Source organism: Vombatus ursinus, unplaced genomic scaffold (genome assembly GCF_900497805.2).
Source record: "Vombatus ursinus unplaced genomic scaffold, bare-nosed wombat genome assembly UNPS02014811.1, whole genome shotgun sequence".
Taxonomy (NCBI): Eukaryota; Metazoa; Chordata; class Mammalia; order Diprotodontia; family Vombatidae; genus Vombatus; species Vombatus ursinus.
In genome coordinates, this window is record NW_020954589.1 from 5,478,566 (window position 1) to 5,550,654 (window position 72,089).

A 72,089-nucleotide genomic window follows, 5' to 3' on the forward strand; every position below is an offset into this window, starting at 1 on the left:
CTTCTTAAAATTAATTGGGATATAGTTTTATATTTATGTGTTATTTCCCAAAATAGAATACAAGCTCCTTGAGGACAGGGATTATTTCTTCTTTTTTTTTCTTTATATGCCTAGTACAGTGCCTGGTCCACAGTAACATGTGCTCAACAAATCTTACTGAATCATTGGATGACAGAGGATCTAAAAAGATCTAGAAATACTTGGATCTTGTAAGAGGAAATTTAATAAATAATGTAACATCTTGCACTTAATTTCAAAAAATCAACTTCACAAGCACCAGATGAGGGAGACATGTTTAGACAGTAGCTTGTCCAGAAAAAAAAATTCTTGGGGTTTTGGTACACTGAAAGCTCAATATGAGTCAACAATGTGATATGCCATCTTGGGGTACATTAAGAAAAATATAGCTTTCTGCAATAAGTGATAGTCCCATGGTACTTTGCCATAGTCAGATTATATCTGTAGTATTGTTCTGTATCATTTTAGGAAGGACATTGGTAATTATGCCCACGAGAATCCATATGAGGGAGATCAGGGTAGTGAAGGACCTTGATTCTATCATGTGAGGTTTGGTTGAAGAAACTAGGAATATTTAGCCTAGAGAAGATTTCAGGGGGCAGGGAAGAAGGAGCAGGGACATGACAACTGTGTTCAGTGACACATCAGAAAGTGGTACATCTGTAATGAGAGCACCTATGTTCAAATCCCACCTCTGATATTTATTACTTGTGTGACCTTGGGCAATTAATCTCACCTGGCCTCAGTTACCTCCTCTTTAAAATGAGGTTGGACTAGATGGCTCCCTTCTAGCCCTACATCAATGATCCTAAGTATCTGAAGTTGTTTGTCCTTCATTCTTGAAGAGGACCATGACATCAGGAAGGAGACGCCATAACTTACAAATGGATTGAATTTAAGTGAGGAGCTATGCAAAGTCACCAGTCTCACTTTCTCCTCCAGAGCCATCTGGGCTCAGTGGTAAGATATAGATCAGGATGACTGGAGATGGCCCAGGATGAAGTATCTGAAAAGCTGTCGTGTGGAGGAGGGATTTGACCTCAGAAAGCAGAATGAGGAGAACTAGGTAGAAGTTGCAAAGAGGTCCATATGTACTTGATGTCAGGAAAAATTTCCTAATAATTAGAACTGTACATAAGTAGAGTGGGCTCTCCCAGAAGGGAACGGGATTCCCTCCATTAGAGGTCTTCAGGAAGTGCATGGATGTAGAGAGGATTCCCTTTGGGGGAAAGGGTTGCAATAGAGTTGCTAAGGTCTTTTCCAACTTAAGGGTTCCATGATTCTGTAACTCCTTCCCAGAGTGAAGGGGGGGGCAGAGAGAGAGGAGAGAAAAGTCTTCCTAACTACTATTCTGTAGCCAGTGTATTCTCATTCCACCAGATCGTGTTCTTCCATCGCCATCACTCATGCTAAGGGAGACTCTGATTTCCCCTTTGTGAGCTCAGCCACTGAAACAACTCCACCCTCAAACTTTTAATTTTTGCATGAGAATGGTGGTAGACCACTTCTCTTTCTGTATGCTGCCTAACAGGGATTATCCAGACAATAGTTCTTTTCTTTCTCTTCCTTTCTCCCTTGAAGTTATATCAGAAGAAGATGGGATTTGGTAGATATCAACTATGTTCCTTCTGTCTTTATAATAATACAATATAATATAATAATTTAGTGAATTGGAAATGATTAATTCTCTTTAGCTTTAAATAGGATGTCTGGGGCCAAGCACCTCTCTGCCATGTGGTCAGGGAGAGGCATAAATCTTAAGTTCTGAAATAAAAAAAGTAAGGGCCAAGAGATACCTCCCTACAAAGAAAGAGTGCCTGGGAGCTCACAGGATACAAAAATCTAAGCAGCAAAGTCTTATCTTTTGGTCATTAAATAATAAAGATTTTATTTCACTGCCCTCAAACTTTTTTTTTTCTCTAGGAAGCAGTGTTCAAAGAAACTTACTGCTGAAGGATTCCTTATAATGCCATTTCATTCATCTCCTACAGATGTTCTCATTGTATTTTAAGTGCAGAGGAGACTTCTCAAACTCTGATGGAAACATGCTTCAGGATGTGGAGACTCTTCCTATTAAGGAGTTGTTTCTCCCCTCAATGATTCTAAACAGCAGCTGACTACCACCCTCTCCCAAAAAAAAAATTTCTCCTTAATGTCTCCTCATTGACTTAAAATTTAAGTAATTCCTTCTGTCCGCTCCAAGATAAAGAGGTGTTTGTTCCTTTCTCAACAATAGAGGAAGGAAGAGATGCCATGTGTCACATTGATCTCTGGTTTATTGAAGGCCTAGGAGAATTTTCCCCAAAAGACACCACAATATGAGGAAATATCCATGCCCAATGTGTTCGTCTGTTTATCCTAGTTGTTGAAGGCACCCCTCCTTCAGGTCAAGATTGCTTGCCAGCTAGCCATTAGAAGTAGCTCCATTGTGCCCCCTATGCCTTCTCCATCAATTCTCCCCAAAACCTAAGCCCAAAGGAGTTGTGTCAGAAGGGAAGGATCACAGGGAGGACAGATATGAATATGGATAGAGTGCTAAGCAGTTGTGACTAAAGGAAGGTGAGTATCATGTGAGGGGAGAAAAATTGTGGTTATAGCATGGGTATGGGTGAGCAAGAGAAAGCAAATAAGCATAGAAGGAGAGAAAATCCATCAACATGAACAAAGAATGTATAGGAGGGGCACAGGGTTTATGAATGAGAATATACAGGAAAAGTGAATGTGTGGTTGTGAAAGTACAGTGGTGACTGAGCATGTATAGAGAAAGCATTAGTTATAGCACTTGCAGATAGGGGCATATGTAAAAGTACACATGACCATGAGCACAATGACAATGACAAGAGCACATATGTAATGTTGAACATAGGGATAAGGATCAAACCTGTGATTTTATTGGTATAGGGGATTCTTAAGTGAGAAAGCTATCAGTGCAGGTTGGCACCTTCTCTGCAACTTATGGTCTTAGAGGGTTGGCAAGAGCACTGAGAGCTTAAGTTACTCACCCAATGTCACACAGCTAGTACATGTCAGAGTCAGGACTTGAACCCAGGTCTTCCTGGTTTCAAGGTCAGTTCCCTATGCACCATATCACACTGCTTCTCTGATTTGCTGGACATCTCTAGCCACAAATGATCCTTCAATTGCTCATGTCACCCTGACCTTTCCTATGTGTTTATAATACTCTAACTTGTATTAAAACTGATTATTAACATATCTAATCTCTACCACACTGTAAGTTCCACAAGGACAGGGACTAGGTGGTTTTTTCATCTTTCTCTGTGCCTAGAACATATTAAATCCTTAAAATACACTTGTTGAATTGAATGCAAACCAAGTATGTTTGTGAGCAAAGATGTGTGGGAAGAATCTAGATGCAATGGTGAGCAAGGGCAAGAACAAGCCAGAGGCAAAAGTGCAAATAAGCCTGGGCAAGGAAAAGGAGAATGTGGGCAAAGTAAGAAGGGCAAATGGAAGAGCCTGAACATGTGTGGAGGGAGCAGGGAGAAGAGTGAAAAAACACAAAGATGCTAAGTTTAGCAGAGATGGCCCAATACTGGAGAAAACAATGGTGAGACAGAAGGAAAAAACACATTTATAAAGTAGGGAGAACTATGGGTGTATGAAAGTACAAAAAGGTACATAGCACATGGGATGAGGGGTCCAGAAGACACAATAAGTATGAATTAGATGAGTTAAGTGGATAGGAGATGGAATTAGATGTGAGTCACAAGAAGACAGGAGATGGCAGCGATGAATATGTATGTGTCAAGAGATAACCAAGAGCAATTAGAGCTGAGGTAATAAAGCAAGACATGAAGATGTGTGGGTGTGAGGAAAGAGGCTTGTTTCCCAGAGTACTGGAAACCCAAGCTACGATAGGAGAGACAGACAGACAGCAGTGGGATTAGAAAGCCCATTCCTGTCCCCTGGGGATGAGGGCTTTTCCCTATTTCTCCCCAAAGTTCTCCAAATCTTTCCCCACTTCCCCCCATCCCACCTGCTTCCCTCTCCCCACTCCCCCCCCCCAAAAAATCCCTTATCTACTTTCCTTCCCCTCATTCCCATTCCCTCACTTATAGAGCAAATGGACCCGGCTTCCATCACAGCTGAGCCGGTCAGGAGGCTCAGAGGTACCACAAGGAAGGCCCCCTGAAGGGTCTGGGGGAGTTGGGGGATGACGCCGTGAACGGAGCTGTTGCCGAGACTGGAGTTGATGGCGAAGTTCAGAGACACGTTCCTCTTTCTAGTGACAGAAAAACAAGAGCAGAAGGGAAAGAGATGACAGTGAGTAGGGAGGGAATGTTGAAGGAGAGGCAAAGATGTAGGAAAAAAGGAAGAGGGAATTGAAGAAGAGGGAAGGAAGAGGATACCAGGAGAATGGCAAGAGATAAAAGGAGTCAGAAGGAAATGAACTGAAGGGGGAAAATAAGAACTGAAAGCTTTCAACATATATAAATACAATATAATAAAATATAAACCCCACAAACACTTCTTCCCAAAACTACCTGTCCTTCAGAATCACAAGCTGACCTTCCTTTAGACTCCAGCACCCACCTCAGCAATGATCTTCTCTAGCTCCTGATTCTCTTTCTCTAGGAGCCGTGATTTCTCTTCCTCATTGTTATTAGTAGATGAACCTGTCTTCATGGTGTCTTGGGCTTCAGACTGCCACTCTCCTCTGGTGATCAGCCTCCGCATCTGAAGGGAATTGGTACAGAAAGGAACAACAAAACACTCAGCTGAGTCTAATGGCAAAGGTGGGGAAAGAAAAGCAAGGAATGAAGTTAAGTGGACAGCAGCAGCACAGAGACAAGAATGGGAAAGGAGAAGGGTAGAATCATAGAATCTAGAAAGTATGTGGAGGGAGAGGGAGATCTCCTGGGTTATGGGAAGGGATAGAATACAAGATAGAACAAGAAAGAGGGTTAAGGAAAAGGGAAACAAAAAATAAAAGGACAGAAATAGAGTCAAGAAGGAGTTAGAAAACACGGATAAATCCAGATTAAGAAAGAGGAATTCATTAAGAAAAACACCTTCCTCTTATTCCAAAGCCTCACCTTGGGCACAAAAAGCACAACCAGGGTAATGTAGGAGGAAAATACAATGGCAAGAGAAGCAAAGGCAAAAGCGGCATCCTGTTGACTGGACAGGATCATAGTGACTGGGGCAGTGATGAGACACAGGACCTGAAAAAGACAATAAGAGATTAAAGACACTAGGAATTTTAGAGTCCAATAAGATGTGGGACAAGTTTTCTGCCTCCCTAATTCTTACCACAATGCCAGTTTGGGGAGCTACTGAGGAAAGCATGTTGGGTATTGGCTATCTCATTAGAGATAACCTCTGTCAGGGATCATGGTAACCACTGATTTGGAGATGAATTTCAAAGAAACTTTTCCCACCAATCATTTTCTCCAGATCTGACCAATCCCCTTCTCCCTTCTGCTTCCTTGGAGATATGAGTATAGCCAATAGGTAGGCATAGAATCAGCCTACACACACATGTGGTATTCCCCATCTGCCTCAGAAATGGAAAGACATTTAATTTCATTCAATAACCACTTATTAAATGACTACTGTGAACAAAGCACTGTGAAGAGGCAGAGTAGAATCCATTTCTTTTAGACTTACTATGAATCTTAGGCAGAGCCATAGTAAGGGTGCCTCTACCCAGGGTGCTAACAATGGGAGGTATGTTTCCAGCCTATGTGTCCCAGTTCAATGCATCTCCCAGTCCAAGGCCACCCATCCCAATCTCCTAGAGGTGGTATCACTCTACTATCATCTCTCCTCTGTAACTCTTCCTATGGAAAGGTCAGGGACTGTTTTCTATGCCACAGAGGCATGAGCCAGGCTCCCTGGGGGATGAGTCAACTCCTTTTTCTGTATGACTGTACCTAGGGAAGACTATGCCACCTCCCCCAATTTCCATTCTCCCCCTCTTTCCCCACCACCCTACCCACTCCAAGTGAATTTGCTCTAGTATCACAAATTCTTGGTTAAGGCTCTGATCTTAGGCTCCACAGCCTTCATGTTATCAGAACTCCATTTCTGAGTCCTGGAATGATATACCCATATGTAGTCATAGGCCACTAATTCAGAGATCACATCAAAGTGGCTCACCGCCACATTGTAGATTGCCATGCCAACGGCACGGTGGTCATTGATTTTCTCAGTGGAGACACTCTTGGTCTCATAGGCAAGGAAAATCCCAAGCAGCAGCAACAGTCCCTTATACCCATAGAAGATACCTAGGGATTAAAAAGGTCACATGGAAAACATTGATCTTCACTCCCTCCCAACATCTATTTCTTCCCCAATCCCCCTGACTTCCCTAATCCTTCACCAGCTGCCATCTTTTATAATAGTTCCATAATTTATCATTAAAGCAAAGAGAAGGGTGACCTTTCTAGCCTCTCTAATCCAGTAGCACCACCAATCCTTTCTTCCCTCCCTCCCACATTGACCCCACCTCCCACTCATCTTCCCTAAACCTTATTCCCTTTTCCCTATAAAGTGCTATCCTTTGAACATAAGGTGACACTGCTGGTCTCTTTTCAGCAGGACATATGCTCCAAGTTGTTGGGTTTTTTTTTCTCAGTAATGGTGATGGACTATACTAAACTGTACATACTGGCTTTCCAGATCACCTATTCTGGTAGCCAACAACAAACAAGGTGTATGGGTAACAGGACTTTCCAGGGTTAGGGATATAGTCTGTAGCTATAGAACACAGCAACACCAACTAAACCAAAGGAAAATGAAGCCTATGACTTGCCAGTCACAGATGGTATATACTTGTCGATAAGGTAGTCCCAGCTTATTCCTCTGCCACTACAGAAGTGTGACTCATATCTCTATCTTAGAGTTTCAGTTCCTTGCAGACAGAGACAAATTTTCTTCCATTCTTGGAAAGGTCTTTATTATATGAAATACTTTTGCTTGGGAGATATGCAATCCAAGTTGTTTAAAATGTTAAAACTTTGTGCATCTTGCCCCAGGTGATTCCTACCCATTCCCCCCAACCCCCTTTACTGTTCCTGTCCTCCTCCCTTCTGTTTTCATGACCACTTTCACCTCCAGGTTCCCCCATGCCCCACCCACCGAGCCAAGTATTCATCTTCTTGGAGCTGCAGTGCTCCAGCTGGGGTAGAATGGAGATATCAATATCTTGCTTTGGCTCCTCCTTGGTGAAAGACTATAGGGAAAAATGGGACCATAGGTACAAAGGCTACCACTTCTCACATTCTACTTCCTGTCTAGGATATGGTCTCTAACTTTTCCCCTTTCTCTGAATAAGTTATCCTCAATACCAGTACCTCCCACTCAATAACATTCCCAGTTTCTGTTCTGTCTGTGAGTGTTCCTTCCCCATCCCCACCCCCAAATCCCAGCTCCCCATTTTTGAGAGTACTAGTTCCTTAAATGCACCCTACTTGATTACTATCTACATAATACCTTAGGTCTTCTGCTTCCTTCGCCCCTCCAAAACTGTATAATAAATAAACCTTTGATAGAACTCCTTCTAAGGGGAGAAGGGTCTCTCCAATGCCTAGTGGGGGTCAGAGAATTATCTCTGCTAAGGTCTTCTGAACTAATTTCTAACAAGATCAATGACTTTATGAATTGCCCTCAGCCCCTTCAGTTCCAACTCCATAGCTTTTTAAGTGTACCTCAATAGTTCGATGTAAGGGATCCACAATCTGCCAAATAACCAATGTGAAAATATCCAGTCCCACCAGCAGCCCCACTGTAGCATAAAGTTTCCAGGATTCTAGAGTCTGAGCCAAAGAAGACATGGCAATTAATAATAGAGAGACCCCCCCTCCCTGGGATTCAGCCACTCCCCACCTTCAATACCACCAAAGGTCTATCAGTGATTCCTAACAAGGATCAGGAGATAGAGATAAGGGAGGCTAGGCTTGACAGAGAGTTAAGGGAGAGGGCAGGTCAGCTCACCTTCCTTCTTTCCTTTTTCTCTTCCTTCTTTGTGAATACTGTGTGGACCCACCAGATCTTAGTGAACATGGAGCCATACCCCAGACTGAAGCCCAGGCCTAAAAGCCAGAGGCGGGCCTAAGGAAAGAAAAAGAACATGCACATGCATTGTGGAAAGTGGAGAGAAGAAAGGGAGGGGCCCAAGGCAAGTAAGGAATAAGGGAACAAGGGAGAGACTTGAACAGAGGAGTTGAAGATGGTGGAGTAGATAGAGAAGGAAGAAGGTTGAGAGAGAGTACACACAAGATATGAGGAGTCAGACATAAAGAAAGATGGAGAAAAGGAGACGGGAAAGAGTGAAGAGTGCCAAAAAAATAGACACAGGGTAGTTATAATAAAGTGCTCCCCAACCCAATGTGGGGCTCCCTCTTGTAAGCCTTCTATTCTTATCCTGAAGCCCTACTACACCACAGGGATGTTGTCCTAATGGATTTCTTGTCCATGCATTCATTTTCTTTCCCTCCACTTCATCTTCTACTCACATATAGTCTAATAGTGACTTTGGAATCCTTTTCATGTTTTTTATAGAATTTCATCATGTAGGGAGCTCCCATTTGGGTTACTACCTGAACCAATGTGGATTGGCACCTGATTTGCAACTTATAGTTGCAGAGTTGCCTGGGGTACTCAGAGTAATGGACCTGCCCCAGGATCACACAGCCAGAAGTAGGACTTGAAACCAAAACATCCTGATTCCAAGGCCATTTCTTTGTTCACTATGCTATTCCCTGGAATTTATTGCAAAATGAAAAAGGTTGGGAAGGACTTGAATAGTCAGGCAGAGATAAGCATGAGATATCACTAGGTGGAGGAAAGGAATATGAAGGACAAAGTTGTAGGGGAAAGGAAAAAAAAAGAGAAAATAAAGCATGAGAGATATCTTAAGTAAGATGGTAGTAGGACACAATTTCCAGGATCAAAGGTCCTTACCTGACAAACAAAGGGGAAATGGCCTGCCCTAATGTGGTAGCCATCTAGCCCAAGTGGGAAGACAGCAGCTAGGGCCAAAGAGCAGCCCACAGCAGTCAGATTGTTCAAGTTAGGTTGTGAGTTCTGGATATACCTAGAACAAAGGGGGGAAGGGGAAGACCAATTACCCTTCTGTGGATAAACTCCATCTTTCCTACTCAACACCACAGGTTTAAGCCCAGGCATGGAGATCATGGGACCACAGGAAAGCAGGCTTTAAAAGGCTTGAGAGAAATCGGGTTAAGGGCAGATCAGTCTTTGGATATAGATAGAAATTTCTCTCTTTAACACTAGGAAGGAAGAATGGAAAGGACTATATTCATAAGTGGGCAAAAGGTAGAGCTACAGAGGGCCTAACAGTGTCACAAGTATCCTTGAGTCTACATTTTGCTTAGCATCCATCAGTGCTTTAATGTGATCCTGAGGGGGCATTTTTCCCCCAGATAGATGATTTAAGGATAGGAAGGAATTTATAGCCTACATCCCTACCTTTAATTCAAGTGCTAACTGGGAAGTCAGTGAGCCAACACTGGGCAGACACCCTTGGGGTACATGGCTTTATGATGAGGCAAAGTTTTGTTTCTACCATGATATCCATTCATAGGTAGACTGATGGGTAGAGGCCACAGTGGTCATTTGAGAGGTAAAGACAAAAAAAAGAGAGGGAAAGAGAAAGGTGTAAAAGGAACTGACCGGACATGAGAGTTGTAGATGTTAAAGGACAGACATACGATGGCCAGCACGATGCCCAAACTGGATAGTACTGAGACTGAGATAAAGAGCTTCTGGGACAAATAACGAAATCTCTTGATGACCACGGTTTGGTCAGCTGGGGGGGACCCTCCTGGATTGGAAAAGGAAATGAAACAGAAAAGGAAAAAAAGGAGAGAACCTTAAAAGGTGAGGGATCTGAAGCAAATGTCTCTGGAAAAAAATATAAATATATGTATATTTATGTATAATATATGCATATGTATACATATACATACATATACATAAATATACACACATATATGAAATCCTAATCCCACTAAAGAAAGGAAGGAGGCTGCAAAAGATCTAGAAGTTACACTATGGAAACAAACATTCCTAACAGACAGAACTGGGAGAGATGCTGACTTTCATCACCAAAGTAGGTTGTAAAGTTTCCATTTCTTAAGCAAAAGGAGGTGCAGGACAGTGAAAGGAGCAGGGCACAGTCAGGATCGGATAAAAGGGTGGACTAAAAGAGGTTTCTTCTAGGCTTGAATCAAAAAGTCATCAAGCAAGAGAACTAAAGAATCACAGAGCTGGAAAAAATCTTGAACATATTATCTAGTCCAATGTCTGCTTTTGGACAGAATATCTAAGTCACAATACCTCAAAGTATCTACAAATTCCTTAAGGGGTATCACAAAATTCTCCCAAAGTTCTCCAAAATAATTCACTTTAAATAAAATATAAATATATATTGGATATATACATATACTGTATGTGTGTATATATGCACATATACACGCACATATATATATTACATGTATATATTTATAGATACATACATATCATATGCATACAATACTTAGGAGGGAAGAGGCTATATTTAAATAAAACAACAAAGTGCTGAAACACCAAAAAGAAAAATATGGGGTATCAATAAACTAAACCATTAGGGACAAATGCTTGGTTAGCTTCTTATCTTTCTCTTAAACATCTTTAGGACAGAGACTATATATTTACCCTCAGTTACCCACCTCAAAGTTTTTCCCCTCTGAAACTCTTCTTTTTAACCAAGTATTAATCTCTATTTTAATTTAAGCTAATTTACACATAAATGAAGAATACTATGTAACATTCTTCTCACTTAAAACTTTTTATGTGCTTGCAGACAAAAATAGGTCACTCCTTAGCCTTCTCTTCTACAGGATAAACACCCCAGTTTGCTCCCTGAATTTTGATCTCAAGACAATTCAGGGGTTTAGATTGTCTGGAATTTTTCCATGATAGCACTAGAATTTAGAATTGCAGAAGAATAAAATATTAAATTTATAAAGAGTCTTAGATATTGTCTAGACCAATCACCTTATTTTACAAATATAGAAAATGAAGCACTGAAAAGTTAAGTATTTTGCCTAAGGTCACACATCCAGCTAGTGGAAGAGAACACAAATTCTCTTATACTCATGGTCTTTCCACTATATCAGAAACTCTCAATATGAAAACTATTTCCTTCCTTTAACCACCACATACCAATGGTGGTAGGCCCCAACCCTATACTTCAGTACACCTACTGCTAAAATCTGTGACTCTCTTGCTGCTCCATGAACTACTCCAATAGTTCTTCACCAAGATAAGAATCTTTTTCAGTTTCCCTCCAATTTCCTGATCCTGGGTCCTGTGCTATAGCTGCCACGTTCTAGCGATAGCCTTCCCCCACCTCCACCAACATTAATGGCCTGTTTGTTTTTTCCCTTCTCAGAAGGACAAGGGATGTAGGAAATAAAGTCACAAAAAAGACAACAGGTGTCACTTACCAATCCACTTGTCAGCACCCAGCCAGTGGAGGTCATCCTTGGTGCTGTCATAGTAGCCAATCTGCATGTATTTTCCACCTAGAAGTGAGAAAGGAAGAGAGTAGGCACAAGAGGAATTTAGAAAACAACCTGAATCCCCTTCTCTCCCCATGTCCTGAAAAGCTGCACTGCCATTGTCTTTGATTTCTCTTCTATCTGACCCTAGGGATGTCAAGTTTAGAATCAAAAGGATTTTGGGAGTGTTCATTTCATTTATCTCTATGAAAGTAGTACAGCACATCTAAGCCAGCTCAGGCAGACAAGAATCTCTCCTAGTTCTAAAATTCTCTAGAGAAGGGTGCTCCACAACTTTTCTCAGTTACCTATTCCAATGTCTCACACTCCTTCCTGCCATTCTCTGTTTTAGGCAGCTTCTGCAGGCACTACCTTATATCCCTTCCATTGTAGCTAAATATCTTTCTTTTTTTCTCATCGTGGACACAAAAATAAGGGGATAGGGTAGAAAAAAAGGAGCTTTTCAAAGAGGCTCAAGAAATAATTCTCTTTACCAAGGACTGGAGAAGGTAAATTAATTCAGAGAAGCTTATTGATCATACAGGAAAACTCACATTAAGAAAATCCAATACAACATTGATTCATAAATTTATAGAAATGTCAAACTTAAAAAGCAAGGTGGTGGTTGGCATTACCAAAAAAAAAAAGTGATCATTTAGATGGCAATGCTGTTTGAAATAATTAGAACTCTTTGTAAATTTAAAACATATTAACAATTTAACATAAACAGATTAACATAAAAACAGATTAAAACTCCTTGATTGGAAGAGTGAGGGTGAAAGTGAGAGTGGGGAAGATTTAATATAGGACACTTGGCATTTTAAGGTCTATCAGAAATGAGGTTAAAGGATCTCTGAAATGGTAATACAAGTCATTGGGAAAATAGGATTAATTCAATTTACAAACAACTGTTTAAGAACAAAGCTATTAAATTATAAAGTGAGTTACATATATAGGTATAGTGTATATATGTACATATGTGCATATATGTTTACATATATGTGAATTATAGATAGAAAGATGGATGGATGGATGGATAGAAATTTTAAGGTTGTCACTTTCTTCAATCTGAGAAATGGAGGAGATAAGCCAGGGCACGGGGGGAAAAGGAAATGAAATAACCTTGTCATTTTTCTCAGTGTTCCACTTGACAGCTCTCCCCATTTGGTGTCTCCCTCTCCACTTAGGATCCCTCCCACATCCCAATTCTCCTCCCCACAAACCTTGCCCTCACCCTGCAGCTGTTCAATGAGAGTCCGTGCCATCCTAGAACCACTAGCATCAAATACCACATGGCCCTAAAGAGAGGAAATGGGGATGGGAGGAGGGAAGTGAGGAGGGATGGGTAAAAGGAGGACAGAAAAAAAAAAAAAGAAAATCAGGGGCACTTTCATTTCTCATATTTTCAATAAAGGCTATTTATGGTATTTTCCTATATATAGGACACACCCCAGTTGTCAGTACCCTAGATTTTAAAACATCATTCCCCTAAAGAGATAAAGCTAAGCATCTGTGACTGCAAATCACCTTCAAATTATGAAGAGCACTAGGCTGAGTTGAGAGACCTATGGTCTAGTTCTACCTTTGCCTTAAGCTAGCTATATTACCCTGGGCAAGTCATAAACCTCTATAGGCCTAAATTTCCTCATCTATAAAATGAAGATGTTTGTGTAGATTCTCTCTAAACTCTCTTCCAGTGATAAAAATTCTATGATATTAAGGAGACTCATGAAAATCAGGTGGCAATCTGATAACAGGTCTAAAGGAAATTGAATACTTTCTCTTTTATAAAAATAATAATAATTCTCTGTTATAATAATAAAATTTATATAGAGCTTTAAGGTTTGTGAAAGGCTTTATAAATACATTTTTCATTTTATCCTTACAACTCTGGGAAGTAGGTACTATGACTATTCCCATTTTTACAGATGAGGAAACCGAGACAGGCAGGGTTAAGTGACTTATCCAAGGTCTCATAGCTAGTAAGTCTTTGAGGCAACATTTTAATTCGGGTCTTCCTGACTCCAGGTCCAGCATTCTATCCACTGTACCATCTAGCCGTCTTTATATTGGCTATTTCTGTAACTTTTTAAGGGGGTGAGGAACAGACAGACAAGTGCCAAAAATGAGACTGGGAGCAAAGGAAGGTTAGGTCCATGCTATCTAAGGAAATTTAAAAAAAAAATCTATTCTGAATAAAAGTATACTGTGGATCTGAAAGAGGAAAGATATTTTAAAGGGTAAGTCTTTGAATGATAAAAAAAACCTAGCGAAAAGCAAAGTATGGGACAAGACTCACAGAAACGCCTTCAAAGGATGAAGAGTTCATCGCCCGGTAGATCTGGTCTGTAATAGTCTGGTTGTTATAGTTGAAGTCCTCCAGTCGCACCCCACCACTTGAATGGATACCACTGCCCCCTGATGTCTTGTTCAATGCTAAAGCCAAAGCCCAGATGGCGTCATAAGCCAGGGGTGCCTCCTGAAAGCCACCAGTCTCCTCAGCTTTCTTGCTCCCCAACCGCCGGGTCAGTTTTTGCACAAACTCCTGGGATGTCTGATGAGGGAAGGAATAGAGAAGGAATTAATATGCCAGGTTCTCATTGGCATATTCAATTTCCACAATTCCTGCTTCAATCCCCATTTAATTCATATATTTATTCATTTAATGGATGAATGAGGATCAGAGGTCTAAGAGCTAGAAAGAATCTTAGAAGCCATGTAATCTAAACCCCATCATTTTACAGATGAGGAAACTGAGGTCCAGGAAAGTTAAGGTCACCCAAGGTCACCCAAGTAGTGACAAAGGGGAGATTTGAACCCAGGTCCTCTGACCCCAGAGCCCTTACTCTTTCCATCATACCATGCTTCCTTCTTGTTATCCATCTATTTTGGCCTCTATCCATATGTCTGTCATGGCTTATAAAACAAATATGTAGAATGAGGGCACTGAGTTTTTTTAATTTAGTTTGATTAGCTCCTACCACAGAACCATATATAACTAGATTAATTCATAAAGACTTTGGATTATTGAGGATCAGCAAAGGGTGAAAAATGGATGTGGACAGGGGGGAAGGGAGAGAAAAGCAGAAGTTTGAGAGGGTTCCCTCTATATTGATACACAAACTTCCCTCAGAACTCATCAGTTTAAGGCCTCGAAAGAGAGTGAAAAGAAAATTGAATTTAGAATCAGAGGATGTAAGTTTGAATTCCTGTTTTGCTATTTACTTCAGGAAAATTATTTGTGTTCCATGAGCTTGTTTACTCCTTTATAAAATGAAAGGGTTGCTCTACTATATAACTTCTAAGGTCCTTTGTAGCTTTTAAGTCCTATGCACACCTCACCTCAGGTCTAGTTTTTTTTTTTGTTTTTTTTTTTATTACCAACATATAACATCTCTACTTGAATGTCCCATTACTTCAAATTCATTATGACCAAAATTGAGCTAGTCTTTCCCCCAAAAAACTAGCTCTCCCTTACAATTTCTCTATTTCCACCATTCTCCCAATCATACTGGCTTGAAAACTTTGGAATCAATGTCACCTCTTTGTTCTCTATAACCAATGATCAAATCCTGTCAGTTCTCCCTTTGAGATCTCATTCAGATTTGTTTCTTGTTTATTCCCACTGTGACTCTCCTTTTCCAGGCCTGAGCAATGACATCCACCTTTGAAATGGTTTCCCTCTTTCCATTCTCTCCCCATTACAATCTATCTTAACCACTATTTTAAATTCCTTGGCAATTTAAGGCATCAGCATCCACAAGTGATGACCCCAACCAAATACCCAGCCCAGTTAAACTCACAATCCCTTTTCCCATTTTCCTACCTTAAAACTGCCCTAGTTCTACTGATTTCTGAGTTGGAATAAACACTGCCACTACTGTCTAGCCTAATTTACCTAGCCTTTTAACACTTGTGGAAAATTTCCTTTTGCCAATTTGCCATAGTTTTCAAAAGAAACTTTTACTGAGAAACTAATAGAAAACAATAAGCAAAACAAAGCACATAAAAATGAACAAGTCTACAGAGTACAGATTTCTGTTCCTACCACCTAGCCAGAGATCAGCTTGCTGGCATAGCTCACAGGAAGCCAGCTTTTTCCTCCCTTTTCTTCACCTCATCCTTGTCTGGGTTAGATGTGTGAGAACGGATGCTAGACCAAAATACAGAAATTTCTGGCTCAAGATCGACTTGGCTTGGCACTGCTGCTCAAGCTGGTGGGATTCACAATCCCATAAAACCAGCTAGTGGGCCTGATAGAATTCACAGTCCTTCCCAGAACCTGTTTCAAGGTCTAAGAGAATTCTCAGTACCTCCCAGAATTTGCTTCCTAGCCTTATTTCTGAATGTAAGCCCCTCTGGCCCTGGTGTTCCTTACATTTCACAGTATAGTTACTCTGGGTCCCTGCCAAATGGCCCTTTCCCACATTACTTTGAAGATTTTTTTCCCCTTAGGATACGTTGACTTGCCCCCATTTTTCTGTCCTATTCAGTATGCCTAAAGCCTACTCCCTAGGCAATTAAGGCCAATTCTACCCTTTGATAAAGCTAAATAACTTTAGTTCTTATTCTAAGCAAGCAACCAAGCCTAGTATGGTGGCCTTGATGGTGAATGTTATCATACTCTAGAACCTATCTACATGATACCAGTTCCCTCAAACAACCAAAACCAAATTCCCTGTCATTTCCAATTTCAAAGCCTGAGCAACCTTTTTGAAAGGCCTATTAAATTCCTATTTCCTATTTCAGAATACTTGTAGTTGGCAGTTCATTTGCAGAGCAGGGATGACTGACAGGTCCTGAACTCAATGAATGAAAAAGCCTTTCTTGGCTCAGTTGACTGGTTCTATCCACTTTCCCCAAACTCCCTTTGGTGATTCATTTTTCAGATCTCTCCATCTGAGGATTAAGAGTTTTCCAAATCCAAGCATTACGCTGAAGGTAAGAGGGGAAAGAGAAAGAATTGGGGAATTATTTTCTGTAACTAATTGACTGTCTCTCAGGGTGACTTTTGGAGTCTGAAGACCTGGGTTCAAACCTTGCCTCTGTCACTTACTACCTATGTGACCTTGAGCAAGTCTCTTCATCTCTCAAGAGATCAAGGGTTCCTCACCTGTAAAATGAAAGGATTGGACTTTGATAGATTTAGCTGTTCTCAGCAATGCAATGATCTAAGACAATTCCAAAAGACTCATGATGGAAAATGTTAGCCACTTCCAGAGAAAGAACTGATGGAGTCTGAATGTAAATCAAAGCATCTTATTTTCTCTTTTTTTCTTTATCGTGGTTTTTCCCTTTTGTTCTGATTCTTCTTTCATAACATGACTAATGTGGAAATATGCTTAATATGCTTGTACATGTATAGCCCATCTTGGGGAGGGGGGATGGCAGAGGATGAAAAATTTAGAACTCAAAATCTTATAAAAATGAATATGGAAAACTAAAAATAAATAAATATATATATATTTTAATGAAAGGATTGGACTAGTTGGCCCCTGAGTTCCCTTCCAATTCTAAATATTTGTCATGCCCCTCCTCTAAACATCATCCTTCAAGGCCTAGGCCAATCTTATTACCTCAGGGAAGCTTTCTCCAACTTCTTCAGCCCATATCAATTCTCCCCCTTCTCTGAACTCCCATAGCTTTAGTTGTAACACTCATATTGGCACTTTTATATTGCCATGAATTGTTGCCATTAATGTTTTATGTAGTTCATTGTGTTTCCCCAAATTGACTGTTTATTCCTAAAGGGCAAGGCTCCTGCCTTCTAAGCTCTCAGTAAATGTTTACTGAATCAATATACATAAGAATATGCAAAACAGATAAATTAGATTGTTTTGCTTTACAAAAACACACACACACACACACACACACACACACACACACACACACACACAAACCCCATTCACTAACTAACTCCCTTAGTTCTTTTAAGTATTTATTTACAAACCATTAACTACTTAACATAAAAATTTAAAGAAAGCATTAGAAACCAGGCTGAGTATCAATCAGAAAGAAGGATAAAACATGTAAGTAATATAAGTCCCTGGGAAAATTAAATCTGATTTATAACCAGCTTTTCAGGAACAGAATGACTGCCAAGCAAGGTACAGTTGCACATCCAAGGAACTAAGTATTAACTCCACTGCCCTCCCTTTACACGGTTCCAACTTCTCTTCATCTCCATGGTGACAGTCACCCCCCCCCACCTTCAGTAGCACACTGAGCATACTGAGAACTTGATTCCCTACCCCCACCCATCTCCAGAGCAACCACAACAGAGGCAGACCCTACAGTAAGTACCATTCAAGCACATTCAGAACAGGAAAGTGGCCACATTCTCTAACCCTGACTCCTGAGTTCCAGTTACACCATCATTCTCTTAGTTATAACCCCTCACCCAGACCCCTGACCCACTTTACATACCTACTAACTACCCACACTCAAACACTTCTCACCATGTTAGAGATACCACGAGTGTTCTCAGGATTTAGCATAACGATCTCTGTGGTGACATGTCCCTCTACTGCTTCTGCCATCTCCTGCTCGGTGCAGTTGATGGCTGGGTCTGGGGTTCTGAACCAGTTATCAGCATACCAGCCGATGAGGAACCAGACATACTTCTTTCCAAAGAGACGCTCCTTGTAAACCTGAGTATAGAGAAGAGGGACGGCTAAGATTTGCTCTAACCCCTGACCATCCTCTTGAGAATAAGAGAAAAAAGTAGAGGCAAAACATGACATGTACAAGTTTCAGGGGTAGAAAGAACAGGAAAAGCCCATAAATTCCCCTTCAGAGGTCCCTCCTTAATGCCCTCTACTAATTCATAGGACCCCACAGGAAACTGAGGTAGAATACAATGATATTTGAAGAAAGTAATGGCAGAAAAACTAGGAGATGTGACCACCAGGTACTAAAACAATCATAATAATGCTTGGACAGTAGAGCACAAAAATGATAACATAAGAAACCAAGGCTTGATGTGTCCTCCCTGCCCACCCTCCCCCTTCAGAGTTCAGCTCCACCTCACAGAAAACTTTACGAGCTTCAGTTTCATAGAAAAGTCCCACGATGATGCGAGCATCCTGGCGCTGCAGAAAGAAGGAAGTGAGGCAGAGATCCTGAAAGAGCTCTGTGAGTCTCCCAAAGTCCCTAATACAGTAATTCACATATAGTTAAGTGTCTGATTGATATTAACTGAATTAGTGAGATGTAAACCATTCCCTTTCAGTACCAGGACCTAGATCTCTTGTTGCCCAGGCTGACTTTCCTCCCTAATCCCGAATCAACTTTTGTCATCTTCACCAATTCCTAGGGTTCAGGTTGTCCCAGACCCCTATTTATTTTTCTATCATACCTTAAGGTTCTTGACAGGCACAGCTGGATCAGAAAAGAAGCTCTGGCGAAAAGTAATCTCAATCCCTGCTTCCTTCACACGCTCCTCCAGATCATCCAAAGTCTGATAAGGAGAGCAACAAACAATTGGGGGAAAAATGGAGTATACTTTGAGTAAGGACAAAAAGCATTAACTAATACGTGTTCTTAGAATCATTCTTTCGTACACTCTCTCCCCACAAGATCTCTTTTGCCCTAAGGCAGAGCCATGTGAGGTAGGAAAGACTGTAAATAGGAGGGAATGGCATTCAAACATACAGAGTATTATGTACAGGGTGGTGTTCAGGGCAGTTTCCTCATTCATCTACTCCCCTATTTAGTTATATCCTTGATGAAAACCACAGGGAGAAAGCAGACAGAAGAACAAGTTCAATGCACACACACACACAATTCAAAGAAAGAATGGATTTGTTTCCTAAGTTATTCATGGCAGAAACCATGAGGCCTCAGTACCAGGTTCAAATTCTAGATGAGGTTTGAGGAGAAAATTAGTTTAGAATGGGCCAGTAATCCCACTGGTCAGCTAACTACAAAGTTATCCCAGTACCATAGTATCTTGTCCCCTGTGTAGAATCTGTAATTTTTTCTGCTACCCTTTAAGAAGGTAAATAAACCTTCCTAAACTATTTATGCTTAGGAATGAGAATGACAGAACTAGGAAGAATATGAGATACTGAATCTAGGGGCATCCTTATGTGGCAGAAAGGACTAAGGGGGTCAATAAGATTAGAGATTGCCGGTGGAACCTTTAGGACAAAACTGATCAGATTTTTAAATCAGTAGAGTGTAGAATAGGACCTTCATTGACTAGAGGTCATTGGGAAAGCCATAAAAGTTAGTGGAGACCCATGGAGGGTTTCCATTATAGGGGGTGATATAGATAGATAATTAGTGGACAGGGACAAACAAGTGTAAAGATGGACAAGAAAATCAGAGTTGTATCCAGAGTAAAAGAAAACAAGCAATGCTAAGTAGGAGAGTGGACACAGATCCAAAAGAATAAGATCAGAGAGATAAATACAGACCCAATGATGTCTCTCTTCCTCAGGTGTAGAGTTATGTATTTTTTTCTCCACTCCGACTCCAGCCTTTCTCTTTCAATTAATTTTCTCAGCATTTCCATTGTCAGTGCCCTTTTCTATGTGGCTATTTTACCCAATGTATATGATCATCTGTGTATCTTTGTTTACCAGCCTCCTTTTCTTTGTGTTCACCCCTCCTCCCTTTACTTTCACAATCACACACACCTGCCTCTCCTTTCTGACTCTATTTGTACTTTTGTTTCTGTGTTCCTTTCCTATCTTTGAGTGCGGGATTAATCTCCAAAAGATCTGAACAATTATTTGTCTTCTGATCTACAAGGTGAGAACATCAAGAGAAGAATGACAGAACTCTTGGATTAGAAACTTTAGTTATTACACCTAAGAAATGACTTCTGTTTTTATGAACTTAATACAGTGCTTAGCACATAGTAAGTGCTTAATAAAATGCTTGTCCATCCTTCATTTACAATAAGGAAGTGACCCCCATTATATTCTTCCCCACTGTGGTTTAGATAGCTTCACCCCCACTTCTGAACCCAGTCTCCCCCTCCCTTACCGAAGTGAAGACCTCAGTGGTCTGCTGAATGGTGGCAATCTTCTTCCAACCCCACTTTTCAAAGAGTTTCACCCGGGTAGGATTATGGAGGGTAGCTGATGGATGAGTTCGGAAGAAAGTAGGAAAGCGTTGCCGGTTTGAGAGGGCTGGTGAGCTTGAACCATAAGAAAGCTGAAAGAGATGAGAGTGGTAGAATAAGACTTGAAAATTCAACTCGGAGTCTAAGCAATTAAGGGTTATTGGAAGTCAAATCAATCCCTCTCCTTTTCTCCCTTCTCACTATTCATACAGACATAGGGTTTCTTCTGTGCCAAGATAGTCCTATGGAAAGAGATACCAATGACTCTCTTAGTCATTCCTACAAAAGTTTCATATTCACCACAAAATTGGGAAGTTTTTCCCCAGATCTAACTAAATCATCTTGCTAGAGAAACTAGCTGAACCCCCAAAGTATCATATTTCAAGCAACTATAACTGTCTTAACATTTCTGGGATACCAGTCAGAGTGGGAGATTTGTAGATTTGGTCTTCAGTAGTCTCTGAACCTGGGACCATTTTCCCCATGGTGTTCTCAAAAATAGCAAGATCCCAAGCATTCATTCATACTGTCAAAGAGTATGGCCCCTACCTCCCAACTAAATCACTCCTACAGGTTGAATTTCCTAGATAAATACCCACACCCTAGCTCACCACAATGAGGTTCCACATCCTGGCAGCCTCTGCTACAAGGGTGGAGACAGAGCTGCAGCCTGGCAAGAGGATGATCTTGATGGGATCATTGTAGAGCAGCTCATATAGGTACTTGGTAGCTTGTCCAGGATCACACTGCATAGGAAAGGTAGGAAATCAGAGAGTAATCTTACTTTAGACACCTCTCTCCTTCATTCCCATTCTCTTTCAATTTAACACATCATTATCCCCTATTCCTGCTTTGAGATTATTTCCTTCATTACCCTTCTGTCCCTCTTCCTTCTCCAGATGTACTTGCCTATCATCCATTTTCCTCTCTATTCTATCAAATAGCATCCTCTCATGCCATTTTTCCCCTCCTCTTAACCATGACACTATTTTCCTTTTTGTCCCTCTCTGCTGATCCCCAGACACTTTCCCCTCCTTCCTCAGACATTGATGTCTCAAGGTTTCTCTATGAATAGAAAAGAATGAATAAGAATATAAATAAAATCCCCATAATCCCCTATCCCACTTTAAATTTCCTCTTCCTCACTCGACATTTTTCCTTTATCTCTCTTCAGGAGTGGTAAGAGATAAGAGAAAAGGACAAGAGGAGGGACACTATGGGAATCTCAGCTATCCCCCCCCCCCCCCACTGTGTCCTGACATTTTCAGTGGTACTTTAGAAAAGAGAAACAATTGAGAGATGGGGGAAATCAGGGACCTAAAAAGGAACCAGAGGACAAGAAATAGATAGGGAGTACAGAAGAGAATGGAAAGAGGTCTGGGAGAGGAAATTGACAGTAGAAGATAGGTGATAGAAGAAAGGAGGAGACAAAGGGAGAAGGGTAAATAAAGAGAAAGAAAGGGGGTTAAAGGGAGCAAGTATGAGCCACAGGTCTCAGTACATGTTCTCTTTACACTGAAGCTTGACCTTTCAAAAGCTGCAGAAATCCAACAGGGGAGCAGGGGCATAAGGGAGATAGGCAGGAAACACAAGGGGCCGGGAGATGGTGAAACATAGGGGCAGGTAGAAAGGAAATAAATGTGGCCCCCTGGAGATAACTCCTTCCACATTAAGGTTTGACATTTAGGCCACTGTAGGAAATCAGGAAATCAGAGGGAACTACAGGGAGGTTAGCACAAAGTGAAGAAACAACATTCAATTAAAATTTAACCACCCTACCCTCACCCCCTATGAAGGTCAGTTCTCAACAATATTCTGATGGTTTTTTTTTTTCTCATCCTCTCATTTTCTAGAATCTTCTTCCAGACTATTCTTCACTCTTAGGGGCCCCCTTCTCCCAGATAGCCATCACTTATTATCCCAGTTCCTTTCCTTGCCTCTCCCCAGTGCCAAATTTTGAACCCCTTCAATATTCCTCTAATTTTTTACCCAAGGTAAAAGTTGTCATGACCAATAACCTATGTTTCAATGAAATAGTACATATGAAAGTCCTTTTTTAAAATAAAGCACTATATAACATTACTTTTCCTTGTGAGTGGGGCACTACCCTTCCTCTCTCTCTCCCTCCCTCCCTCCCTCTCTCTCTTTTTCTTTTCATCTTTCTCTTCATCTTTTCCACCTTTTCCTATACTTCCTTTCTCTCTTCCACACCTATTGTTCAGGCAAGTATGTATTTGACTCATTATGGGCTAAGAGACTCACATATTACCACTACTCTCCCCTCCCCCATAGCCTACCTCTCCTCTCTAGTGCAGTGAATCTGGATTTGTAGTCAGGAAAAACATTTTTTTCTTTCTCCCCTTCCCCCTACCTTCCACTTCTATTTTTTTCCTCTAGCTCCATCTCCCATGTCCCCCCATCTGCTCCCCCTACACCTCTAGAGAATCACCTGTCATGGTGGATGAATTTGAGCTCATAGTCAGGTCTCTCTCATTTCCCTGTGATCTTGGCTCAGAAGGGATCTTCTTGTATTCCATCCCTCACCATGATTCTTTCCTGTATCCAGTTATTTCCCTTTCTCTTCCAAACAAGATTGTTTTGCATCTCATACTCGGCATGACCTCTTAAATGAGATCTCCCCCCTACCCCCTGCTTTTTGTCTATCCTCCAACTCTCCCTGTACTTTTTTACTTCTCTTGTATTAACTTGCTCTTTCCATGTATCCTGGGGTTATCTGATCTTCTCAGGGGTTAGCCAAGGGCCATGGTTGGTTTTGTCATTCTTTTATGGCCCCTACCTAGGCTCTTCACCTCACTCAAGTTGACCTGAAGACTCATACCTCTGGGCTTACTTTGCTACCCTAAAGAATCAGCATAAGGTCAGAGTCATATAGGATATCACTAAGCTAATTCTACCCCTTGCACACCATTTTACTCCTCTCCCCATATTTTTTCATACACCTCCAATACCCTCCTTTGCATCTGGGGTTACCTGTCATGGAGTATGCCTAATCCATTAGAATGTCCCTGAATTTCTCCCCAAATCTTTATTCTCAGTGTCACATGCCCTACATTGCTGGGGAATGGGAGATTGTTTCTCCTCTTGGAGGATAAACTTGTGCCCCTGTCCCTAGCTCTCTTCAAACACCATTTCTCTCTTAACCACTATCTTACTGCTAAGAAAAATAATCATGATCTCTAGTTCCTAATAACCACCAAGGTTTCTTGTCATTCCTGTACCCTGCCCCCCCCCCCCCCCGACCCCCCCCCTCACTTACATAGGCGATATCCCGGAGTGGAGGGTAGTGAGTTTGAGCCTACATCCTGCTCTGAAACTACTTCCATTCCAACCCCACCCCCACACCCTTCTTCTTACACCTCCCTCCACAACCGTATTTCTCCATATTTACTCCCCCAGACCCTCAGGTCTATCTTGGTGTCACTGAGTTTCTAGGTCAGGATGTCCCTGGGTCTCCCCCACCCCAATGCTGTTCTGAATGGTTCTAGCCCTCATTCTCCCTTGTACATTATTTCTTCTCATAGCCTAAATCGCCCCAACCCCCACCTCAGGTTCCTACATCATAACAATTACCTTGATATTGTGTAAGCTCAGCTTGTACCCCGAAACTATTTCCTTCTCCAAGTCTCTCCTCCCCTCCCCCTCCTTTATATACCATTTCCTCCCATGCCCCCACACTCCCTGCACGAGAAAATTCAGATTATTTTTTTAGGTAGATTACCTTGGACCCCTAGCTCCTCAAGATGATCCTAAGTCTCTCTCTACCCTCTGGTCCTCCGAAACTCCATACCCCCACATGGAAGAGGGGGCTGGGCTCTGCCTCGTGATGCTAGAGTCTCAGCTTAAATCCCAGGTATATACATCTCCCTGGCCTGAGCAGTGCCCCCAGCCCAAACGCCACTGTCCCCTGCACCCACATCCCGGGGGGCTACCTTGCTGTCGTGGTGGATGAGCTTGAGCTCGTAGTCGGGCAGGATGTCCCTGCGGCTGTTCACGTCCTCCAGCGCCATCTCCACCGCCGGCTGGCAGGCCTGGCCCCCGGGCCAGCCCCCGCTCATGGGGAACAGCGCCCCGATATAGACGGCGCGCCGGCCTGAGGAGGGGGCTGAGGGGGCCCGGGGGTGCGGGTGAGGGTGCGGGAGCCCGGGCCGCGGGGGAGAGTGAGGGGCCCACACCGGAGGCACCCCCACCACCAGCACCACCCCCACCAGTAGCGGCCAACCCACCCTAAGGGAGGGAGACCCCGGGCCCATGGCCAGCGGAGGGGGCTGTTTGGGGGAAGGAGTGGGGAACCTCAGGGGAGACACTTTTTAGGGGGGGCTGCGGAGGGGGAATCGGGACTGAGGAGACGTCTCCATCCCGAATTTGGGAAAAGGGAGGGGAGAGGGGACTCAGGGTCTGGTCTCCCTAAGACCCCGCCGCACCCGTTGCCGTTGCCGCGAACTCTCCTATAGCCGACTGACTGAGCGAGGGAAGGAGGAGGAAGCTATGGGGAGGGGGGAGGAAGGGGCAAGAGGCGGGGAGGGGGCGGGCTCTGACGTCACGGGCGGCGGCGCGGCCGCAGGGGGCGCAAGGGGCGGCGATTGAAAGGGAGGATGCGGGGCGGGAAAGGAAAGAAGAGGGCTCTGGTCCAGAAGGAAGCTAGGAGCTGCAGCGTGCTGAGAGGGGAGAGGGGCGACCGAAGGCGGGGAGAGGAGTGAGGGAGGGGAGCACGTGAGAGAAGGTGAGGAAGGGACGTGGTGGGGCGCTAGAAGTGGGGGAGGGAAGGTGGATGGACTGCGGGGTGGGGGTGACGGAGAGGAAGGGGGGATGGGTGAAGAGTTGAAGAGGATGAGAAAGGGAAGAGGGCGGTAGAGGAGGAGAATGGAGTGGGAGGCTAGGAACACAGAATGGGGAAGGGTTTAAGGAGAGATCAATGAATGGTAAGGAAAATTTGGAATAGAGAAGGGAGTTAGGGAAAGGATATTGGAGCATTTGGAGGATTAAGAAGTGATGGGGGTGTTTTGGGGGGCAAAGAAATGGGACATTGGGGAAAGGACTTGGTACAGTTGAAGGAAAGTGATGGACAAACTATATGGGATCTTTGGCAGTAGTATTTAGGATTAGTGTTATAGATTGATAGACAGGGTTGAGGAAGAATGAGGCAGGGGTCATTTGGATAAGGAGAGCACTTCAGTGAGGGTACTTGCAAAGTCTGGGTAAAAGGAAGGGGTCGTTAAGAAAATGAAAGGAGGGATGAAAGATATGCACCCTGTCCTCCTGCTGGTATCCTGACATTTGATGAATAGGATCAGGGAAGAGAAGATAAGGGGAGGCAGGGAATCTGGAAGTGGGGGATGGGACAGTGGAATGGGAGTGGACACCACAACCCATAGGAAGAACTGGTAGAGGGAATAGGAATCAGGTAGAACAAGAGGAGGCTAAGAGAGCAGAATGAGGAAGGGATCTCACGGTCTAGGGCAGAGAAAGGGAAGGTAGCACATTAAATGGAATATTGGTTTTCTGGTCTCACCTGTGTATGTGGTTCTCTTCACTGGCAGCAGGAAAGACGAGGATGCAGAGAAGAGTTATCACTGATGCCCAGCTTTCCCCGGCCCGATCCCCATCACCCCCCCACACCTGTCCAAGTCGAGCACTTGGGAGAGCAGAACGCCTGAGTTTCTGGGAGGGGAGGGTGTCTGGGGATAAGAGCAAGTTGGGGCTGGAAGTCAGAACTTGTATTTTCTCAGTAGTAGAGCAGAGTTTGGGGAAGGAGAGCCAAAAGCTAAGGTTGAGATTGCTGAGTGTCAAGGAATAATGGGCATCATGTGGATTTAGGGTCCAATGAGGAGAGCCAGAGGTTGAAGGGTAAGACCAGGATCTTAAGGGGGAAAGTAGTATATAAGGTTAGGGAATCTGGGACAAAGAAACAGGATGCCTGGGTACTGGGAATCAAAGATTTAGGAACAGGCTTCCCTAGGGGGGAGTAAAGGCTCGATAGAATGGAAGAAAATGTGTGTGGGGTGGGAGTGGGGGAGAATGATGGAGGACCAAACACCAGAATCTCTTTAAGAAAGAGGTTAAGGGAGGAGATCTAAGGACTAAAAAGCTTGAGTGAGTAAAATAAGTTTACTGTAAAATCCCTATCCTCCTAGGTTGGCTCCCAAATGTTATATTCCCTTTTCCCAACTCCCCTCCCAGCCCAACCTCCCCATTCTAAATTTTGGAATCTTTTTTTTAAGTAGAACCTGAATATTTCAGGGAATGGTATAGGCAATTTGGTGGCAAAAATAAGAAGATGGGGTCCAGGGAGCAGGGGGAAAGAACCTTAAAGTATAAAGAGAAACTCATAAAGAAACAGTAAGACTATGGAGAAAACAATGGAGTATTTATAAGAGTGAGGTGAGACAGATTGAGAAAGAGTGAAAAGTTAAGGGTCAAAGATGAGGAGTAAAGAAAAAAGAAAAGAATAAATCCCAGAGGTGGACAAAGTTAGAGAAGCAAAGTTGTAATTAAAGGAGTGGAGGCTGGGTTATAGGAAGAGGGGACAGAATATTATTTCAGTCTCTCTCGCCCCCCCCCATTCAATCTTCCTAACATCTATATCCTCTTCCCTATACATCCCCACCCAACCCTACTCAGGACATATCCCCTAAAAATTGTTGTCATTAAATACACCCAAGTGCTTGTTCCCCTCACCCTGGCAGGAGGGCTTCGGGGTGTCCCACTGTCCCCGGGCACAGATGCTTCGGGAACTGCCCACTAGATGGAAACCGGGGTCACATCTGAAATCCACCCAGGCACCATCCAGGGCTGGACGGTTCCCTCCCCTGAGGAAAGCTGTCCCATTATCCAGTGTCAGATAAGACTTTGAACAGGTACGTACTGTAAAGAAATGGGGAGAGAAAAAGAGAGGCAAGTATACACAATATACATATATATGTATACATATATATATATACACACATATATACACATATATAATGAGTTTTGTCCTTTGATACATATAATTCCACGTATCTCCTTTGATATATGGATCAAAGAAGAAAGCTCTTTCATTTCAATGAGCAGGAAAGAAACTGGATTGGGAATATGGAGGCACAGACAGAATGCTTTCCAAGTAAGTGGGGAAAGGAAAGGACAAGATCCCAAGAGAGAAAGAACCCAAGATCTGTAGGCACACCAGAGAGAGGCCCTTTCTAAATATTAATTTATTAAACAAGCATTTAAGTAGCTATTACGTGTGGTGAACTATACCAGGTCCTCATGATAATAGGAAAAATAAGACATGTTCTTATTCTCAAGAAGTTTAGTTGATTATAACAGTTAAAACTCAGTTGTACATACTAATTAAATACTTATTAAGTTATAGATAATGCAATAACAATTTCTCTTTTTTATAAGTAGTAGATACATCTCTCCCAAAGGTTACTTAATCTAATATTAAAATCAAGTTCATAGGACCATAGCTTTAGAGCTGGAAGGAACCTTAGGGGTCATCTCTCCAATGCCCTCATTTTACAGATAAGGAAACTGATGACTAATCAGCTTAAGAGAATTGCCCTAAGTAACACAGTTAGCAAGTGGCACAGTCAGGATTTGAACCCAAGTCCTCTAACTCCTAATCCAGGACTCTTTCTACTGCACCATGATGCAGTAAACATATGTAGCTACATTGGGAGATGGGAGTAGCCAAGAGTGTGATGGGATGGGATGGATAAATTATGGATTTATGAATTTATTTTTGTAAGGTGCCACCAATAATAAAGTAAAATAAGAAAAATTCAATTAGCCATAGTCATAATGGACTATGTGGAGAATATGGAAAGAATGCTACAGGCTGATGACTTCATTATATCCCTAACAGCACATAGCACAGCTCTCTAAATATTTATTTTTATCTTATTTAAAATCCTTACTTGCACGATTGCAATGCCGAGGAGTTTGGGGGGAGCAGAGTGAGAGGGAGAAGGAGAAGGATTCCTTGAGGAAAAGGAAGGGCAAAAGGAGCCATTGCAAGTTTACTCACCACACCGGCTTGGCATGTCCATATCTGTCCAAGAACCATTGGAGAGACATTTTCGAACCTTGGGACCCACAACCTCACGATCCCCCCGGCACACATACTCAATCTCATAGTCAACGGGCAGGAAGTTGATTGCCCGAACCTGATCTCGGGTCAGGCCCCTGTAGCGGATCCCCCCTTCCCATGGTGGGTGTATAATTTGGCAGCCTGTCAGAGATGTAGGGGAAAGGGAAAAGGTAGTCAGTTTTAAAGAAACGTGATGCAAGAGAGCAAGGATCAATGGGAAATGTCACGAGGGAATAGAGGGAGGGATGGGAGTGGTGTTAAAGGTTAGGAAGAGGGGCCAGAGGGAAGATGGGAACAGAAAGACTGACTATGATTCGGGAGTTTAACAAGGAGCCAATAAGATCAGGGAAAGAATTGAGAGTTGTTCAAGTAGGGTGGGGAAAGGAAATGGAGTATAGTAAGAAGGAAAGGGCAAAATGGGTTGCCCCGAGCTAAGTTAAAATGAAGGGACAGATGGGCTGGGTTGAGATAGTGAATGTAAGAGCATGGAAACAGGGAAATGCAAGTGGGAGTGGTCAGGTATCTGGAGAGATTTTAGAGAAAGGTGCACCTTCTGAGGTTGTGTTGGAGTTCTGGGCCCCATCAGAACCCAAGGGAAGAAGGAGATGCAGTAGCAGCAGCAGCATCTGGATAAGAGGCACCCGGGTTAGGACAGAACTGAACCTCACTGGAAGCGGACCGGACGGGGTGCGGCTCTGTCTTTCATTCCCGTCCTAGGTCCTACAGTGTTTCCCTGGCTGCTGCTTGATTCAGCATCGGGACGTGTGGACAGCGCCCCGTGGAGGAGGCAGAGGCGGAGCACCGCGCCAAGTCGGGTTGAGGGGGAGGAGAAGAGAGATTATGTCCCCTCCCTCTTCCTCCTTTCCTAGGTACCCCACATCCTTTTGGGACTCTACCTTACCATCATCACCCCCGTACCCCCTCGTCCCCCTCCTCGGGAACCCATTTCCCACTCTCATCTGCTATACGGCATCTTCCACATCCCCTTTTCCATCTTTCTCCTCCGCACCATTTGTCCCCTACCTCATTTTTCACCTTCTTTCTAGCCTCTTATTACCCACTTCCTACCCAATCCCTCCCAACCTTTCCGTATTTCCTTCCATTCCTGCTCCCCTTCCCCATTCCTCTTTTCCTATTTCCTTTCCCCTTTCTTCCTCCATCTCCTCCCATGTCCTTTCCTCTCCTCCATCTCTCTTCCCTGCCCTCCTCCCACCAGGCCCTTCGCTCTCTTACCTCGGCGCTTTGGCCCAGCTCACCCGGCTCTTTCCCTGGCCCAGCTCCCCGCCTCTCCCCGGGCCTCAGGGCCCCAGACCGGGCCGCTCCTCCCTCCCCCCAACTCCTTTCTCCTTCTCCTCCTCCTCTTTTCCCTCCTGCCTCCAGTACACAGCGCTGGGCCGAGCAGGGGTCTTTTCCCTCCTCTCCCTCTCTTCTGCCCAACCCCCCCAGTCCTTCCTTCCCCCGGGCAGCGGCTGTAGCGGGAGCCCGGAGCCGGGAAAAGAGTAGGCGGCGCCGGGGACCCGGGAACCTCCGGGCGGAGGGAAGAGGGAGGGTGGAACGGAGGACAGGGAGGGGGACAGGGGAGAGGGCGCCGCCCACAACCGGAGCCCCGGGTACCGCCCCGGATCCCGGCCTCGCCCTGGACCGCCCACCGTGATGGAAGAGAGAGGTGGGGAGAGGGAGGCAAAGAGAAACCGCTTTGTGAGTCAAGAGCTGAAAAATGGGAGGAAACACTCGAAAACAGGGAATAAGACAGAGAAACCAAGCTCAACCTAGAGAAGAAAATTAGGCTGAGGGATTGGTAGAAGAGACTAGTGACTAGGGCTGAAAGCAGAGACTATGGGAAGGAAAGAGAGATGGATACATACAAATAGAAGCTGGGTTGGTCTGAAGGACACTAAGCCTGGGAGTAGAACAGAGGGGTGAGGGATGGAGATTGTACGAGTGAAGGGAGTGGGGTGAGGATTTAAAGAAGAGATCAAGAAAAGTAAACTGGGAAAGGAGAGATGCCAGAAGAAAAGACGGAGAGGTATAGGAACAGATGGATATAGGAACAGGTAGCACAGGGATGGATGCGACCTAGCCTAATGAAACAAGTACCAGATTTGGAGTCAGAAAGCCTGTGTTGAAATGTTGCCTTCCAGTTCAGATATTCTATGACATATACACAGGGCAGGAGACTGAAAGAGTCAGCAATTCAAGCAAAGGTGAGAGAGAGATGGAAGAAAATGGATAATATTTTGAGATAAATGGGGACAGAACACAGAACAGGGGGAAAGAGATTGCAAACTCCATGTGAGTAGAAACCACGTCTTATACTTCTTTTTTATGTAGCTCCAACAGTCTCTAACAAAGTTCTGGATACAAAGTAAAACTGAACCAATGTTTGGTGACTGAATGAGAATTGAAGAAAGAAACCAAGAAAAATTCACCCAAAATGCATTTATTGAGGATCCATTATGTTCAAAGCACTGTCTAAATCTCTGAGATCCTTAGAAAGTTTAGATAAAGCATAGTCCCTGCCCTAGGAGAGTTTATAATCTAGTTGGGGAGAGAAGCATAACAATACATAAATAACTATAAATACAATGTGGCTTGTCATATGTATAATAGAAGTGAAAAATGCTATGAGATCTGACAGTAAAGATTCCTGCTAATTGAAGCATCAGACAATTCATGGATCTTCGAGGAAGTGTCAAATAATAAAAGAACACCAGGTTTGGAGTCAGAGGACTTGGGTTCAAAGCATTTTGTTCAGTTGCTGGTTAGCTATGTATCCTCAGGCAAATCAATAACCTCTCTGGCTTTCAGTTTTCTCATCTGTAAAACAAAGGTTTGGACCGGGAACCTCTAAGGTTCCTTTCAGTTCTACATCTATGATCCTCTAAAGTAAGTGTTAAAGGAGAGGAGAGGGAGGGAGGGAGTGAGGAACAGAATTGGGAACTCAATGGGCAAAGACAATGAGGGGGACCATTCCAGTATGAGGCAACAACATGAGTGAAGGCATAAAATTAGAAAAGCCAGGGCCTTTTTAAGGAAACAGAATTTGACTAAAACATTGTATGTGTGTCAAGGAATAGTATTGGATAGATCTGGAAAGGTATGGTGATGCCAAACTATAGAAGATCTTGAATGATTTTTATATAGGGCTTTAAATTTTAATCTTCAAGTATTTGGCATCTCCTCGATAGGCAATAGACAATGAAGGATTTTGAGCAGAGGAGTGATATAACAAGGTCTATGTTTTGACACCTGGGGTACTTCCATGTGTAGACATCCAGAAAAAATACCCTAAGTTCAAGGCACTCTAAGGATCAGTATCCTCTCCAAACCATAGTTCATGAGTCCTCATCAATGTTTTTACTTGTTGTAAGCCAACCAGGAAGTACACAGTTCAAAGAACATGACATTTAGTGAAACAGTATAACAAATAACAAGACAAAGAAAAAAATCACCATAAGAATACATGAAATATACTCCCACAAGTTACCATACTACCAGTGAGCAAAGGGATACCTGCAGAAAACATACATAGAGGATATGTATGTATGTGTGTGCATATATACAAACATATAGACACGTATACATATATATGTGTGTATGTGTAAATATACATACATATGGAACATGTGTCAGAGGCAATTCATGTCTTCAAATGCTGCATAGCTCCTAATGTTATCTAGTGATTTCATCAAGCTGAATGTCTCTGCTGGTTTTGTGATTATCGATCTGCTGTCCTCTAATATTAGTTGGGCTTCAGCCCTTCAGAGCCATCTTTTGGGTTTTATGTTCCCAGCTACTAAGATGCAGTGGGTAGGTCTCTAGCTCAAAAGAACAGGTTTACAATCTTTTAATTAAGATATGCTGGGGGTTTTGTTAAGTCATTTTTCAGTCATGTCCAACTCTTCATGACCCCATTTGGGGGTTTTTTTGACAAAGATTCTGGAGTGGCTTACCATTTCCTTCTCCAGCTCATTTTACATATGAGGAAACTGAAGCAAACAAAGTTCAGTGATTTGCCCAGGGTCACACAGCTAGTAAATGTCAGAGGCCGGATTTGAACCCAGGTCATCCTGACTTCAGGGCAGGCACTTTATCTACTGCACCACCAAACTGCCCCAATTAGAGTAGGCAGTAATTCCTTGTACATTTGTATAATAGGCAGCAGTTAATGAGAAGAGGAGCACCCTCAGGACCTCAGATGTGTGACCATCTAGAAAAGAGTATAGGAATTGCTCTATCTGCTGCCCAGGAGCTACTTAGACCTGATTGAAGGACCATACAGTCCACCTCTATCCAGACTTACTCAGTGTTCCTTTGTAGATAATGAAGGTAAAGAGAGGCCATGTTTATTGTGTATTGGTGTGCTTAAATTTAAAAAAAAAACTGCTTGATTTGAATATTTTGGTTCTAAATGTTGCATTTTCAGAAAATTAGATTAAATTTAAACTAGAGCATAAGGCTTCAAGCCACCACACTTATCCAAGGAGAACTAACAAAGGCCTACAAAATGACCTGAAGCTAAGATTGTCCATTCTTTTTATTCACTTTTATTATGTCCATTGTTGATTCTAACTCTGTGGTTCCACACAACATTCTGATTTAAGATTAAATTCCTTTTAACTCTTGTTACATCCCTGATTGGAAACTTCTATTCACATAACCTATTTAAGAGATGTTAGTCAAAAAAAATTGCTACAGGAATTGTACAGAGGTTAAGGCAATAAAATCTCCTATCCCAAGATCTTACTTGATTTGCATGTAAATGAGGTTGGGAAATATTTCTGCCTTTATTGCACACACACACACACACTCACAAACACTACTTTTATACTATTTTCTAGCAAGTACAAAAACTAGTTGTCTCATAAGGAAGCTAAAACTGTGAAGAGTATGGTTTGGAGAGGGAAGAGAATAAACACATGAAAGATGAAAGACTTATGAGGATTTTATAATAACCTAGGAAAGTGACAAGAGTGGTAGTGGAAAAAGAAGTGAGGGCATGAGTGCAAGAAATATTGTGACTGTAGTATTGACAGAGATTAGTAACTAGATATTGGCATGAGAAAGAGAGAACCAAGACAAAGAAAACCTTAAAGTTTGGGACATGAGAGATTAGCTAGATAAATCGTGTCACTGACAAAAAGAGTGAGGTTATAATGAGGTGTAGGGAAGAAAAAAGCAGAGATCTAGTGAAGATGGCAGAGTGAAAGGAAGTTTTAGAGTCCAGTTCTCTCCCCATACCTCCTCAATAAAATATACCATACTGAATCCTGATCAAGAAAGCCAAGAAGTCATAATGAGTCATTTTTCCAGCCCAGAGCAGCTGAAGGAGATGGATAGAGGTCAGTGGATACTGGAGAGAAGTTCTAGCCATGAGCTCATGGCTGCAGCAGCAGAAGAGGGGAGCATTCCAGGGCCCAGGGACAGAGAGAGGTCGCAGATAAAACATCAGAAGGAGATCCCAGGTAGTTCCTGAGCAAGTGCAGGAATGAGTGCCTCCCACCACATAGTGTTGGGCCACAGATCCAGGGTGAAAAATAACATCCAAGGTGAAAAATAACAGAAGTAAGCATTGACTCTGGCAGTGACTGAGCCTAAAACAAGTTCTGGGAAGCACCTGGTAGCTGTGTGGGTCTGAGCCCAGGAGAAAAATGCAGCATTCCAGACCAAAAAGGAGCCATCAGTTCAACCACTCTGAACCTGCAAAGCCTCCCAGCATGACAACAGTGGTTGAATCCAGTGGCAAGCTATTGGAACTCTCAACAAGAAACAAGCCAATAGACCCAAACCTGTGTCAGGAGCTTGTAGAACTTAGATAAGGTGGTCAGTGACCAGATCACCTCCTGGATCCTACCACTTTGGGAGCACAGAAAGCTTTGAGGACCCCATATAGAGCTATGAAAACAGTAGAAGGAGGTAAGGGAACAGAAGCTCAGGCTAGATGTCCCCACTTCCCTCAAAATGTGCAAAGTCTAGTAATAACATAAAGTTCAAAGTGAAGAAGTAGGCTTGAAGAATGAACAAACAAAAAAATAGTCCCATCATAAAGAGCTACTATGGCAGCAAGGAAGCTCAAGACTCAAACTCAGAAGAAGAGAATGACAAAAAAGTATACAAGCAGGGGCAGAGCCAAGATGGCAGAGAAAAGGCAGGGACTCACCTGAATTCTCCCAAATTCTACTCCAAACAACTTCAAATAATACTTCAAAATGAATTATAGAGTGGCAGAACCCAAAAAGGATGGAGTGAAACAATTTTCCAGCCCAACACAACTTAGAAGTTTTGCAGGAAAGGTCTGTCACAACAAGGTAAGAGTGGAGCACAGTCCAGTGTAGCCAGGTCAGGCTCTGTCCAAGCAAAGTAGCAGCAGGCCTTGGGGGCAATAGAGTTAGTAGTACAGCGGAGGACTTCCTGAGCTCTCAGCACACAGACAGCAAGGAGGTCAGACAACTAATTACAAGATTATAGGGGTCCCCTTGCTGGCATTGGATGCAGGACTCTGTTGCATTACTCATACACAGATACAGAAAAGAACTACCTTCCAGCATCCACAGACCTGGGTTTCAGTCCCAGGATGAGCATTCGCACACCAGAGCTTGAAGCTGCAGGGGAGTGAGGACTCTGGTCACAGTTCCAGGGTGGAAAACAGTGCTTGTGGTCACTCACAGGCCAGAGCGTAGGCCAGGAGAGCAGTGACCACACCTTTCCTTAGATCATACCATGTTGGAAGAACTGAAAACTTACAAACTCCCAGAACTAGCTCTGAGAACAGCAGCAAGAAAGGCCTGAAGCTTGCAACAATGCCCCCTCCATCCTGGGAGCAGAGACCAACTTTAGCAGAAAGTTAAAAGTCAAGGAATAAGCTAGAAAATGAGCAAACAACTATTATGGCAGAGTAAATCAAAACACAAATTCAGAAGAAGACAATAAAATCAAAACTGCTACATCCAAAGCCTCAAAGAAAAATGTGAATTTTGTAGGCACAAAATAAAGGATTTTAAAATAAGAGAGGTAGAGGGAAAATTGGGAAAAGAAATGAGAGTAATGCAAGAAAATAATGAAAAAAGAGTCAACAGTTTGGTAAAGGAGGCACCAAAAAAATGAAGAAAATAACATCTTAAAAAAGAGAGTAAGATAAATGGTAAAAGAGACACAAAAATCCACTAAACAGAATTCCTTAAAAAGAAAATGGAAATGGAAAAGGTGGTACAAAAATTTATGGAAAAAAGAACTCTTTAAAAAGTAGAATTGGCCAAATGGAAAAAGGAAGCACAAAAACTCACTGAAGAAAATAATTCCTTAAAAATTAAAATTGGGCAAATGGAAGATAATGACTCCATGAAACATCAAGAAACAATAAAACAAAATAAAAAGAATGAAAAAATAGAAGAAAATGTGAACTATCTCATTGAAAAAGCAACTGAACTGGAAAACAGATCCAGGAGAGATAATTTAAGAATTATTGGACTACCTGAAAGCCATGATTAAAAAAAAAAAAGCCTAGACATGATCTTTCAAGAAATTATCAAAGAAAACTGTCCTGATATTCTAGAACCAGAAGGTAAAATAGAAATTAAAAGAATCCACCAATCACCACCTGAAAGAGATCCCAAAATGAAAAATCCCAAGATTATTATATTCAAATTCCAGAGCTCCCAGGTCAAGGAGAAAATGTTGCAAGCATCCAGAAAAAAAAATTCAAATATCATAGAGCCAAAGTAAGAATCACACAGGATTTCATAGCTTCTACATTAAAGGATTAGAGGGCTTGGAATATGATATTCTGGAAGGCAAAGGAGTTAGGATTACAATAAAGAGAATAACCTACCCAGCAAAACTAAGTATAATCCTTCAGGAGAAATAAAATGGACATTCAATGAAATAAAAGATTTTCAAGCATTCCTGATGAAAAGACCAGAGCCAAATAGAAAATTTTACTTTCAAATACAAGACTCAAGAGAAGCATAAAAAGGTAAACAGGAAAGAGAAATCATAAGTGATTCAATATGGTTAAACTATTTACATTCCTACATGAGAAGATAATACTTGTAATTCCTAAGGACTTTTTCATTATTAGGGTAGTTAGGAGTATACATAGATAGAAGACAGAGTTGTGAGTTGAATGTAATGAGATGATATCAGTAAAAATAAAATTAAGAGATGAGAAAGAGGCATGTACTGAGAGAAGGGGAAAGGGAGAGGTAGAATAGGGTAAATTATGTCACATAATTTGCACAAAAAGGTACAAAAGAACTTTTACAGTGGAAAGAAATATGAAGGAAGTTGGGGGGGTAGAGCACTTAAACCTTACTCTTATCAGAATTGGTTCAAAGAGGGAATAATATACACATGTTGGGAATAGAAATCTATCATACCCTACAGGAAAGTAGCAGGGGAAGAGGATAAGAGAAAGGGGTTGAAGGAAGATGATAGAAGGGAGAGTAGATTGGAGGAAGTGGTAGTCAGAAACAAAACACTTTGGAGAATGGACAAAGTAAAAGGAGGAGGGATAGCATAAATGGGGGAAAAGGATGAAGGAAAATAGTAATCATAACTGAAAAAAAATTACAGCAAAGTTTCTCTGCTAAAAACCTCATTTCTCAAATATATAGAGAAATCCAATCAAACTACCAAAAATTATTTTATAGAGTTAGAAAAATCACAACAAAATTATTCTGGAAGGATGAAAGGTCCATAATATCAAGAGAAATGATGAAAAGAAATGCAAGGGAAGGTGGCATAGCCATACTAGATCTAAAACTGTATTATAAAGCAGCAATCATAAAAATTTGGTACTGGCTGAGAAAAGAGCGGTGGATCAGTGGAATGGGTTAGGTACATAAGACACAGAAGTCAATGAGTGTAGTAATCTACTGTTTGATAAACCCCAAAACTCCAACTTCTGGGATAAAAATTCATTATTTGACAAAAACTTCTGGGAAAACTGGAAGATGGTATGGCAGAAACTAGGATAGACCAACATCTTACACTGTATACCAAGATAAGGTCAAATTGGGTACATGATTTAGACATAAAAGAGGAGACTATAAGCAAATTAGGAGAGCAAGGAATAATCTACCTGCCAGATTCATGGAGAAGGGAAGAATTTATGATCAAACAAGAGATGGAGAACATTATGAAATGCAAAATGGATAATTTTGATTACATTAAATTAAAAAGTTTATGCACAAACAAAGCCAATGCAACCAAGATTAGAAGGGAAGCAGAAGACTGGGAAACAATTTTTACAGCCAGAGTCTCTGATAAAGGCCTCATTTCTCAAATATATAGAGAACTGAGTCAAATTTATAAACATACAAGTCATTACCCAATTAATAAAGGGTCAATAGGCAGTTTTCAGATGAAGAAATTAAAGCTTTCTATAGTCACATGAAAAAATGCTCCAAATCACTATTGATTAGAGAAATGCAAATCAAAACAACTCTGAGGTACCACATCAGATCTATCAGATTGGCTAACATGACAAAACAGGAAAATGATAAATGTTGGAGATGTGGGAAAATTAGAACACTAATGCATTGTTGGTGGAGTTGTGAACTTATCCAACCATTCTGTAGAACAATTTGTAACTATTCCCAAAGGTCTATAAAACTGTGCATACCCTTTGACCCAGCAATACCACTTCTAGGTCTGTATTCCAAAGAGATCATTAAAATGAGAAAAAGACCCACATGTACAAAAATAGCAGCTCTTTTTGTGGTGGCCAAGAATTGGAAATTGAGGGGATGCCCATCAATTAGGGTAGGGCTGAACAGGTTGTAGTATATTAATGTAATGGAATATTATTGTTCCATAAGAAATGATGAGGTGATGGACTTCAGAAAAACCTGGAAAGACTTATATGAACTGATTCTGACTGAAGTGAGCAGCAGCAGAAGAGCATTGTACACAGTAACAGCAACATTATATGATGACCAACTTTGATAGACTTAACTCTTCTCAGCAATACAAGGATCTAAGACAATTCTAAAAGACTCATGATGGAAAATGCTACACACGACCAGAGAAAAATCTATGAAGTCTGAATGCAGATCAAAGCATACTATTTTCTCTCTTTTTTTAATTCTTTCTTGTGGTTTTTCCCTTTTGTTCTAATTCTTCTTTATGAGATTATTAATGTGGAAATAAATTACAAGATTACTAATATGTTTAATATGATTGTACATGTACAGCTATATCAGATTGCATGCCATCTTGGGGAGGGGACAGTGGAGGGAGGAGGAGAAAATTTAGATCTCAAAATAGAAGTGAATGTTGAAAACTAAAAACAAATAAATAAATTAAATTAAAATTAAAACAAGTGATAGGATACTCTATAGCCAGGTCCAACTCTCTATAAAACTGTTAAGTTCATCTTTGGCAACTCCTGCTTTTATTTTCTATATCCTTTTTCACTTCTATTTTATATTCTACCTTTTGCTTTCCTCATAGCAACCAGTTTTGCCTAGCTGCTGCTCTATAAGGAAGAAAACAGATTAAATAAGTTACTAGCATTTTAGTGTTAATTTGCTCAATCTATTTCCTTCCCTAGGAGTATCTACATTAAAAAAAAGTATCAAATAAAAAAAAAAGAAATAATGAGCAAGACACTCGCAGAAAAACCTGCGAAAATATACATGAACTCATGCAAAGTGAAATGAGCAGAACCAGGAGAATATTGTACACAGTAACAGCAATATTACACAATGATCATCTGTGAATCTATTCTCAGCAATACAATGATCCAAGACAATTCCAGAGGACTTATGATGAAAAATGTTGTCTACCTCCAGAGAAAGAACTGGTGGAGCTGAATGCAGATGGAAGCATACTTTTTTAAAAACTTTATTTTTCTTGGGTTTTTTTGGTCTGTGTTTTCTTTCATAACATGATGAATATGGAAATATTTTGTATTACTGCACATGTATAACCTATATCAAATTCTGAATAAGAGAGGAGAGGAAGGGAGGGAGAAAGAGAATTTGAAACTCAATTTAAAAAGTGAATATTAAAAATTGTTTTTACATGTAATTGGGGGGAAAATAAAATATTAAATAAAAAAAGAAAAATGTATAAGCAAAGCCTCAAAAATAAATGCAGCTTGGGCACAAATACAAAAGAATTTCTAGAGAGTTAAAACAAAATTTAAAGAAGGAGCTAAAAAAAGTAATAAGTTTAAAAGCCAAATGAGGGAACAAAGATGGCAGAATAGAGGAAACACTATAGCTGAGCTCTCCCAGCATTTCCCTCCAAACAACTTTAAAATAATGTGTCAAATTAAATTCTAGAACAACAGAACCAACAAAAGACCAGGATGAGACATTTTTCCAGCCAAAGACAACTTAAGAGGTTGGAAGGAGAGGACTGTGACATTAGGGTAGGACTGGCCAAGAGCCCACATGACAGCAATACCACTTTGCTTTAAAGGAAGCAGCTTCAGAAGCTTTCAAGCCATAGATGGTAAGGGGATTGGGCAACTGTTCAGAAAGAAATTACACAGTGCTAGCACAGTGTGCAAGACTGGGCACTGTTAGACAACTCCATTGCCTATACCCACTTCTGGATCACAATTCTAGGGTAGAGAGGAGTCACAAGGGATCAAGACCCTTCCTGGGTCAGGATAAGAAAGCAGACCAGGATAGCAGAAACTACACCTCTCCCTGGATCCCATCACCTTGGAAGTGCCAAAAACTTCCAAACTCCTAGTTTTACCTCTGAAAACAGCAGTATGAATAAGCCTGAAACTTTGGACAGTGTGCCCTTCCCCCTTCCCACCCCAGGAACAGAAACCAACTTTAACATAAAGTTCAAAGTCAAGAAATAAGGCAGGAAAAATGAACAAACAAAAAAGAAAAGAACCCAAGCATAAAAAGTTACTATGGTGACAGGGATGATCAAGACACAAACTCATAAGAAGGCAATGATGTCAAAATAGTTATAATCAAAGAAAAAAATTATATGTAAATGGAACACAAGCCCAACAAGAATTCATGGAAGAACTACTATATATATATATACACACACATATATATACATTAAATCAAATAAGAGGAGTAGAGGAAAAATAAATGATAGCAATGCAAGAAAATTATGAAAAGACAATTAACAAATTGGAGAACTGGAGAGAGGGGGAGAGGGAGAGAGAGAGAGAGAGAGAGAGAGAATGAATACTGAACAAAATAACACCTTAAAAAAAAACAGAATTGGCCAAATGGTAAAGGAGGTATAAAACTTCACTGATAAAAATAATTCCTAAAAAACAGAATTAGCCAAATGGAAAAAGTGTTGCAGGCACTCACTGAAGAAAATAATTCCTTAAAAATTAGAATTCAGCAAGTGGAAGCTAATGACTCCATGAAACATCAAGAAACAATAAAACAAAGTCAAAAGAATGAAAAATAGAAAAAAATGTGAACTATCTCATTGGAAAAACAACTAAACTTGAAAACAGATCCAAGAGAGATAATTTAAGAATTACTGGATTACCTGAAAGCCAAAATTAAAAAAAAGAGCCTAGACATCATCTTTCAAGAAATTATCAAAGAAAACTACCCCAACACCCAGAAACAGAGGGTAAAATAGAAATTGAAAGAATCCACCAATCACTTCCTGAAAGAGACCCCAAAATGAAAATTCCCAGGAATATTATAGCCTAATTTCTAAGCTCCCAGATCAAAAAGAAAGTACTTCAAGCAGCCAGAAAGAAGCCATTCAAATACCATAGAACCAAAGTAAGGATCACACAAAATTTAGCAGCTACCATGTTAAAGGAGCAGAGGGCTTGAAATATGATATTCTGGAAAAATGGATATTTAATGAAATAGCAGACTTTCCAGTATTCCTGATGAAAAGACCAGAGCTGAATAGAAAATTTGACTTTCAAATGCAGGACTCAAGAGAAGCATAAAAAGGTAAATAAGAAACAGGAGTCATAAGGGATTCAATAAGGTTATACTGCTTACATTTTTACATGGGAAGATAAGAGCTTTGTCATTATTAGGGCAGTTAGAAGGAGTCAACATAGAGAGCATGATGAGTTGATAATGTTAGGTGAGAAAAAGGAATGCTCTAGGAGAAGGGGAAAAGGAGAAAAAGAATGGGAAAAAGTATCTCACACAAAAGAGGCATGCAAGGAAGAGCTTTCACAGTGAGGAGGAAATGGAGGAGGGGCAATGCTTGAACCTCACTCTCATCAGAATTGGTTCAAAGATGGAAGAATACACACACACTTAATAGTGTATAGAAATCTATCTTACCAAACAGTAAAGTAGGAGGGGAAGAGGATAAGGGAAAGGGGAGGTAATATATGGGAATAAGGGAAGAGACAAAAAGGAAGAGAGAGAGAGAGAGAGAGAGAGAGAAGAAAATGGAATGGAGGGAAATGCCTAGCTAGTAATCATAATTGTAAATGTCAATGGGATGAACTCACTCATAAAACAGAAGGGGATAGCAGAATGGATTAGAAACCCTAATCCAACAATATGTTGTTTATAAGAACATACTTGAAACAGAGAGACACACACAGTTAAAATAAGGGACTAAAGCAGGATCCATTGTGCTTCAGCTAAAGCAAAAAAAAAAAAAAAAGGTGGGGGGGAGGGTGCAATCATGATCTCAGACAAAGCAAAAGAAAAAGAAAAAATATACCCAATTAAAATATAATCAAAGAGACTACATTTTACTAAAAGGTACCATAGACAATGAAGTAATATCAATACTAAACTATAAATGCGCCAAATGGCAGACCATCCAAATTCTTACAGGCACAAATAAGGCAGCCAAAATGAGAAGGAAAGCAGGAAACTGTGGGGAGGTGGGGAGTTTTATAGCAAATTTATCTGATAAAGGCCTCATTTCTCAAATATATAAAATTTGTAAAAATAACAGCCTTTCCTCAATTGATAAATGGTCAAAGGATATGGACATGCAATTTTTAGAAGAATAAATCAAAGCTATGAATAGTCATATAAAAATGTTCTAAATCACTATTGATTAGAGAAATGCGAATTAAAACAACTCTTAGGTGCCACCTCACTTGCCAGATTGGCTAACATGACAGAAAAGGAAAATAACAAACACTGGCAGTGATATGGAAAAATTGGGACACTAATCCACCCATTTTGTTGACAATGTTGTCCTTTTCAGAATTTATGCCTTGATGTTCACTGTTCCCATAATAAGAATCCATGGTACGTTTCTTTTTGCTTGTGGTGCTTGCTTATTTCCTGGCCTTTAAAAAAATTGAGCCTCCTACTGGGGAGCAGGGGGCACTGATCCAAGCTCCTTGTGCTGGGAGCCTGGGGCCTAGTCACTGGCTTTGTGTGCTGGGGCCTTCAATGCTGGCAGTTGGAGGCTGTAGGGTTCTGACAGCATACCTGGTGTTGGGCTGGAATCAGCCACACTGGAACTCTAAGGGTAAGGTTGGGTAGTCTGGCCCCTGGAGGTTGCCTGCTTACCTGGGCCTTTCCTTTCACTTTCTTCAGCTCCTTGCAGATGGATGTTTGACTGCTGCAAGATGTTTCTCCACCTGGAGCTTTCCCTCTTGGAGTTGTGCTTACCAGAGTTTTGCTGAGGCACTGGGAGACTTGGCTGCCGGAGAACACAGTGGCACGTGGTGGTTTTCTGAGCCTGTTTCCACTGGTTCCCCTGCCTATACTGAGGCACTCGGGGGTCCTGGTGTTGGGGCTTGCCTGCTCCACCACCTGGGGTTCAGGATCTCCCTCTGGTATGCTGAAGTGGGGCTTTCTTCTAGCTTGCTGGGACATCTCCTATTCTGTACTGCTTCCCCCTCCCCCAGGGCAAGAGGGTCCTTTCCTGTTAATCTCTCAAGCTTCCTGGGCTATAGGACTGCTGCACTTTTTTCTAGTCTTTCTACTGGTTCAGCTGTTCCAGGGTTTTTCCTGTGGCTACATTTTCTGGGCTTTCAGAGGTTAATGAGGGAGAGTGAAAGCAACTTACTTCTTACTCCGCCATCTTGGCTCTTTAATCCAACCATTTTGGAGAGCAATTTGGAACTGTGCTCACAAAGCTATTAAACTGTGCGTTCCCTTTGACCAAGCAATGCTACTACTAGGTCTGTATTCCAAAGAAATTTAAAAAAAAAAAAAAAAAAAGAGGAAAAGGAGCTGTATGTAAGGTGGCATGGATCCAATTTGATACAAGTTCCCAGAATCCATGGCCATAAACAATCTCACTGCGCTTGAGTATCTTTATGTAACCAAGTTGATGTAAACATTTAAGTTTAATCTGTAAATACCCCTACAACACTTGCACCAGGAGTTTCTGGTTAACATATGGCCTTCTTTGTCTGTTTCTCTATAAATCAAATGAGCAGTGGTCAGTGAATACAAAATGTGAAAGTGAAAAGCTATGCTTGTCTCGACCTGCCACCATCAAGGCTTACGGGGATGCTGTAGGAGCTGAGTTCCCTCACCTCCTCCCCAACTCGCTGCCATCAGGAAGAATAAGGAAAATTAACCCCTTTTCATGTCTCCACTGCTATCCTTCTGTCTGTCTGGATCTAGAGTGAACCTGCTAGAGGCTGGAGCTGAGGAGCTCCTGCATTACAAAAGCTATTTGTACAAAAATATTTATAGCAGCTCTTTTTGTGGTGGCAAAAAATTGGAAAATGAAGGTATGCCCACCAATTGGGGAATGACTGAACAACTTATGGTCTGTAAATGTGATAGAATATTATTGTATTATACAAAATGATGACAGAGATGGTTTCAGAAAAATCTGAGGAGACTTGTATAAACTGATGCAAAGTGAAGTGAGAAGAAGCAGGAGAACAATTTCTACAATAATAGCAATACTGTAGAGGTAAACTTAGAATTGATAACTCTGATCAACACAATGGCCCATCACAATTCCAGAGGAATACTGATGAAACATGCTTTCCACCTGCAAAGTGAAACATATTTTCTTTTCTTTCCTTTATTTTTTTCTAGACATTTTTAAAGCAGAAATTTGTTTTGCATGACTATGAATATTTGTGATATATTTTGTTTATCTTGCCTTCTCAATAGGTAGGGAAGGGGGAAGAAAGAGAAAGAGAATTTGGAACCAAAAATAAAATAAAACTGAATCAAATACATAAATAAAAATAGAATAATAAGTTTGGAATATTTTGAGTTTGAGTTACTGGTAAGACATTCAAGTAAAAATATAGTGTAATAAAATAACACAAGGTGATAGATAGTTCAGGAAATGGCAAGAGTAGCAGAGAGCCAAGTTCTTCCTCCACAGTTCTTCCAAAAAGATCTAGAAAACATCGAACCCAGTTCTGATCAGGAAATCTTTTTTTTTTTAATCACAAGGAATCATTTTTTTCCAGTCCAGTTTAGCATAGGGAGATAGAGAGGGAAAGATTTGTGGACACTGGGGATGGGATCTGGCTGGGATATGTGAGGGAGGGCAAGGCATAGAGCATTTCAGTGCACAGGAACCGAAAAAAAAAAAAAAAAAAAACCAAGACTGTGTCCAAGAAAAAGAAGAGTTCCCAGACCCATAACCTGAGACCCTGTGAGGGATAGAAGAACAGTTGCCAACTGACAGCTCTGTTGCTCACTATCTAGATCTAGGTCACAGACCCATGGCAGACCGAGGACCAGATCTGTGTCCAGGGATGATAATCTAGGGGCAAAAGCAGTCTCAGGTCTTAGGCTATGTACTGAGCAAGGAACAAGTTCAAAAGCAAAGAGTGGTTGTGTGGCTCTGATCCCAGGAGTGAAGAAAAGATTTCAATTCCAGCCCACAGCCCAGGTCTAAAACCTACAGTGCAATAAATAGCACAAAAATCCTACACTAAAGGGAACTCTACAATTCTGCCATTCTCAATCTGCAGAGCTTTCTATTTATCTTCTGGAACTTCCAGCAAAGGGCAAGACAACAAGAGTGTTAAGTAGACCCAAACCCAGGTCAGGAATTTGCCAAGCTCAGACCAGGAAGGGCAGTGTACTATGTCCTTAATGAGATCATTTTGGAAGCAGGTTTGCAGGTCCTCAGCATGGTCTGTCCCTGAGATCCTGAAATAACAAACCACTCAATATTCCAAGAAATCAGCAGAAGAAACCAAGAGGACAAAAATTCAACTGAAACATTTTCCACCCACCCCCCAAAAGTGCACACAGCACAGCACTAACATAAAGGCCAAAGTCAAGAAGTGGGCTGGAAAAATGAGCAGAAAACAAAAAACAAAAACCACCATAAAAAAACTATGCTGAAGATACAAACCCAGAAGAAGAAAATTATTCAAAAGCATTTATAAGGAAATCCTCACAGAAAAATATAGCTTGTGCACAAGTCTAACCAAAATTCCTAAAAGAGATGAAGCAGGAGGTGAAAGAGAGAGAAAAAGCTTTCTAAATGATGTTAAAAACCAAATGAGAATGCTAGATGAAAAACTGGGAAAAGAAATGAGAGTTGTGGAAGAAAGATTTGGGAAGAAAATTAATATATTGGAACAGAGGATATAAAACCTTACCCTAGGGGGAAAAATTCCCTGAAAATTAGAATTGATGAAATAGAAGCAGATGACTCCATGAGACAACAAAAAATATTGAAGTTAAAAGACTGAAAAATAAGAGCTCTCATAGACATCTCCTAGCAAAGGCTATGAAAGTCTAGAAAACAGATTGAAGAAAGTTCATTTAAGAATCAATGTCTGAAAGCTATGACACCCCAAACACACAAAAAAAGGCATAGACATCATATGTCAAGAAATCAAAATCAGCAACAACAAACAATAAACAAAACCTATCCAAATCTCTTAGAATCACAGGACAAAGTAGAAAAAGAAAATCTCCCAGTCACCTTCCAAAAGAAATTAAAAAAAATAAAGCCTCCAGAAATATTATAGCCAAAATCCAAAGCTCCTAACTCAAGAAAAAAAAAATATAAGCAACCAGAATGAAAGAATTCAAATACCAAGGAGCTTTAGTGAGGATCACGCAAGATATAGCAGCCATCACTATAAAGAAACAGTGGGTTGAAAATACTATATTCCAGAAGGCAAAAGATATAGGCTTACAACCAAGAATAATTTAACCAGCAAAGATGAGTATAATTCTGCAAGGAGAAAAGTAGACCTTTAACAAAAAACGATTCTTGGGCTTTCATGGTGAAAAGACCAGATCTGAAAAGAAACCTTTAAATACAAACATAAGAATCAAAAGAAACATTAAAAAGTTAAACATGAGTGAGCAGTTTTAAGAAACTGAACAAGAAGATAACACACATAATCTTCTCAGAACTCTATCATCATTAGGGATCATAAAGAAAGTCTTATTGGGGCAGCTAGGTGGCACAGTGGATGGAGCACCAGCCCTGGAGTCAGGAGGACCTGAGTTCAAATGCAACCTCAGACACATAACACTTGCTAGCTGTGTGACTCTGGGCAAGTCACTTAACCCCAATTGCCACACACACACACAGACACACACACACACACACACACAGTCTTATTAAACAGAGGACTCCTGGGATGGTTCTGTTATGATGATCTTAAAATAAGAATAAAAAGGGAGGGAAGAGAAGTACACTGCAGAGGGAAGGGGAAAGAGGAAAGACAGGGAAAATTAACTCACTTGATTGGGGTGTACAAGTGGAAGTCTACACAAATAATGATAAAGTTGTTGGCATGAAGTAGGCAACATGAACTTCACTCTAATTTGAACTGATTAAAAGAAGAAAGAATATACACAAACAGTTGAGTACAGACATATATTTCAATCAACAGAGAAGCATGAGGGAAAGGGGAGAAGGGGAAGAAGAAAGTAAGAGAAAGGGAAGATTAAGGGAGGAAATAGTCTTAAGCAAAAGAAATTCTTAAATATTGGATGGGAAAAAAAGAAAAGGAAACATATAAGAGAATAAGACGAAGGAAATACCCAATTAGCAGCCATAACTGGGAATGTGAATGGGAGAAACTCACCCACAAAACAGAAAAGGAAAGCAGAATGGATTAGAAACCAGAATCCAATTATATGTTGTTTATGAAAAAATGCAACTTGAAACAGAAAGATGCACTTAAAATTAAAATGATGGGCTAAAGCAAAATCTAAAGCATGCTTCCACTGAGTAAAAAAGGAAGAGGTTGCAATCACAATCTCAGACAAAGCAACAGTAAAAAAAAAAAACCAGACTTAATTAAAAGAGATAAATAGAGAAACTACATTTTGCTGAAAAGTAGATAGGCACCAAATGGCCTAGCATTTAAAATGCTTAAAATAAAAGTTAAATGAGTTCTTAGAAGAAATAGTAAAACTATAATCTTCAATTTACCCCCCTCAGACCTAGAAAAAAAATCTAATTAAAAGGTAAACAAAAAAGAAGTGAAGGAGCTGCATGGAATTTTTTAAAAGTTAGATATGATAGACCTCTGAAGAAAAGTGAACTGGAATAGAAAGGAGTATACATATGTCTTAGCTATAAACAGCATCTTAACAAATATTGACCATGTAATTAAGGCATAAAATCATCATAAACAAATACATAAAAATTAAACTCATATTTTATATACCACAGTATAATAAAATTATAAAATATAATAAAGAGCACTGGTAAAATTATTAAAATTAACTAGAGACTAAATAACTTAATCTTGTAGAATACATAGATTAAATTATGAAAACAATAATTTCATTAAGATAATGACAATGAGATAACATATCAAAAATTCTGAGATGCAGCCAAAGCAGTCCTTGAAGGGAATTTTATATATGTAAACACTTGCATCAATAAAAGAAAGGTAAACCTTACATAAACTAATTTTTAAAAAATAAAGGAAAAAAACTGCATTTCCAGTATCAAAAATGAAAAAAGTTAATTCACAACCAATGGAGAATAAATACATTGCTAAGAACTATTTTACCTAATTATATGCTAATAAAACTGACAATCTGAATGAAATGAATAAACAATTACAAAAATATAAAATTCCCAGATTAACAAAATAAGAAATAGAGGGCTTAAATTACTTAATCTTAGGGGCAGTTAGGTGGTGCAGTGGATAGAGCTCCAGCCTTGGAGTAAGGAGGACCTGAGTTCAAATCCAACCTCAGACACTTGACATTTACTAGCTGTGTGACCCTGGGCAAGTCACTTAACCCCGATTGCCTCACAAAATAAATAAATAAATAAATTATTCAATCTTAGAAAAAGAAATTGAATAAGCCATGAATGAACTCCCAAAGAAAAAAAATCCAATACTAAATGGATTTACAATCAACTTTTATCAAATATGTAAAGAACTATTCATTCCAATGTTACATAAACCATTTGAAAAAATAGGAAAAGAAGAGATCCTACCAAAGTCCTTCTATGAAACAAATATCATCTTGATGGTTTCAGAAAAACCTGGTAAGACTTATATGAACTGACACAAAGTGAAGTGAGTAGAACCAGAAAAATTTCTACAGTAACAACAATAACGCAAAGGCAAACAATTTGGAAAGACTTAAGAATTCTGATCAATACAATGATCGACTATAATTCCAAAGGCTTCATGATGAAACATACTGCCCACCTCATGCTAGGAAGCTGACAGACTTAGAGTGCTGATTGAGAAATAATTTTTTTAAACATAGTATGGAAATTTGTTTTGCTTGACTATACATTTGCAACAGGGTTATTTTCTTGCTTTCTTAATGGAGACTGGGGAGAGGACGTGGGAGAGAAGAAAAAAAAAGAAATTTTCACTTGAATATAAAATAAAATTTAATTTAAGAAATATGTAGCACAGGCAGTTAGAGATATAGCTCCACAGCTCTGATTGAATTGGAAATATAGATCAAATGAGATAACATACCTAGCGTTTATAATCACTGGGGAGCTTTATCCTAACTCCCACTTGTACTGATGAGTCATGGCCCCCAGGACAAGACTAACCTACCTATCTCTCTCAAGGTCCTAGAATACCCCTGGGGGGAAGTAGGGTTCTTTAATGCCATCAGCTAGAGGTCCCATTCTGGAGTGTTCTCCCCTAAAATAAATCACCAATGGTGAGTGGAATTGTGAATCTATCTGGGGGGACGGTTGGGATGTAAAAAAAAAAATTTCCTTGCAAGAGTGAGGATTCTGTTGAGAATATATAACATTAATTTGTAGTAGAGTCAGTCAGCACAGTTTTAGTACTTTCTCCAGTTTCATTCAACACCACAAAAACAAGAAAGAGAACAGCAGATGATGACAATAATCCAAGGCTGGATCTGAGCACGGCAAGATCAGTTATCTGACAAGGGAGCAAAGGATTGGAGAGAAGATAGTGTCAAACTGAATTGGTTCACCAAGGAAATGTTTTTAAACCATTTTACTTCTTCAGTAATTCAACAACTTTTAGACCATTTACAAACCTTAATTTTCCTATTGCTATTGTAAGATCCTTCTTCAAAAACTAGCAAGTTGATACATTATGAAAGGGACTGAATTGTATCAATACTGATATTCCTGATATAAAAAAAAACAGAAGGTAAAAAATAAGTTATACTTAAATGGATAAGTAATAGTATATAGGTTCTTCTTCCTCAGGCAAATAAAGTAATTGGTGCAGTTTGTTTTGTTGTGTGCCTGAAGACAATAAGATACATTATTTTTACAGGATACCTGATCACCTCAACTTTCAGTGCTCACAATGAACATAAGTAAAAAAGCCATCATTCAGTCTGCCAAAAAAAAAAACATTGATTTTAAGAGCTGGGGGGAAGGCAGATCAGGGGAGGTGGTAGACAGAAGCAAAAACACTGGTGAGGAGGGAAAGGGTGAAAGGAGAGAAGACAAACAGAAGGAAAATAGAATAGTGGGAAAAACACAGTAATCATAACTGTGAATATGAATGGGATGAACTCTTCTATAAAATAGAAACAGATAGCAGAGTGGATCAAAAAACAGAACCCTACAATATGTTGTTTACAAAAAATGCACTTGAAGCAGAGAGACAGACACAGTAAAGGTAAAGGGCTGTAGCAGAATCTATCATGCTTCAGATGAAGTAAAAAAAAAAAGCAGGGGTAACAATCCTGATTTCAGACAAAGTAAAAGCAAAAATACACCTAATTAAAAGAGATAAGGAAAGAAACTACATCTTGCTAAAAGGTACCATAGACAATGAAGTAATATCAATACCAAACATATATGCACCAAGTGGTATAGCATCCAAATTCTTAGAGGTTAAATGAGTTACAGAAATAGACAGGAAAACTGTACTAGTGGGGGACCTCAACTGTCCCCTCTTAGAACTTGACAAATCCAACCAAAAAAATAAACAAGAAAGAAACTAAGGAGAAAAATAGAATATTAGAAAAGTTAGATATGACAGACGTTTAGACAAAACTGAATAGGAACAGAAGGGAATATACCTTTTTCTCAGTAGCACATGGCACCTACACAAAAACTGACCATGTATTAGGGAATAAAAACCTCAAAATCAAATGTAGAAAGGCAGAAATATTAAATGTATTCTTTTCAGATCATAATGCAATAAAAATTACATTCAACAAAGGGTAGTAGAAGAATAGATTAAAAATTAATTAGAAAATAATCTAATCCTAAAGAATAAGTAGGTCAAAAAAACAAATCATTGAAACAATCAATAATTTCATTAAAGAGAATCACAATACTGAGACAACATCCCAAAATTTATGGGATGCAGCGAAAACAGTACTTAGGGGAAAGTTTATTTTTCTAAGTTCTTACATCAACAGAATAGAAAAAGAACAGATCAATGAATTAGGCATGCAACTAAAAAAAAAATAGAAAAAGAACAAATTAAAAATCCCTGACTGAGCACCTAATTACAAATCCTGAAAATCAAAGGTGAGATTAATAATTGAAAGTAAAAAAAAAACTATTGAACTAATAAACAAATCTAAGGGCTGGTTTAATGAGACATTGGTTAATTTGATTTAAAAAAAAAGAAAGAAGAAAACCAAATATTCATTATCGAAAATGGAAAGGGTGAAATCACCAAATTAAGAAATTAAAACAATCATTAGGAAATATTTTTGCCTAATTATATGCCAATAAATCTGACAATCTGAGTGAAATAGATGAATATTTATAAAAATATAAATTATCCAGATTAACAGATCAGGAAATACAATGCCTAAATAATTGCATCTTAGAAAAAAAAATTGAACAAGTCATCAATGAACTCCCTAAGAAAAAATCCCTAGGGCCCGATGAGTTCACAAGTGAATTCTACCAGACATTTAAAGAACAATTAATTCCAATACTATATAAACTATTTAGAAAAAATAGATGAAGGAGTCCTGCCAAACTCCTTTTATGACACAAATATGGTGCTGATACCTAAACCAGGAAGAACTAAAACAGAGAAAGAAAATTATAGATAAATTTTCCTAAAGAATATTGATGCAAAAATTTTGAACAGTATACTAGCTAGGTGATTACAGCAATATATCACAAGGATTATACACTATGACCAGGTGGGATTTATACCAGGAATGCAGGGTTCTTTTAATACTAGGAAAACTACAGACATAATTGACCATATCCATAACAAAACCAACAGAAAGCATATGATTATTTCAATAGATGCTGAAAAAGCTTTAGACAAAATACAGCACTCATTCCTATTAAAAACACGAGAGAGCATAGTAATAAAGGGAGTGTTCCTTAAAATGATAAGCAATATCTATCTAAAACCATCAGCAAACATTATCTGTAATGGGGATAAGCTAGAAACCTTCCCAATGAGATCAGGGGTGAAGCAAGAATGCCCATTATAGTGACTATTATTCTGTATAGTACTAGAAATGTTAACTCTAGCAATAAGAGAAGAAAAAGAAATCAAAGGAATTAGAATAGGCAATGAGGAAACAAAACTATCACTCTTTGCAGATGATATGATAGTATACTTAGAGAATCCTAGAGAATCAACTAAAAAACTACTTGAAATAAACAACTTTAGCAAAGTTGCAGAATATAAGATAAATCCACATAAATCATCAGCATTTCTTTATATGACCAACAAAGCCCAGCAGCAAGAGATAGAAAGAAAAATTCCACTTAAAATAAGTATAAATAATATAAAATACTTGGGAGTCTACCTGTCAAGACAAACCCAGAAACTATATGAACACAATTACAAAACACTTTTCTTTTTTTATTATTTTTTTCACTCTAAATACTATTTTATTTTCTCCAATTACATGTAAAAACAATTTTTAACATAAGGTTTTTTTTTAAGTTTTGAGTTCCAAATTCTATCCTTCTGTCATCCCATAGCCTCTCCCTGAGACAGTAAGCAATCTGATATAGGTTATACATATGCAATCATGTAAAACATATTTCCATACTAGTTATTTTGTGGAAGAAAACTTGAACCAAGAAGGAAAGAAAGAAAGAAAGGAAAAAAATAGTTGGCTTCAGTCTGTATTCAGATGCCATCAGTTCTTTCTGTGTAGGTGGATAGCATTTTTCATCATGAATCCTTTGGGATTGTCTATGATCATTGTATTGCTGAAAATAGCTAAGTCATTCACAGTTGTTCATCATACAATATTGCCATTACTGTGTACAATGTTCTCCTGGTTCTGCTCAATTCATTCTCCATCAATTAATGTAAATCTTCCCAGGTTTTTCTGAAATCATCCTGCTTTCCATTTATTATAACACAATAACATTCCATCACAATCATATGCCATATCTTGTTCAACCATTGTCCAATTGATAGGTATCCCCTCAATTTCTAATTCATAGCCACCACAAAAAAAAGGTGAGATACAGAACTAGTAGTAGTATTGCTGGATCAAAGTATATGCACAGTTTTATAGCCCTTTGGGCATAGTTCCAAATCAAAGGAGAGATCATTTAAGAATCATTTTACTCCCTCTTCATGTTCCACTTGAGTCTTGTATTTGAAAGTCAAATTTTCTATTCAGCTCTGGTTTTTTCATCAAGAATGCTTGAACATCCTCTATTTCACTGAATGACCATTTTTTCCCCTGAAGGATTATACTCAGTTTTGCTGGGTAGGTGATTCTTGGTTGTAATCCTATCTCCCTGGAATATTATATTCCATGCCCTGCAGTCCCTTAATGTAGAAGCTGCTAAATCTTGTGTTATCCTGATTGTGTTTCCACAATATTTGAATTGTTTCTTTCTGGCTGCTTGTAATAATTTCTCCTTGGCCTGGGAACTCTGGAATTTGGCTACAATATTCCTAGGAGTTTTCCTTTGGGGATCTCATTCAGGAGGAGATCGGTGGATTCTTTCAATTTCTATTTTGCCCTCTGGTTCTAAAATATCAGGGCAGTTTTCCTTGATGATTTCTTGAAAGATGACGTCTAGGCTCTTTTTTTGATTATGGCTTTCAGATAGTCCAATAATTTTTAAATTCTCTCTCCTGGATCTATTTTCCAGGTCAGTTGTTTTTCCAATGAGATATTTCATATCGCTTTCTAATTTTTCATTCTTTTGGATTTGTTTTACAGTGTCTTGATTTCTCATAAAGTCACTAGCTTCCAATTGCTCTATTCTAATTTTTAAAGAAGTATTTCTTCAGTAATCTTTTGGACTTCCTTTTCCATTTGGCCAATTTTGTTTTTTAGGGCATTCTTCTCCTCATTAGTTTCTTGGACCTCTTTTGCCATTTGGGTTAGGCTATTTTTTAAGGTGTTATTTTGTTCAGTATTTTTTTGGGTCTCCTTTAGCAAACTGTTGACTTGTTTTTCATTATTTTCTTGCATCACTCTCATTTCTCTTCCCAGGTTTTCCTCTACTTCTCTTACTTGCTTCTCAAAATCCCTTTTGAGCTCTTCCAAGGCCTGGGACTGATTCATATTTTTCTTGGAGGCTTTGGATGTAGGAGCTTTGACTTTGTTGTCTTCTTCTGGTTGTATGTTTTGATCTTCTTTGTCACCAAAGTAAGATAATATAGTCTGACTCTTTTTGTGCTGCTTACTCATGACCCAGCCAATTACTTGAGTTTTAAACTCTTTGTTAAGGTAAGAGTCTGCTTCCAATGTGGAGAATGTATACAAAACACTTTTCACACAAATAAAGTCAGATCTAAACAATTGGAAAAATATCAATTGCTCATGGGCAGGCTCATGAGTCAATATAATAAAAATTACATTCTACCCAAATTAATTTACTTATTCAGTGCCATACCAATTAAACTACTAAAAAAACAACAAACATTCATCTGGAAAAACAAAATGTCAAGAATATCAAGGAAATTAATGAAAAAAAATACAAAGAAAGGTGGCCTTGCAATATCAGATCTCAAACTATTTTATAAAGCAGTAATCATGAAAACTATCTGGTACTGACTAAGAAATAGAGTGGTGGATCAGTGGAACAGATTAGGTACATAAGACACAGAAATAAATGACCATAATAAGTAGTGTTTGATAAACCCAAATCCCCAGCCTTTGGGATAAGAACTCACTATTTGACAAAAACTGCTGGGAAAATTAGAAAACAATGGGACACAAACTAGTTATAGACTACTGTCTCACACCATATACCAAGATAAGGTCAAAATGGGTACATGATTTAGACATAAAGGGTGACAACATGAGCAAATTAGGAGAGCAAGGAATAGTCTATCAGATCTTTGGGGAAGGGAAGAACTCATGACCTAACAAGAGATAGAGAGCATTATAAGATATAAAAGGATAATTTTGATTATATCAAAATAAAAACCTTTTGTACAAACAAAACCAATGCAACCAAGATTAGAAGGAAGGGAGAAAGCTGGGAAACAATCATTACAGTAAGTGTCTCTGATAAAGGCCTTATTTCTCAAATAGAGAACTGAGTCAAATTCATAACAATACAAGCCATTCTCCAATTGATAAATAGTGAAAGGATATGGACAGGCAGTTTTCAGACAGAAATCAAAGCCTTCTATCAGCATAGGAAGAAGTGCTCTAAATCACTTTTGATTAGAGAAATGCAAATTAAAACAACTCTGAAATACCACCTCACACCTATCAGATTGACTAATATGACAAAAGAGGAAAATGATGAATGTTGAAGAGGGTGTGGGAAAATTGGGACATTAATGCATTGTTGGTGGAGTTGTGAACTGATCTAACCATTCTGGAGAGCAATTCGGAACTATGGCCAAAGGGCAACCAAACTGTGCACACCCTATGATCCAGCAATACCACTACTAGATCTGTATCCCAAACAGATCATAAAAAAGGGAAAAGAACCTATATGCAAAAAATGTTTATAGCAGGCCTTTTCATGGTGGCAAAATATTGGAAGTTGAGGGGATGCCCATCAGTTGGGGAATGGCTGAACTAGCTGTGGTGTATGAATGTAATAGAATACTATTGTGCTATAAGAAATGATGAACAGGCAGATTTCAGAAAAAAACTTGGGAAGACTTGCATAAACTGATGCAAAGTGAAATGAGCACAACCAGGAAAACATTATACACAATATCAGCAACATTGTGTGATGATCAGTTATGAACAACTCAGCTCTTCTCAGCAACATAATGATACAAGACAAGGGACTCACAAAGGAAAATGCTATCCACATTCAGATAAAGAACTGAGGGACTCTAAATGCATATCAAAGCATTTTTTCACTTACTTTATTCTTTTTCATGTTTTTTTTTCTTTTGATCTGTTTCTTCTTTCACAACTGTGACTAATATGGAAATATCTTTTACATGATAGCACATGTATAACCTATATCAAACTGCTTACCGTTTTCAGAAGAGGTATGAGGGGGAGGGAGAAAAATTTGGAACTCAATATCTTGTAAATATAAATGCTGGAAATTTTCCTTATATGTAATTAGGGGGGGGAAATACTATTTAAAAAAAAAAGAGCTGGGGATACAAAGAAAACCAAAAATAACTCCTGCCCTCAAGGAGCTTATATTCTAATAGAAGAGAAAACACATATACACAATCAGGTACATGCAAGATACATACAGAGTAAGTTAAAGGTAATCTCAGAGGAGAAGGCTCTACTTGCCAAGAGGACAAGGAAAGGCCTCCTATAGAAGGTGGCCTTTGAAGGAATGAATAAAACATGTATTAAATGCTTACTATACATGAAGCACTATACTTAAGTGCTGGGAATATAAAAAGAAGAGTAAGATAGTCCCTGCTCTCAAGGGGTTCACATTCTGATGAAGGAGAGACAACACTTATGGAAGGTTTCAACTGTAAGTCTGCTAGAAAGACCCCATGGTCCTCAGAGTATAGTGGCGAAACAGATGCTAATGTCTCTTCTATGTCATTTCCAAAGGTAAAAGAGTATCAGTTGCTGGTGTCGAACTATTTAATAGTGCCAAGGACTGTGATGCCATGAACTTTTCTTTCTGGGTCTTCAGTAACTGTGGCTATTGCACCTATACCAAGTCCAAACAGGAGCAGTTGTCTGGCTACATCTATCTCCACAGGGGTTGCTGAGGACACTGGGCTGGAAATAGTGCTATTCCCAAGGCTCTTAGGTTTGTTTGAGATCCTGGGCTGTTCCCATCAGGGTCTGATGGGTGATAGTGATTAAAATGGTGGTGGTTTGACTTGCTTGGCACATGATGCCTCCTCTCTCTGTCTCTGTCTCTGTCTGTGTCTCTCTGTCTGTCTGTCTCCCTCTGTGTGCGTGTCTATCTGTCTGTCTCTCTGTGTCACTATTTCAGCTAGACTGACTTGCCTGCCCTTTTTGTGAATTGAATTTTAATTTGGTCTTGAAGAAAGCCAAGAATTCAAAGAGGAGGAAAGACAGCATTCCAGGCATGTGGGACAGCCAGTGCAAAAGCATGGAGATGGGAGATAAAAGTGTCATGTGTAAGAAATAGCAAGTAGACCAATATGACTTGGCCAGAGATTACGTTAAATGAAGGATATAAGGAGACTGGAGAAGCAGAAAGGGACCAGGTTATGAAATCTTTAAAAAGCAAGCAGATGAGTTTATATAATAGTAACTACCATTTATATAGTACTTTAGGGTTTGCAAGGTACTTTACAAATGTTATCTCAATTTATCCTCACAGCGGTCATGGAGAGTGGGACATGACTGAAATGACCACACAACAACTTCCCATTTAATGTTAGTGCTTTCCATGTAAGATTATCTCCAATTTATTCTGTCTATATCTTGTTCACAAATAGTAGTTATATGTTGGCTTACCATTAGACTCCTTGAGAGCAGGGACTAGTTTTTGCCATTCTTTGTCCCCAAAACTTAACACAGTGCCTCCCACAAAGTAAGTGTTTAATAAATGCTAATTGACTTGACTTGAAGAAGTTTGAAAATGGGGTAAAACAAAAATCCTGGGAGGTGGGTGCTATTATTATCCTCATTTTACAGGTAAACTGAGGCATAAAGAGGCTAAGCAATTTATCCAGGGTCACATAGCTAGTAAGGTATAAGACTGGATTTGAACTCAGGTCTTCTTAACTCCAGATCCAGTGTTCTATCCACTATGCCACCTAGCTACCTCATAATATTCCACCCTAGAAGTAATAGAGAGCCACCTATATTGAATAACAGAAGCTTATATCTTATGCATCAATCTGCCATAGAGAATTAAGAAGTAGAATTTATCTTTCAAACCAAATCAGCATATACTTTAATATTCAGTGACTGTGATGCAAAGGTGGGCATAAAAAGATGGTGAAAAAAATTTTAGAAAATGTAGTTCAGGATTAAGAAATGAAAGCAACCATAAAGCCTTATAAATTGCTCAAAAACCTCAAACCTGCTTCTTTGAGAGAGCAAGAGAGAAAGAGTTGGATGTGGTGAGCACTGAACATCATCAAACACACAAATTTAAGTTAGTCAACTTATCTTAATGAATAGAAAATTATTTATTACCAACATGGGAATAATTTCAAAAACCAGCTCCCTCTATGTAGTCAAGTCATTGACTAGTTAGAGAAAAGGTCAACAAGTGTACCAAATATACCCTCCCTTCTCTCCTCTGGCACTGCTACCACTCTAGTATAGGCCCTCATCAGCTCATGCCTGAATGATTGCAATAGTCTGCTCGTGGGTCTGCCTGCCTCATGTCTCTCCCTGCTCCAATCCATCCATCCTCCATTCAAATATCAAAGTGACTTTCCTAAAGCACAGGCTCATTCATGAGTATGGACTCAATAAACTCCAGTGGCTTCCTATTGCCTCCAGGAACAAATACAAAATACTCTGTTTGGCATTCAAAGCCCTTCATAACCTTACACTCTCCTACCTTTCCAGTCTTCTTACACCCTACTTTCCCACAAGCACCATTCAATCCAGTGACACTAGCTTCCTGGCTATTCCACAAACCTGACACTCCATCTCTCCTCTCCGAGCATTATTTTCTCTGGCTGCAACCCAGGCCTGGAATGCCCTCCCTCCTCCATTTGGACTTCTGACTTCCTTGGCCTTCTTTAAATTTCAACTCAAATCCCACCTTTCCCCAACCTCTCTTACTTCCAGTGCCTTCCTTCTATTAATCATTTCCTAACTATCCTGTATACAGTTTGCTTTGTATATATTTGTTTCCCTCCCTCCATTAGATTGTAAATAAGCTTCTTAAGGTGAGGACTGTCTTTTGCTTTTTTTTTTTTTAAATTCTCCAGTACTTAGCACAGTACCTGACACACAATAGATGCTTAATACATGTTTATTTACTGATTAATAACCATTGTGCCTTAGAGAAGTTTAATTATGGAAAATAACCTCAGTCAGCAAATGCAAGATTTCTCTGTCATGAGGTGAAATGAGGCAACCACAGAAAACTACAGCTTTGGAAAACATTCCCAAGGTGGATAAATTATAGAGTTTTGTCTCACCATACAGGTCTAACCAGCAGGGGGAGCTCTGGAGTAAATTCTGAGTTCTCCAGCTCAGAACTGATGGTTTAAGGCCCTTCTAGCGTTACTATGGCAAGCAGACATGCCCAGCCTCAAAATTGGCAGGTTCCCCCTACGACAACAGTTCTTAACCTTTTTGTGTGATGGACCCCTTTAGTAGTCTGAGTCTCAGAATGTTTTTTAAATGCACAAAACAAAATGTACAAGATTACAGAGAAAATAAATTCTTTTGAAATAAGTAAAAAAAATTTTTTTTTGATTTCGTGTACCCCAGATTAAGAATCCTAGACCTAAAGGCTGTTCTTTCAAGCTACAGCATGGTATGTTTCAAAGGGAGTGGAGGTTCTCAGAGTATTTGGTTTTTCTCAGCTTATGTTTTCTAAGATTATCTTTCTTTGTCCTCTGGTACTTCCCATGTGGGACAGTTAGGTGGTGGAGTGGATAGAACACTGGGCCCAGAGTCAGGAAGACTCATCTTCCCAAATTCAAATACAGCCTCAGCCACTTACTAACTATGTGACCCTGGAAATGTCACTGAATCCTGTTTGCCTCAGTTTCCTCATTTGTAAAATGAGCTGGAGAAGGAAATGGCAAACCACTCTGGCATTTTTTCCAAGGAAACCCCAAATGGGGTCATGAAGAGTTGGACATGACTAAAAGGACTGAACAAGTTCCCATTTAATGCCAGTGCCTTCCCTCTAAGATTATCTCCAATTTATCCTGTCTATATCTTGTTTGTAAATAGTTGTTATATGTTGTCTTCCCATTAGACCATGAGTTCCTTGAGAGCAGGAACTAGTTTTTGACTTTTTTTTGTTCCCAGAGCTTAGCACAGTGCCTAACACATATTGGGCGCTTAATAAATGGAGTAAAGCAATAGGTTACTTTTAAAAGAAATATAACCAGCAATCTGCTGGAAACAACTCTTAAAAAGTGCTCAAAAAGACAATGTTTATGCCTTTCTGGAATGATTCTGGACTGGACTGGAACTGGATGATGTTCAAAACATACCCAGACTGATTTGCCATGGATGGGAAATCTTAAATTCTGGGCTAATTTAACAGGAGACTAGCCAAAAGGATTCCTATTAGTTGCATATGCATAACCCTGGAATATTTATTTCAAAAGGTATAATTATACAACTCCCCCAATACAGGTGAGACATAATCCTCCTCCCCCCTTACATCTCAGTCCCTGGGGAGAGGAAAGGGATTAAGTTCACAATTTAGCTCAGTTCCCTTAGAACAAAATCCCAGTTCCAAGTCCAAAACCCGATCAGGCTCAACTGTCAAGCGCCCTGGCTTCTCAAGGCTTCCTACACCACCCTGCCTGCAATTCAGGCTCTAAAGTTTTCATGGCTCAAATTCCTGGTTACCATGGGAATCACCTCTGACATCTGAAACTGGTCCCTGTTGTGCATATTCTTTCCTTCCTTAGATGAAGAAGTATTGGAGATGGACTGGACTAGACGGGGATCTTGTGAGCTTTGAAAGGTCAGAAAAACAAGCTGCCTGAATTCCAATATCAGGAATCTATGCCAGAGTTTGCAGGCAGCCTATCCTGGTGAGGAGTGAAGTCCTCAGCTACCTACTTGACCCAACACAGTATTGGATTGAAAGCAGTCAAGAAGAAGCAATTCATCCTTGGGATATGCTGAATTTGGAAGTGAATTTGGTTAGGGCAAATACTTTATAGCAACTGCTTTAGTTTTGATCATTTTCTTTCCAGGGAGCAAAGTGGTATAGGATGCCCTGACTATTAGAGAGAAATGTTTACATTTCTTATAAGAGAATCTATATTTTCCCATTAACTATCTTTGTAAAAGCTAGTTGATGTTAACCAGTTGACCATGTCATCCCCCTACCCTATATACTTCAGTGGTTCTTTATCACCTGCAAGATCAAATTTTAAAAATCCTCTGGCATTCAAAGCTCCTTATAACCTAGCCCTCTCTTACCTTTCCAGTTTTTTTTACACTTTACTCCTCACCTAGCACTCTTTGATCCAATGACACTGGTGTCCTGGCTGTTCTGCAAAACAAGAGTCTCCATCTCCTCACTCTGGGTATTTTCTCTGATTGTCTCCCATGCCTGAAATGCTCTCCCACCTCATCTCTGCCTACTGGCTTCATTCAAGTCACAACTAAAATCCCATCTTTTATAGGAAGGCTTCTCCAACTCCTCTTAATTTGTGCCTTCTCCCATTAATTATTTCCTATTTATCCCAAATATAGCTTGTTTGTATATATTAGCTTATGTCTCCCATTAGATTGTAAGCTCCTTGAGAGCAGGGACTGTCAATTTTGCCTCTTTTGGTATACCCAGAGCTTAGCACAGTGAGCCTAGTACACAGTAGACAGTTAAATGGTTATAGACTGACTGATCCTAGGGCACTAATCATTAGTAACTGATACCAGAGAAAACATGCCAGAATGAGACCTCAAGCAAATAGTATTAGAAAGATACCCCCAGGCTTTTCCTTCTTTTCAAACCGAGACAGACTTGGTAGCCAGCCACCCTGAAGCCTTCCAAACTAGAGCCTTCCAAACCTCTGACTCATCCATGAGCAGTTAAAAAAAAAAAAAAAAAAAAGGTGGTACAGAGAAGAAATGCATTTATATTTAACACATTTCAGCTGGATGTTCTTCCTGGTGAATTTCACAAGAACCCATATTCCATCGGAAGTGAACTTGCTAACTGCTTCAATGTTCCTCAGCCTAAAATATAGAATTGGTTTCAAAACCAAAGGGTCAAACAATCAAGACAACTGAAAGAAAAAGAAGGTTTTAATTTCCCTGGACAGCTCCAAGGCCAAGGAGAACAGAGCTTTAGTTCATGGCTCAAAAAATCTTCAAAATCCAACTCCCAGCCCAGGTCTAGAGAAGAGTCTTCAGATACCCATTGGCCAAATAGATCCAACTTTCCCTCACCTAAGATGACAAATATGAACCTTGGGAAAAGTGTTGACTTCCCAGGGATGGTAACTACAGCCTTAGCCCTGTTGAAGGAAACTTCTATGAGTCCAGAAACCTAACTTCAGCCCCTTACCCTGACAACAAGGTCTCATCTCTCTTTCAAGCCATAGTACTGGGTAAGGCACATTCAGAGCACACATACCACCCCCTCCAGTCCCTGAATAGAGGACAACAGCTGGAGAAATAACTTCAGCTTGAGTACTTCCAATAGCTTCATGAGCAGTCACAGGAATATCTAGAATACCTATAACAGCACCCAGGTCCAGTAGCAGCTGCCAATCCCCAGCCTACCAGATACTATTTGCAGTGCCTCAATATCCCTGACCACAGAAGCAGCAAGGCCAGATGAATTGTTCCCCAGTCTGAAGTTGCAGAAATGTCTGTAGCCACTCAATATTTCTGATGAGGTGACTGGAACCCAGCACAAGGACCGTGTACACCTCTGGCAGTATCCCATGAGTGAAGCAAACTTTCTCTCCCTGTTACAAGAACATGCTGACCTCTGTAGAATTTCCCTTGTATAAACAGAACTATCTTGTACCAACAGAACCATCACATACTGACTCCCGCAGTTACCAAATACATTCCAGAGGTCGAGGTATACACGTCAACTCCCCAATCTATCTTGTGTAAACAGGACATTGACTGGTAACAAATGGGAAGGCCATGACCATCAATTGACTTAATGACATTGCAGACCTAAAAACACACCTTTTGGTGGCACATGGTTCCTACCTCGTCTCCCTCCCCACTTCCCCCTTTCCCCCCTCCCCATCCTTCCCATAGTGAACTCTATGTAAAATACTTGCTCTCTAAAGAACAAAAATTGCATGTTCCTTTAAGTACTGACCACTCCCTCATCCTGCCCCCATCCCACCTAGGCCACCTAATTAGCATAGTTGGCAAACCAAGCCCTGAGCTTTTCCCATAAAAGCTTTTGCTTAACCCCCACTAGGTTGCCAGCTCCCTAAGAAGCCACCTGATTTAGAGCACCACAATAAAGAGATAAGGACTCCTAGAATTTATAAAGACTACAAGAGTAACTACTATTGAGAAAGGTTTCTCCATTTTATTAAGTAATTAATATTTAATCAACTGGAGCGATCATACTAATTTTGGAGAGAGAAAAAAAGGATGAGCCCTGTGGTTGTGTGGCTCAAAAAGAGGCAAAATAGACATCTCTAGCCTCTTGTCCCCTCCACCCTCCAAGGGAGACTTTCATTCCTGCCAAGAAGCAAGAAGTTGGGCCAGAGGCCACTCTGTTCTGCTCCAAGAGAGTGGGTACCAAATTAGAAGTATATCTGCTTCCTTAAATATTGTTTGTCTAAGGGATATGATTGGGTTCAAGCTAACTTCTGATCACTGTCATTTCAGGGGGAAGGGAGAACCCACACTCTATGTCCAAGGCTTAACCCCTTTCTCACCTAATATCAGTTCCACAATGAATACACATAGCAAATAGCAAAGAAACCCATTTATTCAAACCATAGCAAAGCAGAAATCAAAGATGGTATACATAGGAGAATATATATTCAGACAGATATATATTCCTTTACAGAGTAAAGGAGTTCTCTCATCGAGAAAGAAATAGTTCAGTTCAATCAAGAGAGTATCTTTGATCTCATCCAATGAGAAACTCCCTGCAATCTCTATAGTAACAAACTGTTCTTCCCAGAGTCTTTTCCTTCAGCAACATGAAGTGGAGTTGGCCTCTTCCATCTTTTTTCTCAAAACTGGAAGCCAGAAACTTCCAAAGCAACTCAACATTTGAAGAGTCCCAAAGAAGACTTGAAGCTTAACGAGTCCCCAAAAGGGGCTTTCCCCAAAAGACACTCAAAGGGGACTGCTTGAGAACTGAAGCTCCCTCAGTTCTCCTTAACTGCACCCCACCACTTACACAGGATAGGACTTTCATCTCCACCAACAAAGAGAGAGTCCTTTACCAATGTTTTTTTTTTGCATTCAATGAATAAAGAAAATTGTAAATATATTCATGAGAAATAGATTATCACAATATATCACAGAGTTTGGAGGATGAAATTAAATATATAGCAATGAGTCAAGTGGCACATGGAGGATGGATGATCTGCAAGTGAGTGTGGTTAGATCCCAGATCCTATAACCTTACTACCTGTGAGGTGTCTCATAGTTTTTCAATAACCTGCTACACATATACTATCTTATTTGAGCCTCCTGGCATCCCTATGAAGTATTGTCTCCATTTTACAGATGAGAAAATTGAGGCTCAGAAAGGTTGGATCAATCAATCAATCAACAAAAATTTATGAAGTGCCTACCATGTGCCAGGCATTAGGGATACAACTTCAAAGACTGAATGACTTGCCCATGATCACACAACCAGTAAGTGTCAGATTTCAAATTTGAAACTCAGGTCTTCCTTACTCCAAGGCCAGTACCCTCTCCACTATACCATATGCTTCCTCTCAATAAATGGAAACTATCTAGTAACATTAATGATCTAGTCTTATCAGCAACAATGGAATCATTACGTTTGAATTCTAACACCTCATGTTAGAGGTGTTAGAGCAGAGAACCAGAAACAAAGCAAGTGTCACCAATTGAAGAACTGCTAGACTTTGAAGAACTGGTATAGTGCATTAGGAATAGGGATTGGACCTGTGATTTCATTAGCATAGGGAACTTTCTGATGTGGAAACTCCCTCACCAATGTACTTTCTCTTCAACTTATATACTTCAACTTCTATTCTCATTGCCTAAAGCAATTGAACCCACTTCTTCCTGGCTCCAAGGCTGTCTCTTTACTATTCCATGCTGCCTCTCCACAACATATTAATGGAATGAAACATGATTGCTCCTTAAGAAATGGCAAAAATGATTAATTCAGAGGACATGTATGAAGTGTTACAGAGTGAAGTGAGCAGAAATAGAACCCTTTCTATAATGACTACAGTATTTTAAAGGAAAATAGTTACAAATTACTTAAGAAGTCTAATCAATGTAATGAACCAATCATAACTTCAGAAGGTAGATAATAAGCATTCTCCCCACGTCCTGTCAGAGAAGTAATGCACTAGAACAAGGGACCTTAATCTTTTTTGCATCATGGACCCTTTGGTAGACTGGTGTTGTCTATGAACTCCACAATATAACATTTTCAAATGCATAAAATAAAACACATAGGATTTCTAAGGAAATCAATTATATTGAAAGATTTTTATTTTTAAAAAATTAAGTCTTCAAGTTGAGGATTCTTAACTAAAGGTACAAAATGAGACATATATTTTCAAAATACAGTGATGTGTGAATTTCTTTTTGCTTGACTGTATGGTTTTTATTACAAGAGAAGGCTTCGATTGGCATTGGGGGAGGTGAAATTTGTGCAGGGAGGAGAGAACAATAGAAATAGTAACCAGTAGGTGGCACTATCTAGGAAGGTTTGAAATCTTAATGGAAGAAGAACAATAACAAGGAGGAGGAGAAGGAGAAGGAGAAGAAGAAGATGATATTTGCTTTCCAGTCTGACCCCTATCTTTTATGATAGCTATGGCCACTTCAGGGGCAGCTAGGTGGTACAGTGGTTAGAGCACTAGGCCTGGAGTCAAAAATACCTGAGTTCAAATCTAGCCTCAGACACTTATTAGCTGTATGACCCTAGGCGAGTCACTTAACCCTGTTTGCCCCAGTTTCCTCACCTATAAAATGAGCTGGAGAAGGAAATGGCAAACCACTCCAGTATCTTTGCCAGGAAAACCTCAAATGGGATCACAAAGAGTCAGACAAGACTGAACAATAAAGGGCCACTTTCCCTAAACTCCACTTTTGTCCTCCAATTGAAACCTACTTGTTAGTCACTGCCCTTGTTTCACAAAAAATGGATGAGGGAAAAAAATGGGAAAGATATTGTGTCTTACTAATTTCTTCAGCCTCCCACCTTACCCCCTCATCAAATTGCCAATAGCACAGTTCTCTTCTGCCTGAGGACAGAAAAACCTCAATTTAAATTTTGCTTTATTAGAGAAGTTTGTCAAAAATAAACTGATAAATCAAAACCATAAGAATCCCTTAAAATTTTAGGTCAAGATTTTCCATTCCTGGGTAGAACCCTAATGTTTTAGGCCAAGGTTCAAACCTCTGTCCTCTTTTTATCTTTGTATACTAAAACTGATTTACTAGCTTTCTCTTTCTGCTCCCCTGTTTGCAGTTAAGAACATACACAAAACATTTACAACCAGCCATAATTTTATATCAAGGGCAAGCTAGCTTTTAACATAATATGCAAATCAGGAATTATGAGCAATTTAAAGAACAAAGAAAAATCTTGGCATAAATACCTGTCAGACAGACAGAGAGGAGTAAAACCCTTCCCAGGCTTTTGCAGATCTCCTGACTTGACAACAGTTCAAAATTTCAGTCCATTCCAACCATAACCCCTTCTCAGGGGTTTGAATGGGTTGGGAAAACAGCCAATGAAGGAGTCAACTGCTTAAAACACCTAGTCTCTAGTTTCTGGACTAGCATCAAAAAAATGCCTGATGGAGCTCTCTCATGCTTTCTCTCTGTCTCTGTCTCTGTCTCTGTCTCTGTCTCTCTCTCTGTCTCTCTCTCTCTGTCTCTGTCTCTGTCTCTCTGTCTCTCTGTCTCTCTCTCTGTCTCTGTCTCTCTCTGTCTCTCTCTCTCACTCTCTCTCTCTCTCTCTCTCTCTCTCTCTCTCTCTCTCTCTCTCTCTCTCTCTCTCTCTCTCCCCACTTATTTACAACCTGCCATTGTGTTTCTAATACGCTTGCTCTTCTCCATGGAGAAAAACTGAAACCAAAATGTCCCTACTGAGCCTTTCCTTTAAGCTACAATTTTGCTGAAATCCATACAGCTGGGCTCTGGAAGCTATTTCCCACTCTGCAGGGATTGGTCCCTCACAGGTTACAGATGCAAAATAAAAGAAAAGAAAAAAGAGAGCTCCATTGAAATATTTTTTAAATGCACAGAAGAGAACAGAAGGGAGTTCAGTGGAGGATATAGACAAACAAGCAGTTTTGTTACCATTGTATTAAATTTAATACATACTTTTTTAAACTGTGCATAAAGTTCATAGTTTTACATATAATTCTCTTTTTTCTGTTCTTTGTATTGTAGTCTACCTTTTGGATTTCTATCAAATGCGCTTGGACATGCAACAAGGGAAAATAGAGGTGGGCAGTCTCCTTGATGTGGATACAAACAGTACCCTAAGGCTTAAAAAGAATATTAAGGGTTACTTTTCCAGTACTTTGGAAATGCTGTAACTTGAGAGCATCCTAAAGTCTCTTCTCTTCATCTTGAAATACCACAAAACTTCTCCTTGTCTTCTAAGCTCCCTTATTCTGTGTTCCCCAATCTCTAATGTTTAACCTGTGTCCAATCCGTGTCTTAAATCTTTAAATCATAAAGAATTCCTTTTGTCTCCCTCATTCTGTCCTGTCTTTAATCTTTAACCTCCATGAAAACCTCTAAAACTACATCATCATTCTGAAATCTCTATGTAAGCATAACTCCCCCAAATATTGGGGTCTCACTTAGCTTCTTGATAATGCGATCCATGCTGCTTATAAGTTAAATAAAGCTCCCAATGAATGGCTAAGAGAACATCATCTAAGTGAATTCTTTCACGCCGGGCTCTCCCAAACCCGACCTCAACACCCTTCCCCAAGTGTGACTGGCTTCCTCTCTATCCAGCCTTCCATTAGAGAACGGGTAAAGCAAAATAGTAAGTGAGATGACAGCAGGAAAGTGGATCTCAGTTCCCCAGAAAAGCATAGCGGAAAGTCTCCAAAGCAATCTCACCAACAGCTTTATTTCTGCGTCTCAGATAACAGCTCTCCTGCTCTTAGATTCAGTCTCCTGACTCTTAGGGCTTGCCCCTATCACTTTCAACATAGTAACGCTTGATGGTGCTCAGCTTAAGCCACAATGACAAAGTTCTGCATGTATCAGTTTGCTAAGTAGCCAAAAATACCATTTTGTGGAGAAATCACACAGGGCAAGCGCTCACATGGTGGTCAGAAGAAGCAATACAAGGACACTCTTAAGGTGTCTCTTAAGAACTTTGGAATTAATTGTGTAACATAGTAGACATTGGCACAAGACCACTCAGCATGCCGAGCCCTCATCAGAGAAGGTGCTGTACTCTATGAGCAAAGCAGAATTGAAGTAGCTAAAAAAAAAAAAAAAAAAAAAAAAACCTCAAGAGGCAAAAATTTAGAGAATCCACCCCAAATGTTCACATGGATTATTTGTGCCCAACCTGTGGTAGAGCATTCCAAGCTCATATTGGTCTGGTCAGCCACAGTTGGACACATTGTAACTTGTCTCTAGCATAGTGATGTCATTTTGGTACTCTTTGAGAATGAAGGACACCAACCAACCAACCAACCAACCAGCCTCCAACTTCCACCATTCTCTATCATCCACCAAGGTCAAAGTTTTTGCCCCTCTACATCTTCCTTACTTCGCTTTGCTTCCACCTCATCTGCTCCCAAGTTTCCTTCAAGGTCAAAATCCTTCAAGGTAAGGGTTCAAAGCACTCACAGCAGTATGACTTCAAGTAAAATCTGAAATCTGCTCGCAACTTAGAGAAAGCTGAGAAAAGAGGACTGCCCCAGCAGCCACTCCTGCCCCCTTCTCCTTTGCCCTATGTCTAAACCCTTTTGGCAGAGGTTGTATTTGTTGATAAAAACAGAGGAGAAATTTGCTTCCTGCCATTCAGCGCCCTCCCAGTTCAGTTGATATAGTCATGAGATATAGTTGCAGATGTCAAGAGGTTGATGTAGTAATTAAGTATTAACACCCAGTGAAGTTCTTACAAATATAAACATCTCACTCTGATTGAGTCAGAAGGAGCAAAGTGAGTGGCTGGGCCAAAAACAAGTCATACCTTGGAAAGCTTTAAATGGCTAACACCTGAAGATAGCTAGCATTTAAGATTTCTAGTTTGGGTGAATGCAAAGCAGAAAACAGTGTCAGAGAAAGAACCTGGTCCCTGAGAGGGTATTACTCTTGGGGTGGAAGGTGGGGATTTAGAATGGGTGATAGGACCTACCAGGGCTTCCTCTCCTCCTCTACCTGGGTTTAGGATTAGCAAGTTTCTGCTGGCCTCTGGCTATGTTGACACAGCTTCCTAGTCACCTAGGGGTCATAGGTGACAGCGTCCTTCCAACTTAGTGGTTTTCTGAAGACCACTACACCCTGCCCTGCCAACCACAAATGCTTCTACATCTAGATGAGAGGGGCAACAGCTATAGAATCTAAGTGCTACTATATCCATGTTGCATATACTTTCCTACATTAGGGCTAAATAAACCTCCTTTTGTCAACTGTTTAACGGCTTCCAAGCGCCTTATTTCATCCCAACATCTGAACTAACAGAGTGCTGGCATTAGGTCCTGATATTTGGCATAGTTGAGAAATGGGATAAGATGAGATGGCTATACGGGTCACATTGAAGTGGGGGAAGGGCACTGTAAATATGAAAGGTGGGGTGATCAGATGACCAGATATAGCAAGGTAGCACCTGGTGGCAAAGGTCTTTCTAATCAATTAAGGACAGTCCTCTCAAACGAACTAGGAGTATTGTCCTATTCACATGGTCCTATTCACTATTTACATTCCACTCACTCAATGGGTGCTGGAAAGGGCTGTTAGAGAGGGTGAAGAAAGTTCCAAGTCCAGTATTCCCTGGTGATTGTTGACCATTCTGCAGAAGTCATACTGACAGCATAATACTGAAAGTAAACTGGCCCAGCATGTTCAACAATGAGAGACAGAGCTCTTGATTTTATGCACCTGGCAATGAAGGACAAGGGATGGCTAATGGAATTGGTAACAGTGAAAATGAAGGGATTTCTCTAGATGGAGATGGAGAGTGACAGGCAATAGGCAGGTCCCCATAATATGGTCTCTGACCCAAAGGTTTCACTGCATCCTGCTGAGCCTTTAGAGAGGAGAATGAGAGCGTAAATGAGGAAGAAACTTGGGAACTCTCACCAGTGGAGAAGGAGGGAGAAACCCCAGACTTTTTTTTATTATTACTTCTGGGAGGAGAGTGATTTCCACCACTAAGGGAAGGGGGGAGGGAGGGGTCATTATGGAGGAAGTAGGATGGCCGCACAAGAAGATTAAAGAGGGGCAATTAGATGGTGAAGTGGAAAAATTGTTGAACTTGGAATCAGGAAGACCTGAATTTAACTTCTACCCTGAGTGACTCTGAGCCTGACACAATTTCTATCAGCTGCAATTTTCACATCTGTAAATGGGGATAACACACAGGGTTGTTATGAGGGTCAAATGACATAGCATATGTACAGTGCTTTGTAAATCTTAAAGCTAGCTATTATTATGGGCAGCTAAGTGATGCAGTAGACAGAGTACTAGGCCTGGAGTCAGGAAGCCTCATCTTCCTGAGTTCAAATCTGGCCCCAGACACTTACTAGCTGTGTGAACCTGGGCAAGTCACTTAACTCCATTTGCCTCATTTTCCTCATCTGTAAAATGAGCTAGAGGAAATAGCAAACCACTCCAATAGCTTTGCTAAGAAAACTCCAAATGGAGTCATGAAGAGATGGACACAACTTGACTTAGGGGCAATTAGATCCCACCTTTTGGGTGGAACCCCACAAGAATGGCTTCAGATTTTAGTTATGAGTCTCCCGCTGTCACACAACTATACAGTAATGTGCTAACCAATATAGTGAAATCTGAGTAGGAGGTAAGGACAGATGTGGCTTCAAACACTGCTATTGACATAAATACATGCTCCAGAAATTGAAAGAGTCACAGAAGCCACCACACTAGTAGGTGGGCAGAAAGTGATAACACCCTCTCCCAGAGGGGAGCCTTGGATGTGGCTTCCAATGGATAAGAAATCAACTGATGGCCAGCTCATGAGGATGCTGGTAATACTCTACAGGAAAATGCAGCATCATGGCAGAAAGGGCCCTTCAGCCCCACCCAAGCCTGATTTTTTTTCCTCTTCCTTTTCTTTCTTTCTTTTTTCGTTTGTTTTGTTTTGTTTAAAAAATACTATTTGTTATAAGGGAAAGCTGTCTGGGAGGGGGAAAAATATTGGGGGAAATTATGATGATATTAAAAAATGAGACATTAATAAAAACTTGTCTTTTAAGAAGCCAGGCTGAGTGGGGACTTTGGCAGGCACCAAGGTTGACCAGAATAAGTGAACAGTAGGCTTCTGGAGGTGCCAGTTCCCCCAAGTGGCCACTCACTGTATGTCCTCTAAAAATCAATTGCTCAGCTGTTATCAGGCCCAAGTCACTACTGAACAGATGAAGCAGATCATACAATCACCCTTTGTCCAGAGTTGCTCACCCAGAGTTGGGTGATACAAGACAATCTCTCTAACAATATGGGTAAGGCACAGGAGGCTTCTATGCTAAATGGAATTGGTACATTTAGAATCATGATTCCCTGGGTCCCTCTTGTGTTAATGTCCTTCACAAACAAGTGATGAGTATGCCAGAAATATATTACTCAACGACCTTCAGTTCAGGCCTTAGAAGCCTGCGTCCTCCACTAGCCCAATGATCCCCCAACTATAAAGACATGGTTTCTGAGGAATGCCATTTTGCCTGGTTTATCCATGG

The 72,089-nt window shown here is 40.2% G+C and overlaps 1 protein-coding gene across 3 annotated transcripts; it reads right to left on the reverse strand.

Annotated features, from left to right (window-relative positions):
- Positions 1–1,904: 1,904 nt before the first annotated feature.
- On the reverse strand, positions 1,905–30,135 carry GABBR1 (gamma-aminobutyric acid type B receptor subunit 1). 3 transcript variants are annotated; one of them, XM_027876293.1, is made up of 24 exons: positions 29,945–30,135; positions 29,262–29,337; positions 28,649–28,852; positions 27,319–27,504; positions 26,153–26,173; positions 24,573–24,745; positions 21,234–21,368; positions 20,544–20,714; positions 18,907–19,008; positions 18,575–18,640; positions 18,008–18,199; positions 13,849–14,103; positions 12,784–12,847; positions 11,496–11,573; positions 9,679–9,829; positions 8,947–9,079; positions 7,978–8,094; positions 7,692–7,799; positions 7,123–7,216; positions 6,142–6,269; positions 5,076–5,204; positions 4,573–4,716; positions 4,092–4,261; positions 1,905–2,088 (listed from the first exon to the last, which is right to left on the reverse strand). In XM_027876293.1, the coding sequence occupies exons 2-24, from the start codon at positions 29,335–29,337 to the stop codon at positions 2,046–2,048; spliced, it is 2,940 nt and encodes a 979-aa protein (XP_027732094.1). In that variant the 5' UTR covers positions 29,945–30,135; the 3' UTR covers positions 1,905–2,045. The 3 variants fall into 3 exon arrangements, with proteins under 3 accessions (XP_027732094.1, XP_027732093.1, XP_027732095.1); XM_027876292.1 differs by lacking the exon at positions 1,905–2,088 and having other exon boundaries at positions 4,058–4,261; positions 29,945–30,020; XM_027876294.1 differs by lacking the exons at positions 1,905–2,088; positions 4,092–4,261; positions 4,573–4,716; positions 7,123–7,216 and having other exon boundaries at positions 5,082–5,204; positions 29,945–30,020.
- Positions 30,136–72,089: the final 41,954 nt, after the last annotated feature.

Coding starts and splice junctions, on each gene's coding strand:
- GABBR1 (XM_027876293.1), bottom strand. CDS start 29,337: ATGCTGCTGCTGCTACTGCATCTCCTTCTTCCCTTGGGTTCTGATGGG. Junction 28,853..29,261: donor CTCCAACACAACCTCAGAAG/GTGCACCTTTCT, acceptor CATCTCTGACAG/GCTGCCAAATTATACACCCA. Junction 18,200..18,574: donor CTCGTAAAGTTTTCTGTGAG/GTGGAGCTGAAC, acceptor CTCTATACTCAG/GTTTACAAGGAGCGTCTCTT.